We start from the raw sequence: 53,806 nt of genomic DNA, 5'->3' as shown, positions 1-53,806 counted from the left end.
GCTCCCTATACACTGCTCCCGATATGTTTAGTTTTAATACGCTCGTTATTTTTTTGGATGTTTTTATAGTTGAATGGAAAGAAAACTGTGAACTTAATTCAATAAATAAAATGGATAGAGGAATTTTCCACAGCGAATAAAAAGGCAATTTCTGAAAAAAGTATAGTTACATGGTAACTTTTTTAGATTTTCAATTTGTAGGTATAAATCGGCAATAAAATGGCATTCCAGTGAAAAAATTAGACTGAGCAATTTTCCGGTCCAACACACGCCAAAAAATTATATTTTGTTAATATTGGTATTTCTACGTGGATATTTTTTTTGATATTTCATATATTGTTGCAATAGTGAATATGTTACATGAATATGTCCGGAGAAGAAAGTTTAAACGGAGCATTTTTCCGTAAAAAGATATTAACGATTTAAGACTTTAGGTATTTACTTAAATCCTATTATTATTATTCTTTGGAAATTTATACAATACTTTTTATTTATTGATACTTTATCATACTGTAAAGTTTTTTCTGGCTGAGGAATTACTGCGGGATCCACTACCTTTATTTACTACACTAATGGTTGATGATTGCACTCTCGCCTCGTGACCGTGACTCGGCTCGTGTGTCGGTCACAGCTCGTAAGCTCGTCGAGCTAATCGATTTTAAACACAAACGGCACGGTATAAGGGAGGTATAAGGCCTTTCCAGGGGTGCGAAACTCCTGACTTCGGTCAAACTCGGCTCCGCTCGGCTCAGCATTGCTCCGAGCAATTATTAGGCCCTTGACTTCCTTTTGCGTGCACGACCACAGATAAGATAATCACTTGATTTTTGACAACCCTAAATAGCCGAAAGGGATAGTGCCATATATTAGAAAGGGATAGCATGATTCGACCCTGAACCGCTGTCAAACTTCGTTTTTGTAGGAAGTTTCCTTTCTGTACGGTAGTACTATTAATTATTCTGTGGCCTTTCTTTGGTATAAAATATCTAACACACTATCGCACCGCACCAAGGTCATTGTGGGACGCACCCATAAGTAAGAGGGAGAAAGAGATATCTCTTATCGCGGTGCGATAGTGTGTTAGCTACTTTAGGTTGGTATAAAGCCTCCTCCACACTCGTGCGCGAATAGATTTTCGCAGACAGCTAAATCGACTCCACACTCGCGTTCGCGGCTTCGCCCGCAATTCACGCGCATAGTCTGGAGGGGGCTTAAGGGCTATAACCGCAAAAATCGAAGTTCGCAAATTGCGGTCATTTTTCTCTGTCACTCTAATTACGCCTTCATTGGAGTAAAAGGGAAACATCCCCGCAATTTGCGAATTCCGGTTTTCGCGGTAGCCCCTAATTCATGGAAGCCACTAATGCACAGCCAAATAATGCTCAACGAAGACTGTACAGCCCAATAATTGGCGTCCATGATGTACGTGAATTATTGTGTTGAGCATTCTCGGTCCGCGCAAGTTTGGTCCGGGGCGATAATTCGAAGCCACTCTTTTTACATGGCAATAATGTACGACCTCATAATCCGCATCCACTAATTTCTTTCAAATATTGGGCTGCGCACATAGAAAGTAGGATCCTTTAGAAGTGGTATACGCGTGCCTCCATGAGGGACAAAACATAGGCAATGCGACACTATGATTGGTCGAATTTATTTGTTGCCCACCATAACCCATACTAATTTATGGTGGAGAATAAAAAAAAAGTGAGACTGTGACAAAGACAAACAATAATAGCGCTTTCGCTGCTACGCCTACTGAAAGATACATAAGACTATCCCGTTCGCTCATTTCCCCCACCCATCATGCCTTATCCAGTTAAAATACTAGATTCATGGCTGCGCATTATTGGTAGAGTCTGGCTACTGAAATATTACGCAAATGTTAGGCGGGAAATTCAAAAAATCTTGGGCTGGGCACACTTTGTGTAGTAGGAATTATAGTTTTGATACTAGAAAATATTTTTGATTTTCTGTGCACACGTAAGGTACCTAAGGATATAAGTTAAATATACGTTGATGTGCCCTCAAAGTCAGCTAACATAATTTCTACCACTGACTGTGTAAAGTACAGTCAACGATAAACACATATGTTAACACTTTCTCACCATATACCATTGTAACAAGGCGAAAAACGGACCATATTACAGAGCCATAAAAATTATAATAATATCCCCACATATTTAAAAACTGAAAAATCAGATTCAAACTTCATAAGCTTCATAAATGTAAGCTGCTGGATAAATGTTACTACTCAATAACTGAATTTATGGAGGATGATAATATATAACAATAAAGGTTTAGTACATTCTAGTTCATAAGTACAGTTATAATTATAACAAAAAGATGCTAAGTTATTCTTTATTAACTTAAAATATTTTTTGTTCTTGGTTGGAATTAGTAATAAGTAGTTAATGAACAATGTTTTGTTATACCCTTCCAGGGTCCATTATGTAACCTATATGTAACATACTGGTATGCAAATAAAGGTCTTATCTTATCTTAATGAAATGTAGTGTAAATAAGGGGTCTGTATTGTTTCCCAAATAGTTTTAAGTCATAATGTATTGTTTGTCCGAATTTTCGTTAGTCATAATTGGTTTTTCTCAGAAACGCGTAACTTTTCAGGATTGCCATAAAACAAACCTAACCTAACCTAACCTATCTATAGAATAACCTTAGGAAAATCCTGAAAAGTTAACGGTTTCAGTTTTATGACTAAAGATAATATGACAAACAATACATTATGACTTAAAACTTTATGGGAAACAAAGGGACCCCGTAAATAAGACCTAGCTCGATAATACCGTAATATTAACCCATCACCAAAAAAATACATAAGTACTATGCCAATATGCTAAATGCTAAGTATCAAAATATTTATAGAGCACCAACCTCCTAATTTGTTTACATTTGTTTAGGAGTTGTAAACATTGCAGTTTTTCGTTATACAACGCTACACGTTGACTTCGCACATTGTCGTAATTATTTACGAGCTTAAATAATAGTTTGCGAACCTCACTCAGTATAGACATTATTAATATTATTTAAAATAAACCCCTTATAAACCGCAAACAACTGTATACTGTGGTCGCTAATGACCTTAGCTGTTTAAGCGACCTTAAATAAATAAATTAAAAAAAAAACCGCAAACAATTTGAATTAGTGACATAAATTGACAACTGACTTTTAGCTTTTTTTTTAATCATAGACAATTGGTGATACAACAGCGAAATATCTGTCAACAATTTTTGGCTAGCCAGACTCTACGGGTCGAGAAATAATATTGTATTACCCTTTCGGTTGTCATTTTTACCATCAATTTAGCGTGTGTGTGTACCAAGTGTGTACCAACTAAAGCGCAAGATCGCACGTCTAAGTACACTGTCTATGTGTGAGTAAGCGTACAATATTGTAAATATAGTTGAAATTCACACATTTTTAACCGCGGTGACATCAGTCCCCATACTAAAGCCTAGTTCGGACTACGTTAGTAATTTAGTCGAGTGGCGAGTATAACGTGTCCCAACACCAACAATTTAGTCGAGTAGATTAGGTAGTCAGTGAATTAGTCAAGTGGATCCATTATAATCTATGTTTTCTGGCGAGTTAGGCTCCCCCACCACTCTTACTAATCTACTCGACTAAATTTTTGGTGTGCAGACACGTTTAAATAAAATAAAATAAAAATGCATTCTAGCAAAGAATACAATATTCACTAGGAGGACTCTATACATGATTACTTGATTGGAGTTAGTCCAAGACAATTCTGCGACGGTTTTGATAGCACACGTAGTTGTTGCAGACTTATCTTGGTCTAACTCTAGCAAGAATAAACCAAAGAGAATAATTATAATCACTACGTTTTAGAATAAACGATGTACTCCCGTCGAGACCACGGTAGTAGTCCGGCTGGACATGACATGGGGGTGAATTAAATTTCGACACTGACAAGTTGACATTGACTGTTGACTGACGGAAATAAGACAATCTGACACTGTTTGGATTTGGAATTTCCATTGCTCTGCAAGCATTTTAGGAGTATTCCCAATCCCATTGTTATTTCTATAGTAAATAAAATAACACAATAGATGTTTCTATCTATTTAACCGTGTTCACGTACTGAATTTATGAGTTTTCAGAATGGATGCTCAATTCCCGGTACTGTGTGCTTTTACGCCTTTGAAACCTGGTTCTGAAAAATTCCAAAGAATCCCTATTACAACCAACGTCGTAAGTATTTCGAGAAAGCAATTAGTGAGCAGTAATTAGCTTAAGAGATCGATTGTAGCTCCAACTCTTGAAGTAGTGTATTTATTTTCTAAGTAGCACCAGGCGTGACTCACTCCGCGAATTCGCTTTGCTACAATTAATTACAAGTACATCCGTTCCACACCAATTTTGGTGGCTAGCCATAAGCCGCGCGTGGCGCTGTACCACCTAGCGGCTATATCTGTCCTGATCGTAACAGACGCGCTTTGTTAGAGAGTGAGTCTTCTGTACCTAGTACTATTATTTATTATGTGATAGCACACACAGTTTATTGTATTTACCCGTGGAGCGCCCTAGCATCACACGTGTGATGCTAACTCAATTTGGGTCGTAGCAACTCAGTATCAGACGTGTGTTACTACAAATCAATATGGGTCAAATTTCTTTGCATCAATTTGTTGTATGGTGGGCGTTCGTTAATAACATTATCATAGACTCTTAATTCCGTTACGAGTATTTTATCTAAATATAAACCGATTTTTAAAAATCATCAATCATTATAACAAACAAACAGTATATACTGTAAACAATAAAATGTAATGTTGTGAAATTGCACAGTTAGTTGCAACTGCAGCAGAAGATAGCAAAAAGGAACATAACAATATGATCTTTATTAACTTTCATGTACAGTCGATTTCTGTTTATGTAAAAGCATGTTTCTCAAACAAGAAACAAGTTGGAACCAATATGTTTTGATATCCATAGTTTAAATATGTATATTTACTATAATTCTCATTAGAAGATTATATGATATGCAGTAGTTATAATTATACTTACACAGTTAACATAATTTATAATTTATGAACCTCCAGGGGCCGATTGCATAACAAACTACAACTAATATTACAAGCGGAACTCCTTTTCTAATTTTACTTATTAAATAAGGAGTTCCGCTTGTAATATTAGTTGTAGTTTGTTATGCAATAGGCCCCAGGTCTTTTTTATTGTATCTTTTGTTGCAGTACATCTTTTGTATTGTATTATGATATGTTTATATGACTGTTTGGTTTTCTCAATAAATTAAAAAAAAAGATTCTTAAGGCACATTTTGGGATGGTTGGCACAGAATTTTTATTTTCTTACTTTTTTACTACCTATTTTATCGCAGCTGTTTTTATTGTGAATTCTATGGATTATCTTCTATTTGGTAAGAGTATTATTTTACTATGGCGAAGTTGGGCACTTTAGGCAAAGGCAAAAAGGCAACTCAGTTTTTCCATGAATTGCAACAATGATAACGAGTTTGGTTACAATGTAAAATAATAATCAATAATGTGATCTCTGTAATTTTCAGTTCAAGCTTGGCCGCGGACAGCACAACACAGTTGTTATACCCTACAAAAGCCTCTCAAAAGACCATTGCTTATTCAAGAAAGTAGAAGGCAATTGGCTGTTAGAAAACTGTAGCTACTCCAGTTTAAAAGTTAACGATAATAGGCTCCGTAAAGGCGAAACACACAAACTGTGTGATCAAGACATTATAAAGTTGGAATCATCGAACGAATTGGTTTACAAATTCACGTCAAATACAAATACAAAAAGCCCAAAGCGCAAGAGACGCAAACTCGATGAAAATGTACAAAATGATAATAATGTAAAGAAAACTGAGTCGACAAGAAGTATGCGTAGTGATATAAATAAGAATCTAAACGATACACAGATAAAAATGAAAGAGCAGATATTATCAGAGCAGAGTAAGAGAGAGAAAGAGATATATGATGACTATGCTGTTCGTATTGAGAAGCTGAAGGGGTCTAAAAAGAATGTGAAGAACCAGAAGGCTTTGCTTAAAATGCGGAGAAATGCGCAGCTGGAAATTAATAAAGTGAAAATGGAGGAACGGATAGCTTCTGCGATGGTAAGTTTTGTATGTTTTTTTATCTATAATCTATTAAGCCCTTTTATTCTGAATTAGAGTATGTCTCTAAGCTCAGTGTGCCGCTTGGCAAAGGACTCCTCCAGCTCTTTCCATTGGGGTCTGTCGCGGGCCACTCTTCTCCAGTTTGGGCCCGCTGTGAGTTTGAGTTCATCCTCCCATCTTGTTCGAGGTCTCCTCTGGCTCCGTGTGCAACCTCTTGGGTACCAATATGTTATGATTTTGCTCCATTTTGCCTGCCTGTCTCTCAACATGTGGCCAGTCCTCCACTACTGCTGATTTCGTATGATACCACTCAATTACAAGTCTATGTATACATGTAAATAGTTAAATACATAGAGAAAATAAAATAAATAAATATATTTGTAAATATTAGTATTTTAATCTCATTATGTAAATATGTACAAAAACTTGACTAACAACAAATTTTACCAATAAATGAATCAATCAATCAAATAAAATAAGTATACATAGACTCTACTACCAAAACACATGAATATGGCATGGCATATGGCATAGAGTGCTCACTTCATACATGTGTTTTGGTTGGATTTATTTATTCATGTTTTTTATGGTTTTGGTTTATATACTGACAGTGACAGTTCACATCTGTATGTAAAATAAATAAATTTCTATTGTTACCAAGACAAATATTTGATTGAAAAAAAAATTATTATTCTTTTAATTTATATGGGGAGAGATAAAATCAATTCATAACTTTACATAATGAAACTTTATGGTCTTATATTTTTATATTGGATAGATGGACTAAAAAGGTTACTACATGGTCTGGCCCAGTTAACTATAGAAATAAAGGGCGCCCCCGGGAACGGTGGGTTGGAGACATAGAAAAAACAGCAGGAAAAGACTGGCAAAACAAAGCAGGAGACCGTAAAATCTGGAGATCACTGGAGGAGGCCTATACCCGGACAGGGGCCTTAACCTACTGAGACAACTTCAACTACATATTCAACCAAACACAATTGAAAATATTTGTAATTTAAGGAAAGAAAAGGCTTAATAATAATTTTTATATTGAAATCTTCTCTATTTTTCTAGCTCTAAAACTATAGTTCGTTTTTTTTAGCATTAGAAAGAAGGTAAGAGATCTTGACATGTATTTTTATTAAAAATCACCATTGAAAAATAAGTCACATCAAATATGTTAGAATTATAAATCATATACGATCTTTTATTCTTTTCCTTTCATAAATCATAAGTAATTAATATAAACTAATTCTTCAATATTTTTTAATAAAAAGACAATTCAAGATTTCTTTCTAATGCTAAAAAAACGAACTATAAAAATATGTAAACATCCCTATTTCAGGCACAAACAGAATCAAACGCAAACAAACGTTCCAAAGACAAACCAGACAAACAGAATGGGCAAGGGGACCAAAGAACCAACGACCAATCAGAAGCCAGGCGAGAGCAGGACAGGGCGCGGATGAAAGAGAAGCGGGAGCTGAAAAAACTTCGCAGGGAAACTAGGCGGCTAAAGCTTGATAAAGAGAAGGTAAGTTTTAACAAATAATAGTAAATAGTTAGGGCATACTGAAAGTTCCTGGACTGGCCATATAGAAAAAATAAGTCTTCTCATATATCAGAATCCATAACCTTTCAGTATGGCCCATGTATCCGGGAAAACATAAAAACTCAAAAATGCGCGTTTTCCCGTAGATAAGACCTAGCTAGATCGATTTATCGCTCCCGAAAACCCTCATATAGCAAATTTCATCGAAATCGTTAGAGCCGTTTCCGAGATCTCCGAAATACGTATATACTTATATACATAGGTTTTAGGCTGGCAAATTTCGAACAGTTGCGCTTCAAGAGTTCTTTATAGTGTTTTAACTTCTATACAAATATGGTGTGTTGAAAACTGTCATTGGGACCAATTACGTACAATTTTTTCCGACCACAGATAAGATAATGACTTGAATTTTGACAATCCTAAATAGCTGAAAGGGATAGTGCCATACATTAGGAAGGGACAGCATGATTCGTCCCTGAATCGCTGTCAAACTTCTGTTACCTAAGACCCCCCCTCCCCCCTTGTAATCAAGCGTGGTATTTTAATGAGACTAAGGCTCACTAGCACCATCCCAATAGCCCGGGGTTAAGCGGTTAAACCGTTAACCCAGTGTCAAATTGTACTGGTAACCATGGTACATCCAGGTTTAACCGGTAAACCCCAGGTTAGACGGTGCAAGTGGGCCTAAGACTGCCCTTGAATCTTAAATAGGGTTTTGCACGACGGATCCGAAATGTATGGGAAGATCCGCGGATCCGGATCCGTATAATTTCATACATTTCGGATCCAGATTGCAAACCCTAATTTTAAATTATTAATCTTGCAGAAGCTAAAAGAACTAGAGAAACAAAAGCTACGCAGAGAGAAACAATTGCAAGACGAGCTGGACAAGCTGAACAAAAAGCTGGCGAAAGAGAGGGAGCTACACGAGAAAGAGAGGAGAAGAGCTGAGCAGCTACTCAATCAGAAGAAGGAGGAGCTTAAAAAGGTACCTGAGTATACTGAGTATATTGAAATTTTCATGGCTCCTCTATAGTTCGTTTTTTTAGCGTTAGAAATAAGGTAAACATTCTTGATGTGTCTTTTAAATGAAAAACACATTTTAAAAATAAGTTACGGCAAATATGTAACAATTATGAATCTAATACGATCGTTTATATTCATCTGCTTTCATAAGTTTTTGTTTTGTAAGTTTCAGTTTTGGTTTTGATTTTTAAAAAGCGTTTTTCAATTAAAAGACATGTCAAGATCGCTTACCTTCTTGCAAGTTCTTTCTAATGCTAAAAAACGAACTATACACAATGGGCCAACGCCGGCCACTCTAATAAGGGACGGGAGGGAGGGAGATAGCAATATCACTTGCTCCCTCTAACGCATAAATGCGTCCCTTGGAGTGGCCGGCGTTGGCCAATCGTGTAGAGGAGCCATCGCAGATGATGTAGTAGTAAAATACTATAGAATAGAATAGAAACACTTTATTGACAAACTGTGTACAGAAGATGACATTTATACAAGAACATTGTCCCAACAGTTACCCGACATGGGCGTGCAATGTTTACTTACATCTACTTAATACCTATATTTACATGCAAATTATGTCTTAAACTAATTAGTTAGGTACTACCTAGAACTAATAGTTAGTTTTCGTGACTTAAAAGCTAGGTGTTATACAATATTACATATCTCTATCATATTCAAAATATTCTTTAATGTTGTAAAATGCTCTCTGTATTAGCCAATGTTTTAATTTATATCTAAACTGATTGCCCTCTAGACATTTAAGTTCATCGGGGATATTATTAAATATATCTATTGCATTTATATATGTACTGTTTTTAAAAATGGAGGTTTTTACTCTAGGACGAACTAAATCATGCTTATATTGGTTACGCAAGTTACTTTTAGTTTCCGATTTCTTAACAAAATATTTAACGTTATTCTTTACAAAACTACATAATTCTAAAATATAAATTCCAGTTAGCGTAAGAAATTCTTTCTTCTTTAATATTAATACGGTAAATGGTTCGTAGACACCTCTTTTGTAGGATAAAAGTAGACTGGACATCTGTAGAATTTCCCCAGTAGATAATTCCATAGGTAAGCAACGGATAGATATTCCCATAATATGCATTTCTAGTGATTTCTTCCGAGCATGTTTCAGATAGTATAGATAAAGGGTAGCATTGATTAGATATGCTTTTATTGATTTTTCCTATATGGGATTTCCAGTTTAGATGTGGGTCAATGTTTACTCCTAAAAATCTAATGCTGTCCACAGTTTCAATGGTTACCCCCGCTTCGCTAATATTTAATGTCATCGGGATTGTATTGTAACTTCTGAACTGCATAACATTTGTTTTAGTTAAATTTACATTTAGGTTTAGTTTTCCTAGCCATTCTATAACTTTCCTTAATGTGCAATTTATGTTGTTCTGTAAATTTGAGACATTTGACTTTGCATCATTTTACTTTATTGTACAAAAAGAAACATAAAACATGAAAGAACACACATCATTAGTACAAAGGCGAACTTATCCCTTTCAGGGATCTCTTCCAGTTAACCCTTGAGCAATTGAGGGAGAATTATTATTATTTTTAATTTTTAACAAGCAGAAACGTCTGCGAACGATGCTATTAAGCTTAGAATAAATTTAAAAGTGGAAAAATTACTGTCTTGGGTGAGACTTGAACTCACGGCCCTGTGGATCGATACTCCAGCGCTCTGCCATCTGACCTATAATATGGTGGAAAGATTTGCTGGCTATGGATGAGGTCTTGGTGGCTCAGATGGCAGAGCGCTGGAGTATCGATCCAGAGGCCGTGAGTTCAAGTCTCACCCAAGACAGTAATTTTTCCACTTTTAAATTTATTCTAAGCTTAATAGCATCGTTCGCAGGCGTTTCTGCTTGTTAAAAATTAAAAATTAGTATGGGTAGCACATCGTAACTGGTGAATTTCCAATATAACTTGGAACTCCGGTAGCCGTTTAAGAAGTGTAACACTCTTGCGGTAGATGTCGCTAAGGTCCCCTTGACCTATAATATGGCGGAAAGATTTGCTGGCTATGGATGAGGTCTTGGTGGCTCAGATGGCAGAGCGCTGGAGTATCGATCCAGAGGCCGTGAGTTGAAGTCTCACCCAAGACACGTCACAAATATACGCGTCGACTTGAGAACCTCCTCCGGTTTTTTTTCGTCGGTTGAAAATTATTATTATTCTTTATTCTTTAAATAAATACAAGTATTATGTATATCTATTGCCGCTACAACAAAAACCGGCCAAGTGCGAGTCGGACCCGCGTTCCAAGGGTTCCGTACATTACCCAATTTTAACAATGTATTTTTTGCCTTTAAAAAACCCGTAGGGGTCTGATCAAGAACTAAGTAATTGGTCCGACCCACGCTTGACTGCATATTTCTAATAGGTTTTCCTATTTAGAGAATATAACCAACGGAGTGGTCATTAACAGGCGTTCCCCTCTGTCGAAAATAGGCGGCCAATGGTCAACGACATGTCAACCACATGTATGGACTGACGTTTATCTGACATGGCTATGTTTACGTTACGTATACATTTGATGTACCCCACCCCCGCAAAAAACGGCAGACTATTTTGTACCTAAAATTATAGACCAACCACCAACGGAGACGCCATCCGTTGGTGGTTGGTCCGCTGCAGGGAACCATCGAGTGCGTCGACTTCTGGCCGAAAGGTGTCGTGTTTCGGAGGTTCCGGGGCAAACTGCCGAATCCGACACAAGAGCAGCCGATGCAACGGAGCCAGGCCGTTTTGTCGACTAGATAGTGTTTAGTTTTAAGTTTATAAAATACATATGTATGTTAGTCTGTAAGGTATTTGTAATATGGGCCTTGTTGCCTGAATTAAATTTCTAAATAAATAAATAAATATATCCTCTAAGCGTATAGGTAAAGAACTATTTTGTATATTTTTTTCAAAATTTTGGACCCAGTAGTTTCGGAGATAAAGTGCCGGGGGGATGGTATTTTTTTGGCAATTTTCTTAAATAATTTAAAAACTATTAATTTTAAAATTACAAAAAAAATATGATTTAGATTCTCAAAATGACCTGTTTTATTTGATATGTAACACGATATAGTTTAAAAACCCTAATACTAATAAATACGGAACCCTCGTTGGGCGAGTCCGACTCGCACTTGCCCGGTTTTTTAATTTATGTTTATGTCTGTCAAGGTCTCACCAAGCACCAGTTCCGACTCGAAGTTAGACATGGAGTCGGAGCTGCAGTGCAGCATATGCTCGGAGCTGTTCGTCCGCGCCACCACACTAGGCTGCTCGCATAGCTTCTGCCGGTACTGTATCCGCAAGTGGACCGCCAATAAGAAGGAGTGCCCCATCTGCAGGTACATACATCTGTCTCACTCTAACTGTGAGCTACACGCGGGGTGCGAGCAGTGCAGCATATGCTCGGAGCTGTTCGTCCGCGCCACCACACTAGGCTGCTCGCATAGCTTCTGCCGGTACTGTATCCGCAAGTGGACCGCCAATAAGAAGGAGTGCCCCATCTGCAGGTACATACATCTGTCTCACTCTAACTGTGAGCTACACGTGGAGTGCGAGCAGTGCAGCATATGCTCGGAGCTGTTCGTCCGCGCCACCACACTCGGCTGCTCGCATAACTTCTGCCGGTACTGTATCCGCAAGTGGACCGCCAACAAGAAGGAGTGCCCCATCTGCAGGTAATAATGAAAATTGTTTAGACGACAACGGTTTTCCCAGCGTTATCCCGGCATTTTGCCACGGCTCATGGGAGCCTGGGGTCCGCTTGACAACTAATCCCATGATTTGACGTAGGCACTAGTTTTTACGATAGCGACTGCCATCTGACCTTCCAACCCAGAGGGGAAACTAGGCCTTATTGGGATTAGTCCGGTTTCCTCACGATGTTTTTCTTCACCGAAAAGCGACTGACAAATAATGATATTTCGTACATAAGTTCCGAAAAACTCATTGGTACGAGCCGGGGTTTGAACCCGCGACCTCCGGATTGAAAGTCGCACGCTCTTACCGCTAGGCCACCAGCGCTTGATATTGTAGGACATCACTACACCTTATAAAACAAAGTCCGTTTGTGTGTATGTAATTATGTATGTTTGCGAAAAACTCTAAAACTTCTGAATGGATTTTCATGCGGTTTCCACGTATCAATTGAGTGATTTTTGAGGAAGGTTTAGGCGTATAATTTGTGTATTAATAATGTGTATGTGTATTTGTGTGTGTGTATTAATAATGTGTAATGTGCAATGTTGGTTTCATGATTCCGATTCACAATTCGCCTTTTTTTTTCAGAGCGGCCATAACTTCGGAGTGCCGGAGTATAGTGCTTGACTCGCTGGTCGACAAAATGGCGGAATCCGCGGACGCGAAGAAAAAACGCCAGGAGCTGGTGAAAGCCAGGGATGGTACGTTCTAGCAAAGAGAATTATAGAGAGAGTATAGAGGCATATAATTGGCGACCTCCTAGCCTAGAGGGCGTCTCGCGGAGTGTTAAATTCGGGATTATTAAATTGATCGGTTGCTATTAAGTATTTAACTTTATCATGCACTGGCAGGATGTTTAATTTCTTAAATAAGACCGTATAATCGTTACTATAGTTCGTTTTTTTTAGCATTACAAATAAGGTAAACAATCTTGATGTGTCTTTTAATTGAAAAACACGTTTTAAAAATAAGTTACGGCAAATATGTAGCAATTATAAATCTAATATGATCATTTATGTTCTTCAGCTTTCATAAGTGATAGTTATTGATTTTTAAAAAGCGTTTTTCAATTAAAAGACATGTCAAGATCGCTTACCTTCTTTCAAGTTCTTTCTAATGCTAAAAAAAACGAACTATACAGTTAGCTTTAGTTTTTATCTAGATATATTTTTTAATAACCGCAGTTGTAAGTCTAATATTTTGTCCAAATAAGTTTTAAAGGTGCGTCCATAAGCTATCAAGCCGTATCCAATTGCAGCGTCAGCCAGTGCATGGTATAACATTCGTAATATTTTATTATTAACAATATTTTTACAAGCTTTTATTTACTTTCACCTGTCCCGTTGTCTGTCAGTCTGTAATCAAATCTTGCAAGTTAAATTTGATCCATTCCCGGTTTCCGATTGAGCTGAAATTTTGCATGCATGTATAAATCGGATGACAATGCAATATTATGGTACAATCGAGCTGATCTGATGATGGAGACCGGAGGTGGCCATAGGAACTCTGTGATGAAACAACGCAACCTAATTGTGTTTGGGGTCTTTAGAATTGTCTCAATGAGTATTAGTTGTCTGTCGTAAGAAAAGTACAGTCAGCGATAAAAGCTTGTATCAAAAATGTTTTTTTTGCCATAAACTTATTTAAACTAATAAGTAATAATTTTACACAGTATAGACCTTAGTCTATTACATATTACATCTATGTGTATTTTCCAATTTAGGTGTTTATCTATAGCAGAGATATATATAACTCCGTATAAGATAAATAAAGTCTAAGAAAAAAACGTGCCTCGGACGGCCAAGGAAAAGTCATTCTCGAATAGATGGCGCCATTACCTTTGGCCTATTCTCGGCTAGATGGCGTTAACGGCACCGTTTGGTATTTAACAATTTTAACACATATCAGTGAAAGAACATGGGTCAGTATGGAACAATAAAAATTAAGAATCATTTATCCGTAAACATATTTTGATTATTTTATACATTTTCAATTTTATTTTAAGTTTTAATCGTGTGTCGATAGATGGCAGTAAATGTACCGTGACTACTAAATTGACAATGACAGGACCCCTCTATACTATCTATTCTTTTTGTCTATAGTTAGGCCTTGGTACCGAGGCTGACTGAAATAGCAAGACACGTTCGTACGTTTCCGTGAAAATACGATGGAAAATAATTATGAACTACATCTGTACGTGTTCTTGTAACTTGTGTGCCAAAAAATCTTCATCTTGTGTTGCTTTTTTTTTAAATATAGTTTTTATTTGCAGAACTGGAGGCTAAGGAACCCACAACGACGGCCAATAGGTATGATCTTCAATAACTTTCTATGATTATTGGGTGCTAGCACAGAATAAATAATAGTACTATAGTTCGTTTTTTTTTAGCATTAGAAAGAACTTGAAAGAAGGTAAGCGATCTTGACATGTCTTTTAATTGAAAAACGCTTTTTAAAAATCAGTAACTATTACTTATGAAAGCAGAAGAACATAAACCATCGTATTAGATTCATAATTGTTACATATTTGCCGTAACTTATTTTAAAACGTGTTTTTCAATTAAAAGACACATCGAGATTGTTTACCTTATTTCTAATGCTAAAAAAAACGAACTATAGGTACAGAAGGTTACGATCAGGACAGATATGGCCGCTAGGTGGCGACAGCGCCACGCGCGGTTATGGCTAGCCACCAAAATTGGTGTGGAACGGATGTACTTTTAGCTACCTGTAGCAAAGCGACGAAATCGCGGAGTGAGCCACGCCTGGTGCTAGGTACCGTGTACCTAGTTCCTCAGAATACATAAGTATAATTTAAGCAAAGCCGCGTGTTAATAATTTTATTACCGTATTGACTACGTGCGTAGTGCATGGTGGGGGTAAGGTAAAGCGATCGCAGCGCATGCTGTGGTGAAAATTGGAACTAATGAAGGATAGCGTCTTTAACATTTCATACAAGTTACATGGCTCGAAATGGAACTTTAATTTACGATTACTCCCGAGTTATTAATTTAAAATGTATGGTGTAAGGGACCATTGTAATCTGTATGAAATGCTTAATAAAACTAACGTATTTAATTTGATAATAATTGATGCTGTGTAAATACCTTTACAAATGCCACATATTATGTGATTTTTTTCTAGAAGTTAAGAATGGGTATAGTAAGTTATCTTCTCACTACCTAATAGCAGGCGTGGCTCACTCCGCGATTTCGTGGCTTTGCTACAGGTAGCTAAAAGTACATCCGTTCCACACCAATTTTGGTGGCAAGCCATAAGCCGCGCGTGGCGCTGTCGCCACCTAGCGGCCATATCTGTCCCGATCGTAACAGACGCGTTTTGTTAGAGAGTGAGTCTTCTGTACCTAGTACTATTATTTATTCTGTGCTAATAGACAATTTATTTAACTTTCAGCGAAAGCCATAACTACCTCTTTGACCCGAGCTTTATCCGTGATTTCTTGCAAGCCGAGAACTCGAACTCTGAATCGAGCTACCACGGCCGAGAATCTTCGCTCGAGCCGGATTCCGACATGCTCGTACCCATGGACACGGACTCGGAGCCTTCTGGCTTTGATGACTCTGATGTGTTCTCGGGTCGCGACGAGAATGGAGAATCGGAGTATGATGTGCCCGAGAATTATGGCGAGAATGAAGAGAACTATGAAAGATACTCGGGGGAAAGTGATCGTGAAAATGAGGAGATTTACGATGAAGGTAAGAATTCTCGTGGTTATTTTTACACTCCTTACCGTTATGGTATTTGGGTTATGTATGTTGAACTTAAAACGACATAAAAAAGGGGTCTTAAATATAACCACCCAAGACGGGGCTTCGCAGCCCATTTTTTAGAACTATTTTCGTCATATTTGACGAGTTTTGATATTTAAAAAAAAATATCTTCCGGTTTTTTTTTACTAAATATGTAGGTACCCAAAATTTGATAGTTTGCTTCAACCCTTTTCCAGGCATAGTACGATTTATCGACCACATACGCGCCACTAAATTTCAACTTTAGCATTCCGATTTAAGATTCAAATTAGATTGCACTTTCGGGAAACTTGAGTTGTTTTCAAATGAATCATCAAAGCTGGAATAATTGGAATATATTTGGATTTTTCGGGAAAACCTTGTAGATTGGTGCGGCCTGGAAAAGGGTTAATATTACCATGATACGTGTTCGATGTCTAATGTATATTGTACGAAACGAAACATATATTCTGTAACCTTGGCTGGCACAAATCCAAAATAGCGGCATTTTAATTTGTATTGACCACAAAAATAAATAAACTTTTTGCGTCTAAAAATGTTCTAAAATACCTCAGCTATGACCCCTTAAAACTACTGACTGGTACTACAATTGTATTAAAATAAAATCAATGTTAGAAATAGAAATGTTTATTTGCCAGAATACGTTAGAAATAATAGTACCTATTTGATAAAATTGAACATGTGTTTAAATTCTCCAGCGCCGGAAAACGAGGAAGAAGAAGAGCAAGAGGGCACCTCGGAGAACGGCGGCCACGATGACGAGAATTATGATGAAGGCGAGAATTCTCCGACAGACAACGAAGATCATGTACGTTATTACCATATATAGTAATATAAGTAAAGAAAGAGTGATAACTCCATACATCAGTTTTCTTGCCAAAACGCGAGTTATTTCGTAGTCGACATCTAGCGTCAAGTAGCGGAATGTATACTGATACACTGCTAGTCGACAATAGATGCCGCGACGAACGAAAACTCTAATGCTCAACAATTTTCAGCTAATTTTATAACCGGATTAACCGGAACTCTATTTTCAACTCCTTCTGCTTATAATATTAGTTGTAAATTGTTTTAGCAGTACATTTTTCATCAGTAGCGACATTTGTGACATCTGGTGTCAAGTAGCGGTACTGATAATTCCACTACTTGACGTTAGATGTCGACTACGAAATAACTCGCGTTTTGGCAAGAAAACTGATGTATGGAGTTATCACTCTTGCTTTACTTATATTACTCTATGATAAGGTGATGTTAAAATTAGACAGTTTTGTTCAGGGCCTTTTGAGGGGGACTCGTACTAAGGAGCAAACCTCTAAACGCAAAAATATCACGAAAAGCGGATTATTATTCGCGAGCTCGAGGTTGGCTCCATAGTAAAATTTGTTCAGTATGACCATAGAGAAATATAGTAAGAATAGAGTACCTACTCACTCCATATTAAATATATTAAAAACGGGTCACTCACGTATGCGCGTTTGGGCGCGGGGGGCTGCGTCCCGCAGTCTGCGCCGGTCCGTTACCGTAAACGCAAGCTCCTGATGACACTACTCGGTACGGAGTGAAACATGTCGAGCGTTTTTCGACTTAGTACGTGAGTGACCCGTTTTTAATATATTTAATATGTCTGTGTCTCACGGAAGTATTGTTATTAAAATTACTCACTCCATACATCAGTTTTGATACCAATACGATTATTATTTTCGCAATAGACATCTAGCATCGAGTAGCGGAATTATCAGTACCGCTACTTGATACTAGAATTCTCGAGTGTCTTGTATTGAACAACAATTTACAACATATATTATCATAACCCACCTTTTGCGTTGCCGTAGTCGGGTAAAAAGCAGAAGGAGTTGAAAATAGAGTTCCGGTTAATATAAAGCGGTTATAATATTAGCTGAAAATTGTTGAGCATTAGACTTTTCGGCCGTCGGAACATCTATTGTCAAATAGCAGTACTGCTAATTCCGCTACTCGATGCTAGATGTCGACTACGAAAATAATAGTCGTTTACGTACTAATACTGATGTATGGAGTGAGCACTCTATGTATTTTCTTCTCTATGGTATGACCCACATATTTACCCTCAGAGTCACCTTCAGAGACAAAACAAAATGATATTTTACTGCTCTTAGAATATTTTAATTATTCCCGGTATAACTTATTAACCCTTTAACAGGCTGACAGTTCAAAAATTACAATCGAATGTCAGTCTTACTCATCGAAAATAGAACACATGTTTGAAATGCCGTATGTGGGAAATATATATCCCTTAGCCTGGTAAAGGGTTAACACCCGGGTCATTTTGATAAAACAACTAGAAAATCTACTTTCAGTTTAAAAAAAATGGCATCCAAATCGGTTCATCCGTTTAAGAACTAAGGTCCCATAGACGTTAAGGGTTAAAAAGGCAATTTTTCTCTTCCAATAAAAATCATACTTAATTTCAGGACGAGAATGATCCGGAATACAATGGAGTTGAAGAATCGGCGTCGGAAAATTACGATGAAGGAGAACCAGAGAATTATGATGAAGGCGAGAATTCAGGGCCGGAGAATTATGATGAGGGAGAGAATTCATCACCAGAGAATTATGATGAAGGCGAGATTTCAGCACCTGAGAATTATGATGAAGGCGAGGTTTCAGCACCTGAGAATTATGATGAGGGTGACAATACAGAACCAGAGAATTACGATGGTGAGAACTCAGGTCCTGAAAATTACGATGAAGGTGATAATTCAGCTCCGGAGAATTATGATGATGGCGGTTATTCAGCGCCCGAGTACGATGGAGACTCGTATGCGGAAGATGGCGGTGACGACGATGATGATTATTATTAATAAAGATATCACACACAAGAGCCAATGTCACGGAGGTTATGCCGAATTTCTTTAGAACCATTTTGTTGATATGAACACTTGTGTGATGATTCTATGAAACTCGCTTTAAGCCCGTTTCATAATCCCACACACGTATTTTAATGCCGTTCTTTATGTATCAGTCACATTAAAGTTTAAACCTATTAATAATATGTCGTTTTAATATAGTGTTTTATTTTACAACTCAGAAGGGTCACAACTATAGTGATTGTTCATGAATTATCAACTTTATTGGAAATAAAGTTTAAAATGTAAAAACAGATACTTAGGATACTACATAGCATACTGAATGTGTCAAAAAGGTACAGTCAGTCGAATCAACAATATTAAAAAAACGGTTTTTACGCATTATTATTTAGATAGGTAGATAAACACTTTATTAATTTCCACTACATACATGGTCATTACAAAGAGATTTATTAAACATTGGCATGCAGCTTAAATTAAAAGAAAAACATAATATTACACGATATGAACACAAAAAAACAAATGGACGTTATGTCCTTGTCTTTTATGTTTTTTGTGTCGTGGCAGAGAATTAGCGCTGGCTCAACATGATGATGCGGCAAGCCACATCGCTGATATTCTGCCAGGATCTTATTTACATAAAAGTTTGTGCAATAATTGTGATGATATTTAGGTACTTATACGCGACTTAACAATAAATAAATGATAGTAAAAAATCTTAACGGCCTCCTAGCCTAGTCGGTCCTGCCTACGAAGCAGGAGGTCCCGGGTTCGAATCCTGGTAAGGGCATTTATTTGTGTGTTCATCACAAACATTTGTTCCTGAGTTATGAATGTTTTCTATGTATATAAGTATTATATATATCGTCGTCTAGTATATCGTTTTCTATGTATATGAGTATTATATACCCACAACACAAGCCTTATTGAGCTTACTGTGGGACTAGGTTGATCTGTGTAAAATTGTCCTATAATATTTATTTATTATTATTTATTTATTTATCTAATCGAAATTATGCCCACCACGCATATCTAATAGCAACCGTAAGCGCGTTGCAGAAGCGCTCGTGCTTATGTTATGGGGCCTAAAGTACGCTGAAAGCTTAGAGTGCGGTATAATCCAAGATTTCACAGGTCCACCCGCCATCCTGACGTCATAATCATAATCATTTATTCGAGGCAATCCATGGTGTTTATACAGAATGGCGGGAGGACCTTTTTACCCGACTGCGCGACGCAAAGGAGGGTAATGTTTAAATATCACGTTTCCGGGAGAAGTACACTCAATTCTGTTAAAAGTACACCGAAAGTGCAATATATTTGTAAATATTTCGTTCAAATTCGCTATAGTCCACCCGCCAACCTGACGCTCGCAAGGGAATTTGATCAGAAAAGAAATTGGCGTGAATCTCATCTACCGTTTACACGTACACAGTTTTAGATTATACCACAGAATAAATAATAGTACTAGGTACTCTCTATTGCTCTAACAAAACGCGTCTGTCACGATCAGCACAGATATGGCCGCTAGGTGGCGACAGCGCCACGCGCGGCTTATGGCAAACCCCAAAATTGGGGTCGAACGGATGGACTTGACTTACCTGTAGCAAAGCGACGAAATCGCGGACAAAGAGATACGTGAGTGAGCCATGCCTGATTATACTTAGATATTCGAACGCTTGAAATTAAATAAAAATGCCAATAATATGGCATTCTTGTCATAATACTCATAATCTTACAATCGAATTTAATTTAATTAATCTTATAAGACAATTTAATTGGCGAAAATTCGTGCCGTCTGGACTGGCCTAAGCCCCCATTCGCACGGCAGCTTGTTCAAATCGCGTTAAAAAAAGCGCATGAATCTGCCCGCACTCGATTCGATTTAACGACCAAGGCTTAAAGTCGAAAATCCAACAACGCTTGATAAAAAGCGTCACCGCTGTCATGTGAATACATACATGGTTATCCATTTGTGTTATTCAAACGCTTTTTTAACGCGCGTTGAAAAAGCTGTCGTGCGAATGAGGCCTTAATAAGTTGTATCCAGACGAGACAATTTTCCGCCAATCTGATGAAATTCTCCGATCGAACAGGGCCGTGCGGACGCAAATACCAATTTGATTCCCCGATCACATCAGCAGGTGCGGACACAAAAATGCCAATTTTCATAGTAGAATGCAAATTGGTGATTTAATTTGTGTACGTGTGGACGCTAGATGAGATTGACCAATTATTTTCATGAACAAATCGACTGATTTCGTCAGTCCCGTCTGGATACCCCTTAAAAGTCAAATTAGTTCGTAGAGTCGTTATCACAGCGAACTCACAATGGTCTTATGCGCCATAAGGTAAGGACTATTATTATAGAATAGCCAGGCTTTAATTGCTGTCTAATTTCGGTTTTGTAAGAAGTGTCCTTTCTGTACGGTAATATGTACCATCATTTATTCTGTGCTGCGGGTTAGGTGTATCAGGTATACTTAGTTCTTAGGATATTTAAGTCAAGCCACGTTGATATATTGAAATTATGGTAATTTTTAGGGTTCCGTACCGAAAGGGTAAAACGGGACCCTATTACTAAGACTTCGCTGTCCGTCCGTCCGTCTGTCTGTCACCAGGCTGTATGTCATGAACCGTGTTAGCTAGACAGTTGAAATTTTCACAGGATGATGTATTTCTGTTGCCGCTATAACAACAAAAACTAAAAACAGAATAAAATAAAGATTTAAGTGGGGCTCCCATACAGCAAACGTGATTTTTGACCAAAGTTAAGCAACGTCGGGCGTGGTCAGTACTTGGATGGGTGACCGTTTTCTTTTTGCATTTTTTCCGTTTTTTTTTTGCTTTATGGTACCCTATGGAACCCTTCGTGCGCGAGTCCGACTCGCACTTGCCCGGTTTTTTTTACAATTTAACACTTCAGACTCTCTCTTCTCACTCTCAGGCAAACCAACTTATGGATTAGCACTGAATGGTACAAATTTATGCGTTTCGTCGACGTCAACCCATGCTGTGCTCTACCTATGGGCGCCTGGGTAAAAAATAAAACACATAATTGTTTGCAAACAAATTTACTTCACCTTAATAGTGCATATAAAAATTAAGGTGGTGGTACTGGTGCTCGACGCGGTCCCAGTACATGCCATCTTGAAACTTAAGTTATTGTCAATATAGGCGACAGTAGGGCGTCATCTATTGGGCATTAGCATGTCGAGTACTAGTACCTTATTGACATTTGTATATATGCAATATTTTTATTGCAATACAATTAGTTTTTGATCCTTTCGCATTTCCTCAAAGGTTAGCTGGAAGAGACCCCTTCTACCTTCTAGGGATAAGTTCACCTTTGTACATAACATTTTTATTTTAGCTTTGTCAGTTTTATGTAAACCTGTTTATGTGCAATAGCAAATTGACATACATACATACACACAGTCAACATCTCTATTACAAAGTAGATCGAATCAGAAATACGACTCTACACCGCGTCGCGTATTCTCAGTAATACCAATATAAACGGGGTTAATAATATAATGCCCACCAAAAAATTTTTCGATACCCTTAACAGTGGGGAGACACTTAACTACGTTCGGGCACAGAATAACTAATAGTAACTACCATACAGAAAATTCACTCGTTCACAAAAGTCATATTTAGGTATAAAATTATACTCTATACTCGCCGCCTGCAAGCAAAATTGAAACTTATATACCTACGTAACCGCGCACGAACGGTGAATCTTCCTTGCGCGCCGCAGTTTTATGACCGAGCTGTGAGTGTCGGCACAGGGTTGAAACTTGACAAGTTTTTGTACCTATACTTACCTATTTATTATTTTTAAGATTAAAATGTACTTAGGAATTACAAACGTTGATTCTGTAAACATATTTTTTTTATCCGGAGATAGTATGTCTGATTCTTACGGAAGTAGGTAGGTAATATGCCACAGCCGTATTCCTTTGAAAACATGTCGGTCAGTTTCTAATATTGTTTCTAGGCAACCAATAATCATTTTAAATTGGTCTAAAGCGCTTTAGTTTTATGGAAACAAAACGAATTAGTTATCGAATTTGATTACTTAGTGTTTATGTTATGTTTTAAAGTTTAAATTCACCTTTCAATATCGTCCGGAATTTAATAAAATGTTATTTCTACTTCCATGTTCTTCAGACATCCGTTAACAGAACAATATCTTTTATACGGATTAGATCGAGATATAGGTTTCGAAGCCATTGTGTATTTTCAATTGACTGAATCCGAATAAAACACTATGAGCTAATATAAACCATTTTACGAAACAACAAAGTTATGGTATCCTGGATATATGTGTTTCAAAATTTTTCCTTAAATTTATTTCATCGAAAAAAATTGTTTCACATATTTCGCATTCATATGATTGTTCATCGGTGTGTATTTTTTTATGTCTCTCTAATTGCCATTTTAATGTAAAGTGGTTGTTGCATTCTTCACATCTATACGGCTTCTCTCCGATGTGACTCATTTTATGTGTCTCTAAACTATCTTCATGACTTAATTGCTGGTTACCTTCATTACATATGTATGGTTTCACGCCACTATGGACTCTTTTGTGGATCTCTAACTGATTTTTTCTTGTAAATTGCTTGTTACATTCTTTACATTTGTATGGTTTCACACCACTATGGATTCTTTCGTGGATACCTAAATAATGTTTCCTTGTGAATTCTTTGTCACATTCTTTACATTTATATGGTTTCACGCCACTATGGACACTTTTGTGGTACATTAGACCATTGTTTCCTTTGAATTGCTTGTTACATTCATTACATTTGTATGGTTTCATTCCACTATGATGTTTTTCATGGATAATTAAAGAGTTTTTGTGCATGTATTCTTTGTTACATTCTTTACATTTGTATCGTTTCACTCCAGTGTGAATTTTTTCATGTTCGACTAAATGAGTTCTTTGTTTATATTGCTTGTTACATTCTTTACATTTGTATGGTTTCGCGTCACTATGGACTCTTTTGTGGATCTCTAAATAATCTTTTCTTGTAAATAGCTTGTTACATTCTTTACATTTGTATGGTTTTTCTCCAGTGTGAGTTCTTTCATGGTTAACTAAAATGCTTTTAACTGTAAATTGCTTGTTACATTCTTTACATTTGTATGGTTTTTTTCCAGTATGGCTTCTTTCATGGATAACTAAAGAACTGTTATGTGAGAATTGTTTGTTGCATTCCTTACAACTGTATTTCACTCCAGTGTGGGATCTTCTATGTATATGCAAATAGGATTTGCTTGCAAATCGCTTGTTGCATTCTCCACACATGTACGGTCTCTCTGCTGAGTGAAATCTTAAATGCTTATTCAGTGATAAGTTATTAAGAAATGTTTCATTACAAACTCCGCATGTATGTTCCGGGTGAGTATGTGTTTCGATATGTCGGATTAAAATAAGTTTTGACGTAAATTGCTGACTACACATGTCGCAATAGTAGGTCTTCTTATTCGTTTGTGGTGCGATATGGTGTTGTTGATGTGTGATTAAACTAGAGTTGTGTGTGGTGTGTGTAGGGCGAGTATCGTGTGTTTGGGCTTGTTCCTCGGCGGGTGTGTGAGCGGGCACGTCCTGCACACTGCTGGCGGGACTCGGCTCGCGGTGTGACGTCACGTCTTGCACACTGCTGGCGGGGCTCGGCTCGCGGTGTGACGTCACGTCCTGCACACTGCTGGCGGGGCTCGGCTCGCGGTGTGACGTCACGTCCTGCACACTGCTGGCGGGACTCGGCTCGCGGTGTGACGTCACGTCCTGCACACTACTGGCGGGGCTCGGCTCGCGGTGTGACGTCACGTCCTGCTCACTGCTGGCGGGGCTCGGCTCGCGGTGTGACGTCACGTCCTGCTCACTGCTGGCGGGGCTCGGCTCGCGGTGTGACGTCACGTCCTGCACACTGCTGGCGGGGCTCGGCTCGCGGTGTGACGTCACGTCCTGCACACTGCTGGAGGGGCTCGGCTCGCGGTGTGACGTCACGTCCTGCACACTGCTGGCGGGGCTCGGCTCGCGGTGTGACGTCACGTCCTGCACTCTGCTGGCGGGGCTCGGCTCTCGGTGTGACGTCACGTCCTGCACACTGCTGGCGGGGCTCGGCTCGCGGTGTGACGTCACGGGACACGGCTGGCCCGCGCGCGGGGAGTGGCGGAGGCGCTCGAGCCTCACGGAGCACGCCAGCGCGAGCTGCTGCCTACAGCGCAGGGACAGGGGCGCCGAGCTAACTCCGTACTCGCCGACTGAAGACACTGAAACAACATATTCACATTAGAGTGAGCCATTATGCAATAATACCTGCGCCAGGTATAGCATTCTGAGATACGGCGTTACACTGGTTACACAAGCTACATATAATATGCAATAAACTATCATAAAAAGTATAAAAACGCATTATAATGCATGTAGGGATGTTTCTGTGGGTAAATAAGTATGACATAAATCACATAAATTTGGCAAAAACGCTACTACACGAGTAGTTCTTTTTTTAGCTTTAGAAAGAAGGTAAACGCGGCGTGATCGGGCGTTTCGTAAATTTAAGCGCGATCGTTCCGAAGAAAACTGGTGTGCATTTAAATTGGCTAGGAACAAGTGCAACCAGATGGTAAGAGCAGCGAAACGGAAACACATTCATCACAACATTGCCTTGTCATCCCCTGCCGAGACTTGGAAATTTTTAAAATCCATAGGTGTGGTCAATTCTAACAAGTTCTCTGATAACCTTATTTCTTCAACATCTTCGTTTTCATTAAATGACTTAAACGTACAATTTGCCAAGCCAAGTATTTCCCTTATCAATGCTTTGCCCTGTATTTCTAATAACACTTTTTCATTCACCCCGGTCACAGATGATGAAACTCGCAGAGTAATAACGTCTGTTAAATCTAACACTGTAGGTCACGATGAGTTAAGTAGGACGATGATTTTGTGCATTTTAGAATGTATCCTCCCGGTTATAACCTATGTTATTAACCTTTCAATGTTTTCTGGGGTTTTTCCTTCGCTATGGCGTAACGCATATGTCATTCCACTGCCTAAAATTCCTAATACCAGTTCACTCAAAGATTTTCGTCCATTTCAGTTCTTCCCTTTTTGTCAAAAATCTTAGAAGCCACCGTTCATAAACAGTTATCCCACCACATTTTCTCTAATCAACTGCTTTCGCCATTTCAGTCTGGATTTCGCCGTGGCCACAGTACCTCTACCGCCTTGCTCAAGTGGTCGAAGATGTGAGGGTCGGTATGGACTCTTCGCTGCTTACAGTGCTGGTCCTTATCGACTTCTCTAATGCGTTCAATGCGGTAGATCATGATTTACTTTTGGCTTCTCTAAAACACGTGAACACTTCATCATCTGTGACCGATTGGTTTGCTTCCTATCTCCGGGACCGTCATGAGTTACTTCGGGCTGACAGATCTTTTTCAGATTGGTGTAAACTCCAATCTGGGGTTCCACAGGGCGGCATTCTCTCCCCTCTGCTCTTTTCGATTTTTATTAATCTCATCACCACCAAAATCAAATGCTCTTACCATTTGTATGCCGACGACTTGCAGCTCTACAGTCTCTACACCCAAGCTAGCGCCGAAGATCTGGATAAAGCTGTCGCTGATTTAAATACAGATCTTAACCACATATCTGGATGGTCGCGTTGTTTTGGCATTGCAGTGAACCCTACTAAATGTCAGGCCATCATACTTGGTAGTGCGCGCTTGCTTTCTTTGACGGACACGGCATACTTAGCCCCAATTCAGTACGAGCAAGTCGATATACCTTTTGTGCCGCAAGTGAAAAACTTGGGGTTTTTTTTTTTGTGTTATTGAGTAATTGATTTGAGTCAAACGGTCCTCGCTATAGATACGGGCGGCCGTTTGCTCTTTGTTTTTAGTAAGAGCTGACTGACTTGGGATCCTCAGGTGTCTGGCGTTTGTCGTAGAGTGACTAATACTCTTAGAGCACTCTATCGGTTTAAATATTTTCTCCCGACCTGCACCAAGACTCTTCTAGTCCAAGCCCTCGTTCTACCCATCCTGGATTATGCCGATGTGTGTTATAGCAATCTCACCTAAGCTTACCTAACCAAGTTCGATCGGTTACTCAACAACTGCATCCGGTTTGTCTTTGGACCACGAAAATACGACCATATCTCCGCTTATCGCAAAAAACTTAACTGGCTCCCTATTCGTGAACGTCGTTCCTTGCGTATTCTCTGTACTTTGTTTTCAATTCTATTCGATCCTTCAACCCCTGATTACCTTCGTTCCAAGTTCAAATTTGTGACTCCGCGTCCCGGCACAGATCTCCGAACCTCCCGTAGCCTTCAGCTTATTGTGCCTCGTCATCGTACAGGTTTCATGTCGAATTCCTTCACCATCCAGGCAATCCGGCTGTGGAACGATCTTACTCTCTCTATAAGACAGGCCCAGAACAAATTCTCTTTTGAAGCGCATGTTGCGCAAGCATCTGTCTGACCAGGTTCATAAGTCGTCCTCATGATGTTTACAGTAGGTAGGTATATATATGTATATATATATATTTATATGTGTATATATTTACGTATGTATATTTATTTATTTATGTATAATGTTACGTATATACATCATACGTATAATGTCATATATTATAGTTTAGTGGTTTTTTTTTTCTTTCCAAATTTACTGTAACAGTATTCTGAGCCTGCACCAACTAGATCTTTCGGTTTAGCCTATGGTTGACTGGTAGAGAATGCCTTCTGGCATTAAGTCCGCCATTTGTACTCTTCATTTATTGTGCAATAAAGTTTAAATAAAGAAATAAACAATCTTGACGTGTCTTTTTATTTAAAAAAGGTTGAAAAACTCTTTATAAACATTTACAGTTTACAATTACAGTTTATAATTACTTATGAAAGCAAAAGAATGTAAAAGATCGTATATGATTTATAATTGTAACAATTTGCTGTCATTAATTTTTCCATGGTGATTTTTAATAAAAAGACATGTCAAGATCCCTTACCTTCGTTCTAATGCTAAAAATAGAACTATAGAGAAGCTTTGTGTCCCAATAATTATAAGAGAGTTATTCCCTAATCGTTGCTTCGCCCGACACGGTGGTTATACGATAAATTATATCTGTCAGGGAATATTACGGACTGAGACTGAGAGCATAAGGATTTATGTAAAATTTAGATGGATATACCTAAATCGACTAGGTATCTTTTACGTTTAGTGAACATGATAAGAATAGAAAAGTGTACTTACGTAACAGATGTTCGCCCGGCGGCCCGTCTTCACACGGCGCGACCGGGGACTCCTCATCTGAATATAAACATATAAAGTGAACTCATGTCGTTTTCGAGAGTTTTTTAATGGAATGTGAGTAGCCCATCATGGTACAAATCAAAATTGTAATGGAGGGTATATAATTGTATTCTCATGTTTCTTATCATTTTCATTTACCTTCCCCCTCAAGTCAGGGCTTCCCCGGTTGCAATTATTAATAAATTATGAGAGCTAGCCTTCCTTCTTCCAAGCTCCCGTCCCATATTTCAACCCAGATATGTTTTTGTTCACATATGAGCAATTGAAAATATATCAAATGATATTCAGTATGGAAGCTGCACGCCTTACTGCTAAGTAGCGCTCAATTCGTTTCCTTTTAAGGCGCGTCTCGATATCGCGCGGCGGCCGCGCGAGCAATGTTCGACCGCGGCAAACCTGTATTTTGGCTCGCGAGCCAATTTCTTCACCATCTTGAACTTATGCTACAAAAATTAATTATTCGGAACAAAGTATAGCCAAATAAAAAAATGATCTGTTGCGATAATCACTACATTTACGAAATCAAAGATCTTCATCTAAATCGGTTCAGCCGTTATTGATGTTCCATACAATCTTACACCTTCCTTTTCACTTTTGGGTTACATATCAGAATACCGAAAGTTGATTTACCTAATGTCGAATCACCTATGCTCGATTGACCTATTTTTTTAAACACCTAATGGTTTATTAACCTACGCTCATAACACCTAATGAACGAATTGTCTAATGCACGTTTCACCTATAATTGTTTTACCTAAGCTCAGAATACCTATGGTCGATCTACCTAAACTTGATACACCTAATGCTTGAAATACCTAAAACCGATTTACCTAATACATGAAACACCTAAAGCTGACATACCTAATGGACGATCCACCTAAAGTTCATATACCTAATGAACGATATACCTAAAGTTGATTTACCTAATGGATAAAATACCTAAAACTGTTATACGTAACGAACGAAATACCTAAAGTCGATATACATAAAGAACGGAATACCTAAAGTCGATATACCTAATCCACGTAATACCGAAAGTCGATATACCTAATGTACGATATCCCTAAAGTTGATTTACCTATTGAACGAAATACCTAAAGTTAATATATGTACCTATAATGCACGTAACACATAAAGTTACCTACCTACCTACCTATACCTATACCTACCTACCCATTGTACCTATTAGGTACAGTCAACTGTAAAAATATGGGTGCACAAATCATTTCAAAAATATGTCCCATAGCTCTTATGTCAGCGAATTAAGAACTATGGGACATATTTTTGAATAAGTTGGCTACACCCATATTTTTACTGTTGACTGTATCTAATGAACGAAATACCTAAAGTCGTTATAAAAAATCATTTATTGCAGATAATATAAGTAAATATAGCATTAATAATAAAAATCAAAATAATATTATACGTAATTAATAGATACCTATAATAAAATTATTAAATTAAAAATGATAAAATCTATACATTTATTGATTGAATTCAGATTAAAATTAAAAACTCTAAAACAAAAAGCAAAAAATAGATTAAATCATATAATGTTTATGCGCAGTCAAAAATAAATTAGAATGTGAAACTTAAAACATGCAGTGAGAAAAAACGCCTCTTCTTTACAGGCGTTTCGACAGCTATTCCGTTCCATTCAGACAACTTATTAAGAACGGTTTTTCAATATTCAATATTAAAAAATAAACGTGTTATAATGATGAAGAGGTAAGTAATAAAATATGAAATATGTATATTTTCTTACATTAACAGTAGGTTTTTATGTTGATTACGACGTTTAAAGGAAACTAATATTAACACTCATCAATAAGTAGTCATGAATTGGAACAAGTATAAATTAAAAAAAATTGGGAAAGTGAAAATCACTAGTTCGCGAAAACCAACTTTCCGCACGCTAAACAGCTACGTAAACTAGCACTTCTTAAACAACTGTATTAAAAAGATTTATTTTAATTACATGTAAGCTTATTTTTTTATCGCGTTCTAAAAAAACTATGGCCTACTACCCTGGAATCACCCTAACTACAACATTGGATTGAGGTAGAGACAAGAGCCACCGAACAGTGTTACAGAATGAAAGAATGCAAGGAATGGAGAGGAAGCTGCGTGGACAAGAGACACGCGCTGATACAAAGAGAGGCACTATCAAAACTTGAAATGTTGATGGCCAATAATGACCTTATAAAGAGGCAGGAGATATTCGACAAGAAATATAGAATACATATAGGAGACAGAGACAACTGGAAGGTGGAAGTCGGACACCCGACGACCATCTGCTTCACGGATGGCTCAAGAAGAAGCTCGACGAAACTAGCAGGAGCGGGCATAGTGATCCCCAAACTGGGAGAGAAAGTATCAGTACCACTGGGTGTTCCAAGCCGAGCTATGTGCTATAACGCGCTGCGCAAGCATAATCAAGAAGAGTGTAAAACAAGAGGGCGCTGTCGTAATATACACAGACAGCCGGGCAGCACTAAAGGCACTAAAGAAAATATCAGTTACCTCCTCTCTCGTGAGAGAATGTCGAGAGGAGCTCAACTTGATAGGCAAGCAAAGAAGTGTCACGGTGGCATGGGTACCAGGACACCAGGGAGTAACGGGAAACGAGAAAGCAGACGAGCTGGCGAGGATAGGGGCGGAGACGGAATACATAGGTCCGGAACCGGCTCTGCCTATGTCAGCGGATGTCACGAAGGGAGTCATAGAGAAGGTAAAAGAGATGGAAGCACAGAGAGAATGGGAAGAAGAGACTGGATGCAGACAGTCGAAGATGATGATCAAAGGTATAGACCACAGGAGTACCAGGTATCTTCTGAAATTAGGTAAGAGCAGTCTGAGACTATTGACAGGTATCATTACAGGTCACAATACTCTCAACAAACACCTTAAGATAACGGAAATTAGTAGAGACGCCTCCTGTCCACATTGTGGTAAGGAGGAGACTAGCTTACACTTACTAGCAGAATGTACTATGTACGCGGCACCGCGATATAATACATTCGGTAGAGACACACTAAAAGAAAACGAACTAAAGGACGTCGAACTCAAAGATGTCCTTCTGTTCTGCAGGAAAACAAGAAGACTTGAGGAGAATAGTGTGGGAATGCCGCCGGGACAGTAACCTGCAGCTCCAACTCCAGGGAACTGGGCTGAATGAACGCGACAAGCGATCGACAGCCCGCCTGCTTCCGGCCGGGCGTCCCTACATCTACATCTAACTACAACATTTATGGCCACAAGTTCAAACCCTTAATAAAGAAATAAACTGTTAATACCAATTTTCTTTTTGCTGATGTTGTCTGAGTTTTTCCATCACTTTATTAAAACATTTTCCTTGAAACTCTGGCATTCAATAATAGTCACGCCTGATTGAAGATATTCGAGTTTATTATGGCCCAAATTTTGGAATGTAATTTAGGTAGCCTACCTTTTTGAAGGTAGTTAGGCATTATCTTAGATTAAATTAGCTATAGGTATTTCGTTCGTTAAAACATATACCAGCCTTAGGTATTTCGTGCATTAGGTATATCGACTTTAGGTATTACGTGCGTTACGTATATTAGGTAGGTATTTCGTTCAATAGGTAAATCAACTTTAGGCATATCGTCCATTAGGTATATCGACTTTCGGTATAACATGCATTAGGTATATCGATTTTAGGTATTCCGTCCTTTAGGTATATCGACTTTAGGTATTTCGTTCGTTAGGTATAATAGTTTTAGGTATTTTATCCATTAGGTAAATCAACTTTAGGTATATCGTTCATTAGGTGTATCAGCTTTAGGTGGATCGTCCATTAGGTATGTCAGCTTTAGGTGTTTCATGCATTAGGTATAATAGCTTTAGGTAAAACGTACGTTAGGTAAAATGTGCATTAGGTAAAACGTTCATTAGGTGTTTCGTCCATTAGGTTAATTGAGTTTAGGTATTATAAACATAGGTCAGTCAATGTTTAGGTAAAATGATCGTTAGGTAATTTAAAAATAGGTGAATCGAGCATAGGTGATTCAACAATAGGTAAATAAATTTTCGGTATTCTGATATGTAACCCACTTTTGAGAGATTTTTTGACCCCTCCCCCCCTCCTTGTCACACTTGGTCACATTTGGCAAACCGCTCCCCCCTGGTGTGACGTCACATTTTTTCAACGAAATCGGCAAATCGAATTAAGTATTATTAATTTTTTGTCAAAATATTAGTAAATTTATAACCCAAAACTGATTATGAAAAAAAATTAAACTAATAAAAACGATTATCGTTCCAAAAACTTGTTTTTGAACTGTACAGTAAATAAAATGATTAAAATAAAATTTTGGTTACTGATGAAGTTAAAGTGACGTCACAAAGTTTGTGACTCCCCCTTGTCACAACATGTCACATTTTCTTGACCCCCCCCCCCCCCCCCCCCCACCCCCTAAACGTGTGATGTAATTAATGGATGACCCCTTATTGGATCCCCATACAAATTTCCACCTCCCTTTTCACATCCTTAAGGGATGATTTTTGACATTAAAAGTGTGCAATGTTATTTCCTGGGACTGAAACTATCTCTGTACCAAATTTTAACTAAAATGGTTCAGCGGTTTAGGCGTGAAGAGGAATAAAAAAAAAGTTTTTTTTTCATATATTATATGTTTTTACTTCGGAATGGTGTCATTATGATATCATACATGAATTCGGCATCTCCGATTTATACGAAAACGATACCAAACTTGGCCTAGTAGCTTAAATGACATATATCTGATATCAAGATCAAGTTGAGAGCCCCCCCCCCCTAAAAATTTACATCAAAATTGTCAGTGGCTCCACTTCTTAAATCCATCCTTGGCTCCTAAGGACCAATCCTGCCAAAGGAAATCTCTTGTTCACGCAACGCCGTATCCCACCCCCAGCACCTTCCGCTAAAACTATTTCATTGATATATGGCAAACAAAGGTAACTAAATATGTGATAAATAGCCACAGAATGAGTTGCTGGCACCAAACAATATGAGTATTCATAAATTAATATAAAAATACACAAATACGCCCATGTCGGGTAACTGTTGGGACAATAAAAAAAAAAAAAAATTGAAGTTCACTATAGGTGTGCTTAATGCCTATAATATTGAAGTGTTCCCTCAATTTCATAATGCCATCATCAGATCCTGAAATGATGATAATGGGACTAACTGTGATTACAATTAACTTGATATCAAGCTTAATATTTACCTTTGACACTCCATCCTCCCTCTAGCCTCTCCTGCAGCTCGGCCTGGCAGTGCTGCACCTGCATCTTGAAGTGGCACGCCTCCCGCAGCCGCCCCAGACACACCTCGCAGATACCACTCTTGCCATTGTTGCTTGGTGTCAGCTAAAAAATTAGACATAAATTGAACATCAGTATCATAGTTAACTAACAATATGAACCAACCTAAAACTGCTAGTAGTTTTGGTTTTGTACTTGATGTTTAGGTAGGTTTATTAATTTCAGAATAAATTATCTACAGAATAAAATTTTTTAAGTGTATATTATTAAGTAGAACTTGTAATAATACCATATTGATACAAGTTTTTTGAGGTTAGTTTTACAGCTTTTCGTTCAGTTGATCCTAAGTAAATAAAAAACCCGGGCAAGTGCGAGTCGGACTCGCGCACGAAGGGTTCCGTACCATAATGCAAAAAAAAAAACGAAAAAAAAGCAAAAAATAAAACGGTCACCGATCCAAGTACTGACCACTCCCGACGTTGCTTAACTTTGGTCAAAAATCACGTTTGTTGTATGGGAGCCCCATTTAAATCTTTATTTTATTCTGTTTTTAGTATTTGTTGTTATAGCGGCAACAGAAATACACCATCTGTGAAAATTTCAACTGTCTAGCTATCACGGTTCGTGAGATACAGCCTGGTGACAGACGGACGGACGGACGGACAGCGAAGTCTTAGTAATAGGGTCCCGTTTTACCCTTTGGGTACGGAACCCTAAAAACAATAATAGTAAATGGTCTTTACCCTGTGGTTACAGCAGGTTTCGGGCAATGAAAATATTCTGCGTCGGTACTTACTTTGATTACAAAGCATTCTTCGATCATGACCGAGTATATTTCCGTTATGCCGAGACGAGTGTACGGTGTCCTCAAATCTTTCGTCGAAGGCCGCTGCAGGCAGCAGTGGCACTGGTTTATAGATTCCATCACATTAGTAATTTAAAACGCTCTTCTATTCACCGATTTTATCACAAATTATATGAAGAGAAGATATTTTTTTGTGGCTTTCCTACTCAGAAGATACTATGATTGCTAAGAGTTGACAGTGACAGCTATGCGCGGTAGCGTAACCACCGCTGCGTTCAGATTTTTGATACAAACATTTTAAATTATCTTTTTTTTTTTTTTTTTTTAACAATTATGGCCTGGATGCGTTAAATTATCTTTGATAAATTGATTCCTTTACTTTATAGCCCTCATTAGCACGAGCGCTTTTTTAACGCGCGTTAAAAAAGCGTTTGAATGTCACAAATGGAAACATGTGTATTCGTTCACACGATGGCGGTGGCGCTTTTTATCAAGCGTTGTTGGATTGTCGACTTTAAGCGAAAAGCTCCCATGCGTATCTGTGAGCTGTAAAGCGGTACCCAGACGGGATGATCAAATCGACCGATTTGATCAGAATTGAAATTAACGTCAATCTCCAATTTTAGATTTATGGTAATATTCTTCTAAATTGATAAATGCCCCAGTATGAAAATACTGGCGTCACAAATTAGTATCCTTTAGCGGCTTTCCATGAGAAAAGGTTCCTGTGCAGCTTGGCAAAAAAGCAGAAGTTAAAAAGTGGCAACAGTGTAGTGTCGTCCCGTTTTATGCATTAATTAAAATGTCAATTTACAATATTTATACTTAAAACCTATGAATACCACACCTACTGCCGCCTGGGTAAAAAAAAATAAAACAAATAATTGATAGTGAACGAATTTACTTCACGGTTCATAATTGTGCATATAATAATTATTGACTTTTTTATTGCAATAAGTACAGTCAACATATTTATATTACAAAGTAAAACGAATCGGAAATAAAACTAACACTGTAATACTAATATGAATGGACCCTTCTCTCGTAATAATTAATAATAATATTAAGTGTGTACATTAGTTTGATATAAACAATCCGCAAATGACATGACGTGTCACCGCGCATATGTACCTACAGTCAGCCAATTTGATTCCAAGGTCACTACATGTAGAACCATGTCATAATGAAACAACTTGTTCATCCTCTACGCCAGTGCTTATAGAGTGTTGTATGCCATTTATATAGTAGTAACAGAGACAAGGTTTTATAGTGGCCTATGGGAATCAAGTTGGTTGACTGTACAAACACTGTCCCGGAGAGCCTGCGCCCTTCAAGAGTGTTCCTTTATGGGCCTTGTGTAGATCAACTAAAGGAGTCCCATCGCCGGACAAGGCTCGTAGCCAAATTTCTAAAGAATCCTTGGAACATAAAAAGAAAGCGTCCGCCATTGTGATCCGGCCGCCGCCGTGGAAATATCTCTACATCTACACTTAGCAAACAAGAAAATCGGCGTTTTCCTTCTCAGTAACACAGTAATTCACATGTACTGATGTGCCGTCGAAAACGTTATTAAATTGCGAAATTTCCACATAGTGAAATTTCGATAAGTTCTCATATTTTTGAATGGGAATAGAAATCTACCATTTCCAGACAAAAAAATCCATTGAATCCAAAGAAATTTTCATGATATTTCCGAGAAGTTTTCGAAACTCTCCGCAACTGGCACGTGTGTATTCACATGTGCAACTGAAAGATAAACATTAGCAATCATAACTCAGGGTAGAGGTACAGGGCAACAGAGTTGACCAGTATGTTCAGACCCCCGCGCTTTTCTCCTTCAATTCGACTCCATAACTTTTCAATTCTATATACAGGGTGGTAAGATAAGTCAAGCCCTGGAGGGAAACTACCTTAAATCCTAAAGCTGGCTCATTTTACTTAAAGGAGACATTCCTTTATTTTTAAAAAGAATCAAAACTGCATTCAAACATTCTCTAAAACTCTCTTGCCTCGCCCGGGACTCGAACCGACTAAAAATTCCAAAAAATAAAAGCTCGCAATCTTATTCTACTAGTCGATAAAGTTAATGTTAATGATAACATTTCTCCAAGAAACATTAGGTCTTACACTCGTCTGTCGTACTAAATATCCATAAAATCGAATATTTAGTACTTAAGTTTTTTTTAGACAAGCCAAATTGAAGAAAAAAAGAAAAATACTTTGAATGCAGTTTTGTTTCTTTATAAAAATAAAGGAATGTCTCCTTTAAGTAAAATGAGCCAGCTTAAGGATTTAAGGTAGTTTCCCTCCAGGGCCCGACTTTCTTTCCACCCTGTATATAAAATGTGGTTCAGATAAGATTATAAATAGCTTCACGCGATATACGATATTTTGTCTGTGAAAATGTAAATAGCAATATGGTGAAGTAAATAGTGGAGTGAAATTGTTGACTGAATCCGAATAAAACACTATGTATAGCTACGTCTCTGTTGATGAAATAACCACATTAAACTGAGCTATTATAATTATAAACCATTTTACGAAACAACAAAGTTATGGTATCCTGGATATATGTGTTTCAATATGTTTCATTAAACTTGTTTCATCGAAAAAAAGTGTTTCACATATTTCGCATTCGTATGATTGTTCATCGGTGTGTATTTTTTTATGTCTCTCTAATTCAGATTTTAACGTAAAGTGGTTGTTACATTCTTCACATCTATACGGCTTCTCTCCGATGTGACTCATTTTATGTGTCTCTAAACTATCTTCATGACTTAATTGCTGGTTACCTTCATTACATGTGTATGGTTTCACGTCACTATGGACTCTTTTGTGGATCTCTAAATGATCTTTTCTTGTAAATTGCTTGTTACATTCTTTACATTTGAATGGTTTTATTCCACTATGGATTCTTTCATGGATAACTAAACAATATTTTTGTGTGAATTCTTTGTTACATTCATTACATTTGTAAGGTTTCACGCCACTATGAACTCTTGTGTGGATCTCTAAATGATCTTTTCTTGTAAATTGTTTGTTACATTCTTTACATTTGTATGGCTTCATTGCACTATGGATTCTTTCATGGTTAACTAAAGAATTTTTTAGTGTAAATTCTTTGTTACAATCTTTACATTTGTATGGTTTCACGGCACTATGGACTCTTTCGTGGTACTTTAAATGATCTTTTCTTGTAAATTGCTTGTTACATTCTTTACATTTGTATGGTTTCATGTCACTATGGACTGTTTTGTGGTTCTCTAAATGATGTTTTCTTGTAAATTGCATGTCACATTCTTTACACTTGTATGGTCTCACGCCACTATGGACTCTTTCGTGGTACTTTAAACCATCTCTTCCTGTGAATTGCTTGTTACATTCTTTACATTTGTATGGTTTCACGCCACTATGGACTGTTTCGTGGTACTTTAAACCATCTCTTCCTTTGAATTGTTCTTTACATTTGTATGGTTTCACGCCACTATGGACTCTTTTGTGGTTCTCTAAATGATGTTTTCTTGTATATTGCTTGTCACATTCTTTACATTTGTATGGTTTCACGTCACTATGGACTCTTTTGTGGATTTCTAAATCATATTTTCTTGTAAATTGTTTGTTACATTCTTTACATTTGAATGGTTTGACTCCAGTGTGGATTCTTCTATGCATATACAAAATACTTTTTGTTGCAAATCGCTTGTTGCATTCTCCACACACATACGGTCTCTCTGCTGAGTGCAATCTTAAATGCTTATTCAGTAATAAGTTATTTGGAAATGCTACATTACAAACTCCGCATGTATGTTCCGGGTGTGTATGTGTTCTAATATGTCGGATTAAAGTAAGTTTTGACATAAATTGTTTACTACACATGTCGCAACAGTAGGTCTTCTTATTCGTTTGTGCGATATGGTGTTGTTGATGTGTGATTAAACTAGAGTTGTGTGTGGTGTGTGTAGGGCGAGTATCGTGTGTTTGGGCTTGTTCCTCGGCGGGTGTGTGAGCGGGCACGTCCTGCACACTGCTGGCGGGGCTCGGCTCGCGGTGTGACGTCACGTCCTGCACACTGCTGGCGGGGCTCGGCTCGCGGTATGACGTCACGTCCTGCACACTGCTGGCGGGGCTCGGGTCGCGGTGTGACGTCACGTCCTGCACACTGCTGGCGGGGCTCGGGTCGCGGTGTGACGTCACGTTCTGCACACTACTGGAGGGGCTCGGCTCGCGGTGTGACGTCACGTCCTGCACACTGCTGGCGGGGCTCGGCTCGCGGTGTGACGTCACTTCCTGCACACTGTTGGCGGGGCTCGGCTCGCGGTGTGACGTCACTTCCTGCACGCTTCTGGCGGGGCTCGGCTCGCGGTGTGACGTCACGTCCTGCACACTGCTGGCGGGGCTCGGTTCGCGGTGTGACGTCACGTCCTGCACACTGCTGGCGGCGCTTGGCTCGCGGTGTGACGTCACGTCCTGCACACTGCTGGCGGGGCTCGGCTCGCGGTGTGACGTCACGGGCCACGGCTGGCTCGCGCGCGGGGAGTGGCGGAGGCGCTCGAGCCTCACGGAGCACGCCAGCGCGAGCTGCTGCCTACAGCGCAGGGACAGAGGCGCCGAGCTAACTCCGTACTCGCCGGCTGAAGACACTGAAACAACATATTCACATTAGAGTGAGCCATGATGCAATAATTTGCCAGCTTGCTGCGCCAGGTATAGCATTCAAATACATGGCGTTACACAAGCTACGTCATTAATATGCAATAAACTATCATGAAAATGCATTATAATAAATGTAGGTAAGTTTCTGCGGGTAAATAAGTATGACATAAATTTGGCTCAAATACGCTACTATAGTTCGTTTTTTTTAGCATTAGAAAGAAGGTAAACAATCTTGACGCGTCTTTTTATTTAAAAAACCGGCCAAGTGCGAGTCGGACTCGCGTCCCAAAGGTTCCGTACATTACCATTGTATGTTTTATCAAAATTTTAAACCCAGTAGTTTCGGAGATAAATGCGGGGGGGTAATTTTTTGGCTATTTTCTTAAACAATCTAAATTATTTATTTTAAAATTACAAAAAATATATATTTGTAATTCTCAAAATGTCCTTCTCTTTTGTTTGATATATGTAACACGATATAAGTAGTTTAAAAAACTTTTTTTTTATCATTTACCCCCCAAAAGTGGCCTCCATGTTTAAAATTCATTTGTTTACGTACGATGTCCGTCTTTGGGTCAGGAATTTACATATGTTTACCAAATTTCAACTTAATTGGTCCAGTACTTTTGGATATAATGAATGGGCTGTGACAGACAGACAGACGCACGAGTAATCCTATAAGGGTTCCGTTTTTTCCTTTTAAGGTACAGAACCCTAAAAAGATTGATAAACGCTTTAATATTTTTAGAACCTGTAGATGCTAATGAAGTCTTTAAAATTATAATGTCTCTGAATAATAGTAAGGCCTGCGGTTATGACGACATTACATCAACAATTCTGAAACTAATTGCTAATTGGGTATGTCAACCTATATTATTATTAATTTATCCATATTATTAATTTATCCTTTTGTCAATCTATCTTTCCGGAACAATTGAAACTATCTGTCGTCAAGCCCTTATTTAAGAAAGGCGACCATAGTGATCCCAACAATTATAGGCCAATAACAATCGTTCCAGTAATCGCTAAAATATTTGAAAAGGCTATGTGTGCGAGAATAATAGGGTTTCTAGAGAGGAAAAATTTGCTGCAACCGGAGCAGTACGGTTTCAGAAAAGGTCATTCTACTGAATTGGCATGTTTCGAGTTTGTGAAGCATGTGTCTGAATGTTTGAATAGCAAAGTACCTATAGTCTCGTTATTTTTAGACCTTAGTAAAGCTTTTGATTATGTTGAACATGGCAAGCTTCTCGCGAAACTTGAATGCTATGGAATTAGAGGAGTAGCACTTCAATGGGTAAAAAGTTATTTATCTAATAGGAAACAGTGTACAGAAATAGTAAAAATTGAAAAAATTAAGAACAATTATGTTAAAGTTAAATATCGGTCTAATTTTAGAGAAATTAAGACTGGAGTACCTCAAGGGAGCAACTTGGGCCCCCTTTTATTCTTGGTATATATAAACGACCTTCCTCTTACTATTCCCCACAAGTGCATATTATTCGCGGATGACACTACAATATTAGTAAAGGGAGAGAATATTCCATCATACGAAAATAATATTAATGATGCCTTGGCTGACATAAAAAATTGGACATTTTATAATAATTTAAATATAAATATGACAAAGACATTTTTTATTCAATTTCATTCATATAATAGTAATCCATTGCAATTAAATATTAATTATAATAATGTTTCTATATCGAGTTGTGAAAGTATTAAGTTTTTGGGATTATATATTGACCAGCATCTTAATTGGAAGGAGCATGTTGATTATGTCTGCAGCAGATTGGACCGATTCGTATTTGCGTTAAGAAAACTGAGACACACTATTAATGCTGCGGCGTCGATTACAGCCTATCACGGTTATGTGTCCTCGGTGCTTAATTATGGATTGCTACTTTGGGGCAACTCTGTAGATACTGAAAGAGCCCTCCTGTTACAAAAGAAGTGCATCCGTGCTATAATGGGAGCTTGGGTGACTGACAGTTGCCGGCCACTATTTAAGGAATTAAACATACTACCATTACCTTGCATGTATATTTTAAAAGCGTGTCTATTTGTAAAGAATCGCCCAGACATATTTAAAATGAGATCTGAGTTCTTCTCAGGAACTCAGAGGTCTCAATATCAAAATCTAATATATCAGCCAAGATGCAACACGGCCATATACAAAAATAATGCCTATAATATGTGTATCCTTATATACAACAGTATGCCTGTTGATTTCAGAGGTCTAAACACAACTGAATTCAGGAAGAAAATGACAAGCTTTCTGTTAGAACATTGTTTCTATAGTGTCAAGGAATATATTGAGCACAATAATGCAGATAATTAATATTATTTATTATAATCTAATTCAATATAAATTTTATGTAATGTAATGATAATCAACCAATGTAATGTGATGTATTGATAATAGTCCAATTGATGAAGTAATGAAATGTCCTATACAAACTTTAGAGTGTAATTTATGTTATCGTAATTGTTATTACATGTATTAAAATAAAATTCAATAATATAATTATTTTCTGTCTCGCATATGTGCAAGACTGAAAATTATTATTGTTAGGTAATATAAAATTTGCGCATCGTTTCAGTACGATAGAATACTGGACAATATTCTACAAGAACATCCTGTAACTATAATTAAGTATTCTTGCAAATAAATGATATTGATTGATTGATTGATTGATAAAAAAAAAATCAGTTTATTATTACTTATGGAAGCAAAAGTATGTAAAAGATCGTATATGATTTATAATTGTAACAATTTGCTGTCACTAATTTTTCCATGGCGATTTTTAATAAAAAGACATGTCAAGATCGCTTACCTTCGTTCTAATGCTAAAAACTCGAACTATAGAGAAGCTTTGTGTCCCAATAATTATAAGAGAGTTATTCCTTAATCATTGCTTCGCCCGACACGGTGGTTATACGAAAAATTTTATCTGTCAGTAAATATTCCTGACTGAGACTAAGAGCATAAGGATTTATATAGAATTTAGATGGATATACCCAAGTCGACTATCTTTTACATTTAGTGAACATGATAATAAGAATAGAAAAGTGTACTGACGTAACAGATATTCGCCCGGCGGCCCGTCTTCACACGGCGGGACCGGGGACTCAACGTCTGAACCTGAACATGTAAAGTGAACTCATGTCGTTTTAGAGAGTTTTTTAATGAGATGCACTCGTAGCCCATTATGGTACAAACCAAAATTGTAATGGAGGTTATGTAATTGTATTCTCATGTTTCTTCTCGTTTTTATTTACCTTCCCCCTCTAGTCAGGGCTTCCCCGGCTGCAATTATTAATAAATTATGAGGGCCAGCATTCCTTCTTCCAAGCTCCCATCCCATATTTCAACCCAGATATGTTTTTGTTCACATCTTCTTCTTCGTCGTTATCCTCACAGCTGAGGGTCGTGACCACCATAAGTAGCTCTATCTATAAGAAGTCTCCAGGCTGCTCTGTTCTGAGCCTGATGAAGTGCGGACTGTGTGCCACTATTAATTGCCTCCAGGAGTCTTATTATACCAAGTTCTGAATACCACTTTAGATACTTACGTAGAGACGGCTCGGAAGGCTCGCTGCACGCGCCATCTTCAGGTTCATCTAAAATTGAACAAGTTAAAATATAACAACCTATTTCCTTGATATTGGAAACAAAATATGTGATAAATAGCCACAGAATGACTAGCTAGGACCAAACAGTACCAGTATGTATATATTACTATAATAATACACGATACAAAACCATTATAGGTGTGCCTAATGCCTATAATATTTACCTTTGACGCTCAGTGCTCCCTCTAACCTCTCCTGCAGCTCGGCCTGGCAGTGCTGCACCTGCATCTTGAAGTGGCATGCCTCCCGCAGCCGCCCCAGACACACCTCGCAGATACCACTCTTGCCATTGTTGCTTGGTGTCAGCTGCAAAATGTAGTGTATTTGTTTCTGATGTTCAATTTATGTCTATATTATTTGCACACAAGACTCATAGCATATTCTATGTAATAAAAAAGTGCTACTATTTAACTGAGGTAGATATGGGCCAACTATTCAGTATTTGGCAAGATTTTTTATGTTTGTATTCAGCCTATTATTTGGCAAATTTTTATAGTGATCTGTGAAGCTGATTTGTGTGTTGTTAAGTAAAAATGTTACATATAAACTATTTTACACCCAAAACCTTTTCACTGTGCGATTTCGGTACAAACTGTCAAAAATAAGGGGAATATGATTTAAAACAAAGTAAAGATTATTTATAGAAAATTAAGTTCTCAATTCAGGAATCAACACAGTAGTGTCCTATTTTATAAATAAGAGATGGAACTAGCGCAGTTTTTGTCAATAAGAGATGAAGATCCTTCAATAAAGCAGCTATCCATAGATTTCTATAAAAGAGACACAAGTTAACTAAGAATAACTAATATGAACAAACCTAAAACTGCTAGTAATTTTGGTTTTGAATGTTTAGGTAGATTTATAAATTTCAGAATAAATTATCCATAGAAAAGATTTTTTTAAGTGTATATTATTAAGTAGAACATGAAATAATACCATATTGATACAAGTCCTTTGAGGTTAGTTTTACAGTACAGCTTTTCGTTATTTGATCCTAAGTAAGAAACAATAATAGTAAACGAATAACTACAAGGGTCTTAACTCTGTGGTTAGAGCAGATTTTGGGCAATGAAAATAATCTGCGTCGTTACTTACTTTGATAAGAAAGCATTCTTCGATCATGACCGAGTATATTTCCGTTATGCCGAGACGAGTGTACGGTGTCCTCAGATCTTTCCCCGAAGGCCGCTGCAGGCAGCAGTGGCACTGGTTTATAGATTCCATCACATTAGTACTTCAAAACGCTTTTATATTCACATACGTACGATTAAATCAACAACCACGAAGCATAACAAAAGCACAGACATTCCTTGGTGCTTGGTGCGGCCAGGCTGACGCAACTAGGAACAAAAAAAGGTTTTGTATGAACTTTAGTGACCTAGCCATAGCCAAAAAAACCAAGGGCCCAACGTTTTCTGTTCTCTTTCACGTCGCAGCAACTAGTATCATTTCTCTCTCCTCGCTCTTTTAAAAATGCCGTTTGTCAAAAAAGGACAACCATACTGTTGACAAGGTGGACTTCAAATCAAGTGTTGCCTTTCTTGATGCGCCCAGGCTGTGTATGTGTGCGTAAAAGCGTATATGTGTGCTCTTTTAGGGATGTGAAAAGTCGATTTTAATCATGTTATATATCGATAAACGCTACATAGCGGAACGAAATAGCGTTTAATTGAAGCTTCAATATCTTCGTTAAACATAAACATAATTGAAATGCTAATGGATAATGAATATATTATAATATAATAATATAATTCAATTATTGCGGAACACCTATTTTAGGACGTATTCATGTATTTTAATTAAATATCTGAACTTTCCCTTGGTTCCCTGCTGGGGCGTGACTATAAAATTGTGATCTGATAACCACAATAAAGAATAAAAGCGTTTTTGGTAATTTTAGGTATCGTTAAGCCTTTGAAGTAAAATTAAAATTGCAAGAAATGTCGATAGTTTATCGATATGACTTTATCGACATGGCTACAGCAACGTCAACGACACTTAGAGTATGGTAGTATCGTCTGGCGACCACATTATGCAACTCATTGTCTTCGGATTGAAAGATTGCAAAAAAGATTTATGTGGCACTTGTCTCGATCGGTAGGTCTTGCGAATAGATCTTTCTCTTATAAGGATAGGTTAAAACATTTTAAAATGTTATCCCTTGAGAACCGTAGAGATCTACTGGATTTAAAATTTCTCACTAAGCTTTTAAGAAATAACATAGATTGTCCACAACTTTTGAGTAGCTTTCGATTCTCAGTGCCTAGAAGAACACCGCGTTTTGCTATCAAACCACTGTCTCACCCTAAGCGCCGAACTGTGTTAGGGTCAAACTCCCCGGTACCACGCCTGAGCAATTTAATCAATAAATATAGCAACAGATTCGATATTCACTTTGACTCTCTGACCAAAATTAGAAATTTATTCACTAGTAATTAATATATTTAGTTTTAATTCCATATTTATCTAGTTTATTCACTTAACCAGTTGACATCATGGTTGGGCTTTGCTCCTTATTCTACAATAATAAGGTGTTTAAATATGCCGGCTCTGTTGTTGACTTTGCTTTTTTTAATTACTTGCATGTGGTGTTTACCAGTAATTAGTTATACATTCAGCATGTTGTCATTGTTTGTATAGATGTAAGCTTCAATGTAATAACTGTTGGTGAACTTATAAATAAATAAATAAAAATAAACGTGGGCCTCATTGTTAATCGTACACTAAACAAAAGTGGCAACAGTGACAGCTCGCTGAGACACCGTCTCTATATATTATAAGTCTATGAAAAAAACACAATAAAACGTCAGTGCTATTTATCTGTCAAGTCAACTGTCAGCCACATTCATAGACCTAGGATTCGCTTGCGCTTGACAGACAGCTGAAGTGTGCGAAAGGGAAGCCATCACGTATATGAACATCCCATGAGTGCGAAAGAGTCAGATTACCAAAGAGAAAACGTAACCACTTTTGAGTTTGACGACGGCCGCGGACGGCCAAGAGCTTATCACGGTAATTTTCAAATTGAAAAATATACACGGATTAGGACGAAAAGTATTAAATAAAGTAATTCAGTGAAGATGGTGTCTTGTAGTGTGCCGGATTGCAGTGTCACAGGGCCAAATAGTCCAAGCAAATACTCATTTCAGAGGATTTATGATATTCCGAGCGAAATTTTCATAACGATATTTTGTCAAATTAACAGCGTAAAAAGTGTAAGAAGCCGGTTTATACAGTTCATTGTAAGTTTTTCTTCCTTTGTGTGCTAATATTTTATCATATTAGTCTATAATTTAAAATATTTTGTGTAAAAACATAATCTGTTACTTTACGCTAGGGCTTGACAAAATGTTCACATGACAGTATCGATAACTTGTCGGTATATTAATAGCTATGTAATTATTTCTTCACAAGACATCATTAAGATATTAGCTTTTATAACCGACTTCAAATAATAACGATTGTTATACCTTTTTGAAGGTGTTCATGTATAGCGGTAAACTTAAACTTCACTTTCCAACACAGTAAGAGTTACATTAAGATAAGTCTGCAACGATTTTGATGGCAAACGCAGTGCAAGTGTTATTTATACGTCATAATGTCGTAGAATTTTAACGTTTAAAATAACATATTTGAAAAAGTAGTCGATAAAGCAATCAAACATCGACAGATTATTAATACGTTGTAACATGACATCACTATTTTTGATCTCACATAGACAAATTACGCACACACTTGCATTTCATTTTTGGTCACACTTTCGAAGATTGACAGTTGTTCTTTGTCATATAATTCTTTGGCCACATTGCTTTGTTGCTTGTCATGGCGGTTCGTAGGTTTTACTTACGTGCAATTTCTTTTTTAAAAGCCTTCGTTTCTTTTCCAAAACAGTCAAACGTGATAAGAACATATATACATATATACATTTATATGTATAGTTTGCTTTTTTTATATTCACTGAATAGGTATATTTCTCTCTCTGCACCAATTGTAGATGTCTGTTTGGCCCTATGGTTGACTGGTAGAGAATGCCATTTGGCATTAAGTCCGCCATTTGTACATTTTTGTATATACTTTGTGCAATAAAGTTTAAATAAATAAATAAGAACATACAGTGAGTAAACTAAGTTGTTTCAGTGCGAAATATGTGACAGTTGATACGCTCGCGAAAATCGCAAAAAAGGAAGTTTATGGCGAAATTTCCATTAGATGAAGACCGGTAAGTATTGGTTTAGATACTTTGAGCCTTGTTTTGGTGTAGCAGGCTATAAACACATCGAAAATTAAATATTTCATATCCACTTTCATTGTGAACTAGGGATGTACTACAAATATCGATATCGACTGCAGCCTAATTTTTTATCAATGTAAATAAAATAAAATGAGTGAATTTCTTGGTTTAGTCGCACCAATAAAAGTCTGCAGCGGATTTGATAGCCCACGCAGCGTAAGTGTTATTTATACGTCATAATTTCATAGAAGTTTGACGTTTAAAATGACACTTGCACTGCGTGGGATACCAAAATCGCTGCAGACTTTTTACGGTCTGACTATATACAACATGACTATAATTATTTCTCCGAATATTTTTAGTGGAAAATTATTTATCATCTGTGCATTAATGGAATGGACATTACATTATACTATATATTTTTGGAATCTAGTAATAGGAGATATTACTGCAATGTTCTGCCGCCAGAGTGCAGCACTACCGACTCTAGTAAATTCATAGACTAACTTATACATACTCTGCCTGTTTTGTGACAAGTTTTCACAGACAATAAATTATGACATTGATGCATCAAGGCGGTTTGTTAACAAGGTCCAGGTTAACAAGGTTACTTACCTGGTAAACGCGAAAATCGATTAGTTATCTGCCTCTTTAAATATCTCTGGAATATGCAAGAGTGATAGAGAGGTTAGATAACGAAATTTCGATTTTCTTGTTTCACGGTAGACCCCCAGATTGTGACAGTGCTATAACCGCAAGAATCGAAGTTCGCAAATTGCGGGCATTTTTCTCTATCACTCTAGTTACGCCTTCATTGGAGCAAAAGAAAAAGACCCATGCAATTCTCTCAGATAGTGGTAGTGGCGCTAAGCAGAGTTTTGCGTAATATTCCCTACTATTTAAGATTTTAACCTAATATATAAGGGGTCATCCATTAATTTACGTCACACGTTTAGGGGATGGGAGGGGGTCAAGAAAATGTGACATGTTGTGACATGGGGGAGGGGGGAGTCACAAACATTGTGACGTCATTTTAATTTCATCACTATTCATCAGTAACCGATAATTAAATTATATTTTTTTATTCGCTGTACATTTAAATAATGAGGTTTTGGAAGTAGGTAATTTTCGTTCCTAATTGGTTTTCTGTTATAAAATTACTAATATTTCTTTTACCAAAAATATTTTTTTACTAAAAAAATAATGCCGAGTTAGTATTGCTGATTTCGTAGAAAACAAAATTGCCTAAAATGTGATGTCACACCAGGTGGGGAGGGATTTGCAAAATGTGACCAAGTGTGACAAGGAGGGGGGGAGGGGTCAAAAAACCTAGAAATTCGTGTGACGTAATTAATGGATGATCCCTAAGAAAATGCATGTGTGTCTGTTTTAAATATTAAATGTTTTCAGATGCAGGCAGTGGGTCAAATAAGTTGTAAAGGAAGACTTAATTTTATTATTCAAGAATATAATGCATAGAAAAAAAACGTTAAATCAGGTGAACACACATTTTCCTCTGTTACCTGTGGGCCGTCGAACCTTCGGCATGTATTTTAAATTATTAAACAAAATCATTTTACATAGTTTTATTTTAACAAAAAAAATCGTGTTCACATTTAAGTCCAACCATGTATTAGTCCACTCAAATAACACTATGTATAACATACGATTTAAACAAGGCCCCAACGTTGTCTGTTCTCTTTGACGGCGCAGCAACTAGTATCATTTCTCTCTCCTCGCTCTAACGATATAACTTTATCGACATGGCTACAGCAAGGTGGGCCACATTGTTAATCGTACAATAAACAAAAGTGGTAACAGTGACAGCTCGCTGAGACGTAATCTTTAAGTATAATATATCTATGGCTTTGACAGTTCTTTGTCGTACATGTTGGTAATGATTGGAGAACCAAACATACACAGACTGATCAAGTCGCAAGTATGGAGGTCCCGTCTTTTAAAACGTAGTGATTTAATACTCTTTGTGTGGATTGTTGACCACACAACTGCCCCGGAAACCCACGTGTAAATGCACTTTGTCGTATAACTGGTCTTAGAAGAGCTATTTTACAGTCTATTACTCGTTTTGAAGTACTGATGTGATGGAAACGGTAAACCAGTGCCACTGCTGCCTGCAGCGGCCTCCGGCGAAAGATTTGAGGACACCGTACACTCGTCTCGGCATAACGGAAATATACTCGGTCATGATCGAAGAATGCTTTGTAATCAAGGTAAGTAACGACGCAGAATATTTTCATTAAATTGGCGACGCATGACCTAAATACGAGTACGTAACCGATGTAGTATTCGCAAAATACCATTTTGCTAAACCCTACATCGCCACTGCCTGAAATCTGCTGTAACTAGAGATGGGTAACTCAGGAGTGATAGATAAAAAAGATATATATCTTTCTCTTTTCATGAATCACTCTTCTTGTCTTTACGAATCCGAATGTATCAGTATATCCGTACAGCTCTCACTCCCTCAGCAACAATTTACTAAAGCGATAAGCGATGTCTCGGTCGCGCGTCGGCCGAAGTAACACGAAAGAGCGACAGCGGTCGTTCGGGCGGGTTCGGATGCGTCATTCGCTAAATATTCCGCGAGAAGTAGATATAGTAAGTATAGTATTTCTCGCTCGCTACTACTACTACTCTCTCTCTCACACACACACTCATAAGATGACGCATAGTCAGCAAGTGCCGATACTGTTGCGAGCGGGACAACTGATATATACGGATATAAAGATATAAAAGAGTGATACATATCCCAGTGATAGAAAGATATATATCACTCTTTTCTTTCTACTGACACATTTCGCCCATCTCTAGCTGTAACCACAGAGTAAAGACCCTTGCAGCTACTTGTTTATAATTATTTCTTACTTAGGATCAACTAAAGTAACTAAGCGAAACCGAAAAGCTTTAATACTAACCTATAAAAAATATTTGCCATATATTCGGCAGAATACGAACATGCCAAATACCGAATATTCGGCCCAATAAATAGTAGCCCTATAACTTTCAAATATTTTTTTATTACATAGAATATGCTTTGAGATGAGTCTTGTGTGCAAAGAATATACATAAATTGAAGGATGGTGGGGGTCAGAATGGGGCTAATGTAAGTAGGATTAGTAGGATAGTATCTTAGTAGTGTGCTTTTTTTTAGTTTTCTTTAGTGTCTTTGTTAGAATTTTTTTTTGTCTTTTATGTGCATATGTTTTTGTTTTAGATTTTAAGTTTTGACATGTATTTTAGTGTAAATAAAGAATATATTTAGTAAAATTTAAGGATAGTAACAAATATACTACATTTTGCAGCTGACACCAAGCAACAATGGCAAGAGTGGTATCTGCGAGGTGTGTCTGGGGCGGCTGCGGGAGGCGTGCCACTTCAAGATGCAGGTGCAGCACTGCCAGGCCGAGCTGCAGGAGAGGTTGGAGGGAGGACTGAGGGTCAAAGGTAAATATTAAGCTTGATATCAAGTTATTTGTAATCACAGTTAGTCCCATTATCATCATTTCAGGATCTGATGATGGCATTATGGAGAAATCGAGGGAACACTTCAATATTATAGGCATTAGGCACACCTATAGTGATATTCAATCGTGTATTTTTATAGTAATTTATGCATACTCGTATTGTTTGGTGCCAGCAACTCGTTCTGTGGCTATTTATCATATATTTTGTTTCCAATAACAAGGAAATAGTTTGTTATATTTTAACTTGTTCAATTTTAGATGAACCTGAAGATGGCGCGTGCAGCGAGCCTTCCGAGCCGTCTCTACGTAAGTATCTAGAGTCGTATTCAGAACTTGGTAGAATATCTTGACAGCAGTTATAAAAGGAAACAAATTGAGCGCTACTTACAGGAAGGCGTGCAGCTTCCATTTTGAGTATTATTTGATACTAGCTGACCCAGTGAACTTCGTTTCACCTACGTAAATACGGATTATACAATCATTGTATTACAGGCATTATATCAACAAATACGTATACGTACCAAAATTTTTCGGTTAGTATCTGTTGTATCGGTTCACTATTATATGACTTGTACGAAACAGGCAACATTATACTAAAATATGTCAATGTCTTGCATTCAAATAAGCTTGTGGAATATAACGCGAAGTTTTCAAATTATCATTACACACATCTTTGATTCCAAAATAATCATCATTTTCGAATTCTGCACTCCCTGAAACCTATAAAACGACACCTATGACGACTTTCATGACAAAGTGCACGGCAGACATCTTGGATTCCAAAACAGTCATTATTTTCGAAACCGGTACTCCCTAAAACCTATAAAACGACACCCGTGACGACTTTTATGACAAAGTGCACGGCAGACATCTTAGATTCCAAAATAGTCATTATTTTCGAAACCGGCACTCCCTAAAACCTACAAAACGACACCCATGATGACTTTTATGACAAAGTGCACGGCAGACATCTTGGATTCCAAAACAGTCATCATTTTTGAATTCTGCACTCCGTAAAACCTATAAAACGACATCCATGACGACTTTTATGTCAAAGTGCACGGCAGAGATCTTGGATTCCAAAAGAGTCATTATTTTCGAAACCGGCTCTCCCTAAAACCTATAAAACTACACCCATGACGACTTTTATGACAAAGTGCACGGCAGACATCTCGGATTCCAAAATAGTCATCATTTTCGAAACCGGCACTCCCTAAAACCTATAAAACGACACCCATGATGACTTTTATGACAAAGTGCACGGCAGACATCTTGGATTCCAAAACAGTCATCATTTACAAAACCGGCACTCCCTAAAACCTATAAAACGACATCCATGACCCATAACCCTGATGAGTTTCCTATAAGCAAGACCTACTCTGCGAGAAGAAAACCTGCACTGTCGGTACCCACGCATAGACTCCAGAAGTCAGGGAAGTCCTTAAATGTGGTAGGTGCCAAAATCTATAATAAATTACCTGAGGTAATAAAAAATTGAGTACCTACTGAACGACGCTTCACACGTGAACTCAAAACGTTTTGCACAACAAAAGCATACTACTCGGTGAAAGAATTTTTGGATGAATGACTAAATATGTCGAAAGTCGTAACCATGAAATGAATATGTATAGGTATAATTATAACTTTCATGACATTTCATCTGTATAATTCAATTCAATGAAATTGTGTTTAAATTATGTTCAGTATAATTAATTAATCATTATATTTAATCAAATTAACTTGCATTGAAGCGTATTGACTTGTATATAAATGTAAATTTCATTTAATATTATAATAATGTTTGTTCCCCTAATTGTAAATAATTTATGAATATGACGATGTACAATTAATACAAATAAAATATAATCTATTCTATTCTATTCATGATGACTTTTATGTCAAAGTGCACGACAGACATCTTGGATTCCAAAACAGTCATCATTTTCGAATTCTGCACTCCGTAAAACCTATAAAACGACATCCATGACGACTTTTATGTCAAAGTGCACGGCAGACATCTCGGATTACAAAACAGTCATCATTTTCGAAACCGGCACTCCCTAAAACCTATAAAACGACACCCATGATGACTTTTATATCAAACTGCACGTCAGACATATTTAGATTCCAAAACAGTCATCATTTTCGAATTCTGCACTCCCTAAAACCTATAAAACGACATCCATGACGACTTTTATGATCAAGTGCACGGTAGACATCTCGGATTCCAAAATAGTCATTATTTTCGAAACCGGCACTCCCTAAAACCTATAAAACGACACCCATGATGACTTTTATGACAAAGTGCACGGCAGACATCTTGGATTCCAAAACAGTCATCATTTACAAAACCGGCACTCCCTGAAACCTATAAAACGACATCCATGACGACTTTTATGACAAAGTGCACGGTCGACATCTTGGATTCTAAAACAGTTAACATTTTCGAAACCGGCATCCCTAAAACCTATAAAACGACACCCATGATGACTTTTATGACAAAGCGTTTGGCTGCCATCTTTTTTTTTACGTACAAAAATGACCCCCTGTCAACTTTCAATCGAGATTTAATCGAAAATTTAGTCGATTAATATTCAGATTAATTCAATTTCAATCGTATGTTAGGTCGACTAAATTAATCGCGAATAATTTAATTGACGATTAAATTTGACGATTTACTTTTTTATTCGATTAATTAGTCGAATAAAAAGTTATTCGATTAATACTCATCTGTGGTCAAGTCTGTCGTTTCGATTCATATGACATTTCCGTAATTTGATGAAAATCGACTAAAAAGAAACCAAATGACAATAAAATGAAATTCGATGTGAAAAAAAGGTTATTTAATAATACAAAGTTGCAAAAATCGGCATTAAAATCGATTAGACTAATTCGTTTATAATCGCTACATTTGACAAACGTGATTGTGGAGTGTAGACTGTAACTTTTCGTGATGGGGGTTCGTTGGGAGAAGCGTAGAAACTCAGCAAACTGGAACGCTGCTGGCCGCTGTTGTCTCGAAGTCCGCTATACCTCCATTTACCGGTATATGTGTTGTGTGAAATGAAAACACATATATTTGTTTATTTACTGGAGAGTGTTCAGGCAGGTAGCTCTCTTGATGTCTCTGATATCTCTGAATAAGCTACAAACGGCTCCGGCTTATATAGTAAAACACAAGGCCGTTTGGTACCTTTTTCAACTAGTGGGTGTATCATGCAGAGTCAGTAATGTATATTTTTGCCAATCTCGTTAATTATAAGCACGTATGAAAGGAGCACGAATCCTAGACTTATAAATAGGTACAATATTAAGCACGTATGAAAGGAGCATGAATCCTAGACTTATAACTAGATATAA

At 37.6% G+C, this 53,806-nt stretch overlaps 3 protein-coding genes across 3 annotated transcripts in view; 2 read left to right on the top strand and 1 right to left on the bottom strand.

Moving 5' to 3' along the window:
* Positions 1 to 4,011: 4,011 nt before the first annotated feature.
* On the top strand, positions 4,012 to 19,237 carry LOC134803460 (E3 ubiquitin-protein ligase RNF8-like). The gene is made up of 10 exons (XM_063776279.1): positions 4,012 to 4,233; positions 5,567 to 6,130; positions 7,479 to 7,667; positions 8,512 to 8,673; positions 11,898 to 12,067; positions 13,014 to 13,126; positions 14,698 to 14,734; positions 15,840 to 16,141; positions 16,894 to 17,003; positions 18,646 to 19,237. The coding sequence occupies exons 1-10, from the start codon at positions 4,144 to 4,146 to the stop codon at positions 19,033 to 19,035; spliced, it is 2,127 nt and encodes a 708-aa protein (XP_063632349.1). The 5' UTR covers positions 4,012 to 4,143; the 3' UTR covers positions 19,036 to 19,237.
* Positions 19,238 to 35,413: 16,176 nt separating this feature from the next.
* LOC134803579 (zinc finger protein 678-like) lies at positions 35,414 to 44,003 on the bottom strand. Its single transcript, XM_063776379.1, has 5 exons — positions 43,826 to 44,003; positions 42,895 to 43,036; positions 42,671 to 42,718; positions 42,177 to 42,239; positions 35,414 to 39,081 (listed from the first exon to the last, which is right to left on the bottom strand). The coding sequence occupies exons 1-5, from the start codon at positions 43,952 to 43,954 to the stop codon at positions 36,995 to 36,997; spliced, it is 2,469 nt and encodes an 822-aa protein (XP_063632449.1). The 5' UTR covers positions 43,955 to 44,003; the 3' UTR covers positions 35,414 to 36,994.
* Positions 44,004 to 48,970: 4,967 nt separating this feature from the next.
* Positions 48,971 to 53,806, top strand: part of LOC134803578 (zinc finger protein 271-like) — a 14,825-nt gene continuing 9,989 nt past the window's right edge. Inside the window, exons 1-3 of the mRNA XM_063776378.1 lie at positions 48,971 to 49,192; positions 50,285 to 50,426; positions 50,705 to 50,752. Coding sequence (XP_063632448.1) covers positions 49,064 to 49,192; positions 50,285 to 50,426; positions 50,705 to 50,752 — 319 coding nt within the window. The 5' untranslated portion in view covers positions 48,971 to 49,063. The remainder of the gene's footprint in view (positions 49,193 to 50,284; positions 50,427 to 50,704; positions 50,753 to 53,806) is intronic.

The sequence above is a fragment of the Cydia splendana genome, chromosome 26 (genome assembly GCF_910591565.1).
Source record: "Cydia splendana chromosome 26, ilCydSple1.2, whole genome shotgun sequence".
NCBI lineage: Eukaryota > Metazoa > Arthropoda > Insecta > Lepidoptera > Tortricidae > Cydia > Cydia splendana.
Note: the sequence above shows the minus strand (reverse complement) of the source record. Positions and strands in the feature narration are given on the sequence as shown.

Coding starts and splice junctions, on each gene's coding strand:
- LOC134803460 (XM_063776279.1), top strand. CDS start 4,144: ATGGATGCTCAATTCCCGGTACTGTGTGCTTTTACGCCTTTGAAACCT. Junction 12,068..13,013: donor AAGGAGTGCCCCATCTGCAG/GTACATACATCT, acceptor TTTTTTTTTCAG/AGCGGCCATAACTTCGGAGT. Junction 14,735..15,839: donor CCCACAACGACGGCCAATAG/GTATGATCTTCA, acceptor TTTAACTTTCAG/CGAAAGCCATAACTACCTCT.
- LOC134803579 (XM_063776379.1), bottom strand. CDS start 43,954: ATGGAATCTATAAACCAGTGCCACTGCTGCCTGCAGCGGCCTTCGGGG. Junction 43,037..43,825: donor AAGAATGCTTTCTTATCAAA/GTAAGTAACGAC, acceptor TACATTTTGCAG/CTGACACCAAGCAACAATGG. Junction 42,719..42,894: donor GGGAGCACTGAGCGTCAAAG/GTAAATATTATA, acceptor GTTCAATTTTAG/ATGAACCTGAAGATGGCGCG.